Source organism: Pan troglodytes, chromosome 20 (genome assembly GCF_028858775.2).
Source record: "Pan troglodytes isolate AG18354 chromosome 20, NHGRI_mPanTro3-v2.0_pri, whole genome shotgun sequence".
Taxonomy (NCBI): domain Eukaryota; kingdom Metazoa; phylum Chordata; class Mammalia; order Primates; family Hominidae; genus Pan; species Pan troglodytes.
In genome coordinates this window covers 15,267,717-15,330,731 of record NC_072418.2, presented here as the reverse complement: position 1 = coordinate 15,330,731, position 63,015 = coordinate 15,267,717, and the positions used below count along the sequence as shown (strand labels likewise).

Here is a 63,015-nt window from a genome sequence, read left to right as displayed (position 1 = left end):
AAAATATAAAAATTAGCCGGGCGCGGTGGCGGGCGCCTGTAATCCCAGCCACTCGGGAGGCTGAGGCAGGAGAATCGCTTGAACCCGGGGGGCGGAGGTTGCAGTGAGCCGGTATCGCACCACTGCACTTCAGCCTGGGCGACAGAGTGAGACTCCGTCTCAAAAAAAAAAAAAAAAAAGGAAAGAAAGAAAGAAAATACATTACAGGGTTCCACCAGGCAGCACACCCAGAGAGGAGCTAACTGCAAGGAGACAAAGGCTTGGTGGGGATTTTAGAGCATGGTGCTTTGGCCGGGTGCGGTGGCTCACGCCTGTAATCTCAGCACTTTGGGAGGCCGAGGCGGGCGGATCACGAGGTCAGGAGATCGAGACCATCCTGACTAACACGGTGAAACCCCATCTCTACTAAAAATATAAAAACAAAATTAGCCAGGCATGGTGGCGGGTGCCTATAGTCCCAGCTACTCAGGAGGCTGAGGTGGGAGAATGGCGTGAACCCAGGAGGCGGAGCTTGCAGTGAGCCAATATCGCGCCACTGCACTCCAGCCTGGGTGGCAGAGCAAGACTCCTTCTCAAAACAAAAACAAAAACAAAAACAAAAAAACAAGTACTCATAAGTTCTGCCCTAGATCAAAGCAACCTTAATGTGGTACAAATTATAGGCTATGACACACATAGCATTCTTGCCTGTTTTGGAGGGTGGCTGACATGAACTGTGTCACCCAGGTCTGAGTGCAGTGGCATGATCATGGCTCACTGCAGGCTCGAACTCTTGGGCTCAAGCCATCCTCCCACCTCAGCCTCTGGAGTAGCTGGAATCACAGGTGTGCCCCACCACACCCAGCTAATTTTTTACTTTTGTAGAGATGGGGTCTCAGTTCTTTTTTTTTTTTCCTTTTTTCTCCTTCCCTTCCTTCCTTCTCTCATATCTCTGCTTTTCTTTCTTTTGCTTTCTTTCTCTTTCCTTTCTTTTTCTTTCTTTCTCTTTCTTTTCTTTCTTTCTCTCTGTCTTTTCTTTTTTCAACACGACTGAGCCTCACTGTCGCCCAGGTTGCTGTGCAGTGGTGTAATCACAGCTCACTGCCACGTGGAACTCCTGGGCACAAACCATCCTCCCACCTCAGCCTCCTAAAGTGTTGAGATGACAGGCTTGAGGCACCCAGTACGGCCTCATTCAAATTTTCTAAGTCCGCTTATGGAAGCATGCACCTGCAGTCCCAACTACTTGGGAGGCTGAGGCAGGAGGATCACTCCCCAGAAGTCAAGGTGACAGTGAGCTATGATCGCACCGCTGCAATCTAGCCTGGGTGATAGAGCAAGACCTCATCTCAAAAAAAAAAAAAAAAAAAAAAAGGTTTGACAGGTGGTGGAACACACTAGAACTTCAAAACTTTGAGATTCTATAATTCTGATTTACATGAGTTTGGGAAAGACCCTGTGCTCTCTCTGCCTCCGTTTTTTCATGTGTAAGATGGGAGGAATCCCAGCACTTTGGGAGGCTGAGGTGGGTGGATCACCTGAGGCTAGGAGTTCCAGACCAGCCTGACCAACATGGTGAAACCCTATCTCTACCAAAAATACAAAAATTAGCTGGGCATGTTGGCACATGCCTGTAATCCCAGCTACTCGGGAGGCTGAGGCAGGAGAATTGCTTGAACCTCGGAGGCAGAGGTTTCAGTGAGCTGAGATCGCGCCATTGCACTCCAGCCTAGGCGACAGAGTGAGACTCTGTCTCAAATAAATAAATAAATAAATAAATCTATGAAACATTTATTTCTGGAATTTTCCACTAAGTATTTTTGGACTGTGTTTGACCATGAGTGACTAAAACCACAGAAAGCAAAACTTTGGATCAGAATTGACTACTGTATTACCATAATTAATTCTGAATACAGGTGTGACCGTGGTGATTGCTGGCAATAGGGCACTGAAAATACTACTGTTATGAAGAGAATTTTGTTTTAAGACAAAATGTGTAAGTATGGGAATAAAAAACATCTAAGGGAAAAATACCAGAACATTTATGCACATGCTAATATTGAGTCAGAATGTATCTTGACAAAATGACAAAGTTGATCTGAATATTCATAACTGTAATGGGATATTTTAATATAGCCTTTCAGGAAACAGGGAAGACAATTATTTGTTTTTGAATTAATACAGATGGGGTCTTACTATGTTGCCCAGGCTGGTCTCCAACTTCAGGCCTCAAGCAATCCTGCCTCAGCCTCCCAAATTGTTGGGATTACAGCCATGAGCCACTGCACCCAGATGATGATAATATTTGACAGTATACATGTTGTTTGGAAACAGTTAACAAAATATTTCTAAGAAACATCTAAGAAGATTTTGCTTCAAATAAATAAAAAATGCATTATTTTAGTTGCATACAACCAAACATAAATGAAAATAAACCAATGGAGAATATTCAGGAATAGTTGGAAACACCCACAATTTGTCTGATATGAGGAAGGTGATTATTCTCAAATGGAAGGACGGGGGAGAGTAGTCACTGTATAATGCAGTAAGAGAACAAACTCCCATATAGTTTTTTTTTTTTTTTTACTGTTTTACTGTAGCTGTCATGGTGGAATCAGGAATACATAGTCCCTAGTGGCATTAACAGAACAAGAACCATACAAATTAAAGCTCATAGAAACACAAAGGGAAGACAGAACCTCAGAGAACAATGCCAACCATGACAGTCTGAATTAGATGCTTGGGCCACACATGAAGGCTAGAAGGAAAATCCAAACTGTACGTGGATCTTTGATGCGGAGCTTGTGGAGACAACTGTGGAAACCAACACATCTCTTTGAGAATGGAAGTCAAGTAGCTCAGGGTGTTTTCAGGATACTTTTGATTGGCTGAGAAAATAACCAGGAAAATGAGCAGGAAGCAGGCTGTCTCCCTGTATGGTGGGGTTCCAATACCTGACTAATGTCTTCTTCACTTCTGCCTGGCAAATCTCATGCAAGTGAGGCTATTAGTGAATTTCAACATGGATCTATAAAGGGAACAGATTCTAGGAAATTTACCTGTGTCGACAGGTAGCAGGAGGGCCATGTCCAGCTCTAGATTTTATTGTCCTATCACAGGTGTCCTTCCTGAATTCAAACTCTACTATTCAAATCCCAGACAGAATTATAAAAAACAAAAGGCAAAAATAATAATTCGCATAAGAATATATGATAAACTTCACATACTTACCAACTTATGCCAGATGTTTAATAAAAAGGAAAATGGAATAAGGCTCTTCTAGCTGAAATTCATTTTATTTATTTATTTGAGATGGAGTCTCGTTCTGCTGCCCAGGCTGGATTGCAGTGGCACGATCTCGGCTCACTGCAAGCTCCGCCTCCCGGGTTCACACCATTCTCCTGCCTCAGACTCCTGAGTAGCTGGGACTACAGATGCCTGCCACCATGCCCAGCTAATTTTTTGTATTTATAGTAGAGACGGGGTTTCACTGTATTAGCCAGGATGGTCTCAATCTCCTGACTTCGTGATCCGCCCACCTCGGCCTCCCAAAGTGCTGGGATTACAGGTGTGAGCCACTGCGCCCGGCAAGAAATTTATTATATTTTAATTTAATTTTTTTGATATGGAGTCTCGTTCTGTTGTCCAGGCTGGAGTGCAGTGGCGTGATCTTGGCTCACTGCAACCTCTGACTTCCAGGTTCAAGCATTTCTCCTGCCTCAGCCTCCCGAGTAGCTGAGATTACAGGTGCCCTCCAACATGCCCAGCTAATTTTTGTATTTTTAGTAGAGATGGGATTTCACCATGTTGGCCAGGTTGGTCTCGAACTCCTGACCTCAAGTGATCTGCTTGCCTTGGTTTCCCAAAGTGCTGGAATTACAAAGGAGTGAGCCACCGTGTCTGGCCAAGAAATTTAAAAAGCAGTTTTTCGGAAAAGGTGAAATAAATATATAATGGGTAATATATGCACCACCTTCCACATGAGGCCAGTAGGAAAAATCCTAGTTACAGTGTGTCAGTATTCAAGAATCTCTTTATTCAGAGAACAACTGAAAAACTATACACAAAACTAATTGTATATTAAAAATACACTTCTACTAACACTGGTCTTTAAAAGAAAAAATATATATATACTTCAGGCCGGGTACGGTGGCTCAAGCCTGTAATCCCAGCACTTTGGGAGGCTGAGGCGGTCAAATCACGAGGTCAGGAGATCGAGACCATCCTGGCTTAACACGGTGAAACCCCATCTCTACTAAAAATACAAAAAAAATTAGCTGGGCATGGTGGTGGGCGCCTGCAGTCCCAGCTACTGGGGAGGCTGAGGCAGGAGAATGGCGTGGACCCGGGAGGCGGAGCTTGCAGTGAGCCGAGATCACACCTGAACTCCAGCCTGGGCAACAGAGCAAGACTCCGTCTCGAAAAAAAAAAAATACACTTCAGTTTACTCATGAATCAAGACATCAAGAGAAAGAGAAAAGTTTTACTAACTGATTTAATGAGAAAACACAACCTTTTAAACTTTTGACTACTGCTTAAAGAGTACTTACAGAATTATCTCACTTCCAAGACTTCTTGGAAAAGTAGTAAGTTACAATTCATAGTCCAGAGATGTACTTGAAGAATGAGCCAGTGATAAAAAATTTTTAACTTTTTTTTGGTGTGTGGGACGGAGTCTTGCTCTGTTGCCCAGGCTGGAGTGTAGTGGCACAATCTCAGCTCACTGCAGCCTCCACCTCCCAGGTTCAAATGATTCTCCTGCCTCAGCCTCCCAAGTAGCTGGAATTACAAGTGTATGCCACCACGCTCAGGTAATTTTTGTATTTTTAGTAGAGATGGGGTTTCACCGTCTTGGCCAGGCTGGTCTCGAACTCCTGACCTCAGGTGATCTGCCTGCCTTGGCCTCCCAAAGTGCTGGGATTACAGGCATGAGCCACCATGCCTTGCCTTAACTTTTATATCATGTGTGATGAATTTATATCATGGTGTGAATTTTCTGGAGCATTTTACAGGCAGAGATTGCTTAATCATGGGTATATGTTCTGAGAAACGTGTCGTAGGTGATTTCCTCATGGTACAAACATCACAAAGTGAACTTACACAAATCTAGATGGTATAGCTACAACACATCTAGACTATATGGTACAGTCTATTGCTACTAGGCTATAAACCATACAACATGTTATTGTACTGAACACTGTAGGAAATTGTAACAAAATGTTAAGTATTTATGAGTCTAAACACAGAAAATACACAGGGTAAACATGCAGTATAAAAGATAAAAAAGGATGCACCTGCATAGGACACTCCATGAACATAGCTTGCAGGACTAGAAGTTGCTCTGGGTGAGTCAGTTGAGTGGTGAGTGAATGCGAAGGCCCAGGATGTTACTGTACACTAATGGAGAATTTATAAACACTGTACACTTGGACTACACTACATTCATAAAAACATTTTTTCCTCAATAATGAATAAACCTTAACTTACTGTACATTATTTTCTTTATAAACTTATTTTTAAAAACTTTGACTTTGTAATAATTTAGCTTAAAACACATTGTACAGCTGTACAAAAATATTTTATGTCCATATTCTATAAGCTTTTTCTATTAAATTTTTTTAAACTATTTTTGTTAAAGACTAACTAAGACACAAACACACATTAGTGTAGGACTACACGGGGTGAGGATCATCAATATCATTGTCTTCTGCCTCCATGTTTTGTCCCGCCAGAATACGTTCAGGGGCAGTCCTGCACATGGAGCCGTCATCGCCTATCATAACAATGTTTTTCCAGGAATATCTCCTTAAGGACCTGCCTGAGACTGTCTTACTGTTAAAAAAAACACAGGAATACATTCTAAAACAGGATTGTAAATATATAAACCAGTAACTTAGCCATTTATTATCAAGTATATATTGCACATCTGTGCTGTAATTTTTTTTTTTCGAGACGGAGTCTCGCTCTGTCACCCAGGCTGGAGTGTAGTGGTAGATCTCAGCTCACTGCAATCTCCACCTCCTGGGTTCAAGCGATTCTCCTGCTTTGGCCTCCCAAGTAGCTGGGACTACAGGCACACCAGAACGCCCAGCTAATTTTCGTATTTCTAATGGAGACAGGGTTTCATCATGTTGACCAGGCTGGTCTTGAACTCCTGACCTCAACTGATTCTCCCACCTCAGCCTCCCAAAGTGCTGGGATTACAGGTATGAGCCACTGTGCCCAGCCAATTTTTTTTTTTTTTTTTTTTTTTGATACAGAGTCTCACTGTCACCCATGCTGGACTGCCATCACGTGATCTTGGTTCACTGTAGCCTTGAACTCCTGGGCTCAGGCAATCCTCCTGCCTCAGCCTCCCATGTAGATGGGACTACAGGGTGTGCTACCACACTTAGAAAATGTTTTTATTTTTTGTAGAGACAGGGTCTCACTAGGTTGACCAGAGTAGTCCTGGCATCAAGCAATCCTACTGCCTTAGTCTCCCAGTGTTGGGATCACAGGTGTGACCATGCCCAGCTGTGTTGTACTTTTTCTTTTTTTTTGAGACAGAGTCTCGCTCTGTTGGCCGGATCTCGGCTCACTGTCAGCTCGGCCTCCTGGGTTTATGCCATTCTCCTGCCTCAGCCTCCCGAGTAGCTGGGACTACAGGCGCCCACCACCATGCCCGGCTAATTTTTTGTATTTTTAGTAGAGATGGGGTTTTACCGTGTTAGCCAGGATGGTCTTGATCTCCTGACCTCGTGATCCGCCCGCCTCGGCCTCCCAAAGTGCTGGGATTACAGGCGTGAGCCACCGTGCCCGGCCGCTGTGTTGTACTTTTATACAACTGAAAGTGCAGCAGGTTTACACCAGCACCATAAACACTTAAATAATGTGCTGCACTATGGTGTTACTACTGCTACTAAATTGCAGTTGATAGAAATGTTTTAGGTGTTATATAATCTTATGGGGCTACCAACCTATATGGTCCATTGCTGAATGAAACATGATTATGTGGTACCTGACTATACATGAATCATCTTGTATCTCGCTTTCTATATTACTTACATTGATAGGATTTCTCTCTTCAGTGGGAATTTTCGCAACTTTGAAAGCATCTGTTAGAATTGAAAACTTTCCCCTATTTCACACATTTATAGAGTTTCTATCGATTGTGCATTCTCATATGTTTTTTTAAGGATGTGGACACACTGAAGGCTTTTCCACATTGCTTACATTCAAGAGGTTTCTCATAATTGTGAATTCTTGTATGTCTTTGAAAGGAACTGTGAAGACTAAAGGCCTTCCCACATTCTTTACATTTATAGGGTTTCTCTCCAGTATGCATTCTCATGTGTCCTTGAAAGCTTGTGGGATAAATAAAGGCCTTCCCACATTCCTTACATTCATAAGGTTTCTCCCCAGTGTGAGTTCTTTTATGTATCCGAATGTAACTAGAACAACTAAAGGCTTTTCCACATTGTTTACATTCATAGGGTTTCTCTCCAGTGTGAGTTCTTTCATGTGTTCGTAACGCACTAGGAAAAATGAACACCTTCCCACAGTCCCTACATTTATAAGGTCCGTCTCCAGTGTGGGTGATCATGTGTCTTCGAAAGTTCTCAAGAGAAATGAAGGTTTTTGCACATTCCTTACACTCATAGGGTTTTTCTCCAGTGTGATTTCTCTTGTGGATTTTCAAATCTAGAGGATAATTGAAAGTTTTCCCACATTTTTTACATTCGTAGGGTTTCTCTCCAGTGTGAGTCCTTTCATGTATTCGAAAGTAACTGATCCTACTAAAGGCTTTCCCACATTCTTTACACTTGTAGGGTTTCTCTCCAGTATGCACTCTCACGTGTACTCGAAAGGCTGGGCGTGCACTGAAAGATTTCCCACATTCTTTACATTTATAGGGCTTCTCTCCAGTATGAATTCTTTCATGAATTTGAATGGAGGTGGAACATCTGAAGGCTTTACCACATTGTTTACATTTATAGGGTTTCTCTCCAGTGTGAATTCTTTCATGTACTCGTAAAAAACTGGGAAAAATGAATGCCTTTCCACATTCCTTGCATTTATAAGGTCTATCTCCGTTGTGTGTTATCATGTGTGTTAGAACACTTGTGTGGGAAATGAAGGCTTTCCCACATTCCTTACATGCATAGGGTTTCTCTCCAGTGTGAGTTCTTTCGTGTACTCGAATAGAACTGGAACAACTGAAGGCTTTCCCACATTGTTTACATTCATAGGGCTTTTCTCCAGTGTGAATCCTTTCATGAACTCGAAGCGAACTGGAACAACTAAGAGCTTTTCCACATTGCTTACATTCATAGGGTTTTTCTCCAATGTGAGTCCGCTCATGTCTTTGAAAGGGCTGGTGATATATGAAGGTTTTTCCACATTGTTTACATTTATAGGGTTTTTCTCCAGTGTGACTCCTTTCATGTCTTTGAAAGGATTTGAGATAACTAAAGGCTTTCTCACACTCCTTACATTTATATGGCTTCTCAAATAGCTCATATCCAGTGTGAGACCTCATGTGTCTAGTAAGGGATGAAAGACGCATGAAGGCTTTTCCACAGATAGTACACTCATATGGTTTTACTCCGGCAGTCTTCTTCGTCACACTGAGATTGGGACTGAAGTTTTCTGCACATTGACTACCTTCTTTACCTTCACAGAGTCTCTCTCCCGTATGGCTTCTGTAAAAAATTAGAAGCACGGTAATACTGGTTGTGTATTAATGATTTTATATTTATTATCGGGTAGTAGAACTAAAGTTCTTTTTTTTTTTTTTGAGACGGAGTTTTGTTCTTGTTCCCCAGGCTGGAGTGCAATGGCGCGATCTCAGCTCACTGCAACCTCCACCTCCCAGCTTCAAGCAATTCTCCTACCTCGGCCTCCCAAGTAGCTGGGATTACAGGCATGCGCCACCACGCCCAGCTAATTTTGTATTTTTAGTAGAGCCGTGGTTTCACCATGCTGGTCAAGCTGGTCTTGAACTCCTGACCTCAAGTGATCTGCCCGCCTTGGCCTCCCAAAGTGCTGGGATTACAGGCATGAGCCACCACACCCGGCAGCAGAACTAAATTTTTATCATTTTCAGGGAAATAGTTTTCTGCCCCGTCTGACTTGTTTAAAAACGAATATACTCAATGTTCTGCAAGAGGGTTTGTGTCACTGATAGCTATTATCAAAACAGTAATATTGAGGTATGGGGTTTTTTTTTTTTGGTTTCGTTTTGAGACAGAGTCTCACTCTGTCACCCGCACTGGAGTACAGTGATGCAATCATGGCTCACTGCAGCCTTGACCTCCCAGGCTCAATCAATCCTCCCACCTCAGCCTCCCATGTAGCTGGGACTACAGGCATGCACCACCACAACTGACTGAATTTTCTGTTTCTTGTAGAGACAGGGTCTCGTCTTGTTGCCCAGGCTGGTTTCGAACTCCTGAGCTCAAATGATCTGCTCACCTTGGCTTCCGGAAATTATATGTGAGGCTTTAAAGTACTGTTTCTGGGCGGGCACAGTGGCTCACGCCTGTAATCCCAGCACTTTGGGAGGCCGAGATGGGCAGATCATGAGGTCAGGAGATCAAGACCACCCTGGCTAACAGGGTGAAACCCCGTCTCTACTAAAAATACAAAAAAATTAGCCGGGCGTGGTGGTGGGCGCCTGTAGTCCCAGCTACTCGGGAGGCTGAGGCAGGAGAATGGCGTGAACCTGGGAGGCGAAGCTTGCAGTGAGCTGAGATGGCACCACTGCACTCCAGCCTGGGTGACAGAGCAAGACTTCGTCTCAAAAATAAAAATAAAAATAAAATAAAATACTGTTTCCACACCTTGGCATGGTGGCTCATGCCTGTAGTCCTAGCCCTTTGGGAGGCCGAGGTGGGTGGATCAATTGGGGTCAGGAGTTTGAGACCAGCCTGGCCAACATGGTGAAACCCCATCTCTACTAAAAAATACAAAATTGGCTGGGCATGGTGGCTCACCCCTGTAATCCCAGCACTTTGGGAGGCCGAGGCAGGCAGATCACGAGGTCAGGAGATCAAGACCATCCTGGCCAACATAGTGAAACCCCATCTCTACTAAAAAATACAAAAATTGGCTGGGCATGGTGGCTCACGCCTGTAATCCCAGCACTTTGGGAGGCCGAGGCGGGCAGATCACGAGGTCAGGAGATCGTGACCATCCTGGCCAACATAGTGAAACCCTATCTCTACTAAAAACACAAAAATTAGCCGGGCATGGTGATGCATGCCTGTAATCCCAGCTACCTGGGAGGCGGAGGCAGAAGAATCCCTTGAACCAGGGAGTGGGAGGTTGCAGTGAGCTGAGATTGCGCCACAGCACTCTAGCCTGGTGACAGAGCGAGACTCCGTCTCAAAAAAAACAAAACAAAACAAAAATTAACCCAGTATAGTAATGCACGCTTATAATCCCAGCTACTTGGGAGGCTGAGGCAGAAGAATTGCTTGAACCCAGGGGTTAGAGGTTGCAGTGAGCCAAGATCATACCACTCCACTCCAGCCTGGGTGACAGAGCGAGACTCTGTTTCACAAAACAAACAAACAAACAAAACTGTTCCCAAGTACAATATTTTTCTTTCTTCTTCTTCTTCTTTTTTTTTTTTTTTTTTTGAGATGGAGTCTCACTCTGTCGCCCAGGCTGGAGTGTAGTGGTGCAATCTGGGCTCACTGCAACCTCTGCCTCCCAGGTTCAAGTGATTCTCCTGCCTCAGCCTCCTGAGTAGCTGGGATGACAGGTGTGTGCTACCACACCCGGCTAATTTTTGTATTTTTAGTAGAGATAGGTTTTCACTGTGTTGGCCAGACTGGTCTTGATCTCCTGACCTCTGGTGATCTGCCCACCTCACCTTCCCAAAGTGCTGGGATTATAAGCGTGAGGCACAGTGCCTGGCCCAAGTATAATATTTTTCAGCCAGTGGACATCTGTGTCACTTGAGAAAAAATTTTTGGTAAACATTTTCTGATAATAAATAAATTTGGGGCCCAGTGGCTTGTGCCTGTAATCCCAGCACTTTGGAAGGCTGAGGCAGGCAGATCACCTGAGGTCAGGAGTTTGAGACCAGCCTTGCCAACATGGAGAAACCCTGTCTCTACTAAAAATACAAAAATTAGCCAGGTGCGGTGGCACGTCCCTGTAATCCCAGCTACTTGGGAGGCTGAGGCAGGAAAATCACTTGATCCCGGGAGGTGGAGGTTGCAGTGAGCAAAGACCATGCCACTGCACTCCAGCCTGAGTGACAGAGCAAAACCTCATCTCAAGAAAAAATAAATAAAACAAATAAATAAATAAATTTGGAGCTAAGCTTGCTTCTTGTTTTAAAAGTGTCACTTCTTTTTTTTTTTTTTTTGAGACAGAGTCTCACTCTGTTGCCCAGGCTGGAGTGCAGTGGCGCGATCTCGGCTCGCTGCAACCTCTGCCTCCTGGATTCAAGTAATTCTCTGCCTCAGCCTCCAGAGTAGCTGGGATTACAGGCGCCCACCACCACAACTGGCTAACTTTTTTTGTATTTTTAGTAGAGACGGGGTTTCACCATGTTGGCCAGGCTGGTCTTGAACTCCTGACCTCATGATCCACCCACCTCAGCCTCTCAAAGTGCTGAGATTACAGGTGTGAGCCACCGTGCCCGGCCATAACATTTTTAAGATTCTTTCAAGGAACACTGTTATTTCTTGTGAGTGCAACTCACCTTAGATTTCGTCCTTGGTTTTTGTGTTGATCTTCAACATTCGGCTCTTCCCATTTTTCCCCTAAAATGTAGATCAAGAATAATCATGATAAATTATTAAAAATTATACAAATATTATTAGATTATAGGTTCACAACAAGCTGTAACCATGCCTGGTTTATTTACAGAAGTGTTTCCTTTTCAGATTCCAAATCTCGGAACAGTGATTATGAGCAAGAAATGGCAGTTCTCTAACTGACGATATGAAAAAATGATGTCACTGGGGTGCGGTGGCTCATGCCTGTAATCCCCACACTTTGGGAGGCTGAGGCGGGTGGATCACCTGAGGTCAGGAGTTCGAGACCAGCCTGGCCAACATGGTAAAACCCCGTCTCTACTAAAAATAGAAAAATTAGCCGGGCATGGTGGTGGGCACCTGTAATCCCAGCTACTCGGGAGGCTGAGGCAGGAGAATCGCTTGAACCCAGGAGGCGGAGGTTACAGTGAGCCAAGATCCCGCCACTGCACTCCACCCTGGGGAACAGGACGAGACTCAAAAAAAAAAAAAAAAAAAAAAAAGAAGGCCAGGCACAGTGGCTCATGCCTGTAATCCCAGCACTTTGGGAGGCTGAAGCGGGCAGATTACCTGTGGTCAGGAGTTCAAGACCAGCCTGACCAACATGGTGAAATCCCGTCTCTACTAAAAAGAAAAAAATTAGCCAGGCATGGTGGCACGTGCCTGTAATCCCAGCTACTCGGGAGGCTGAGGTAGGAGAATTGCTTGAACCTGGGAGGCTGAGGTTGTGGTAAGCTGAGATTGTGCCATTGCACTCCAGCCTGGACAATAGTGAAACTCTGTCCCCCTCCTCAAAAAAAAAAAGAAAAGAAAAAAGAAAAAATGATGTCATCCTTACCTATAGATGCCAGGTTCTTGAATGTTTCCTGCATCACATCTCTGTAGAGTTTCTTCTGTGAAGGAGCCAGCAGAGCCCACTCCTCCTGGCTGAAGCTCACAGACACATCCTCAAAAGCCACTGAGTCCTGAAACATCCAATATAAGTAGAGAATAGGTGAGATTGACAAGGATGAGAGGTATCCTCAATTCATAAGAAATTCACACATGATTTTGTGGTCTCCAAACATTTAGTGCATGACTCAATTGTTAGAAATGTAACAGCACATTGAACACATAAACTTATAGCTACATCTTCACTGTGGTCACTGTAAGTCCTATTGCTCTCTAATGGTAGTATCTAGTTCAACTTAGAAAAATGAAAGAAATCCTACACAAATGAGACAAATTTTAGGATCAATTTTTTTTTCTTCCTTTTTGAGACATAGATGGTCTCGCTCTGCTACCTAGGCTGGAGTGCAGTGGTACAATCACAGCTCATTGGAGCCTAGACCTCCCGGCTCAAGCAATCCTCCAACCTCAGCCTCCTGAGTAGCTGGGACTACAGGAACACACCACTACACCTAGGTAAGTATTTTGTGTATATTTTTTGTAGAGATGGGGTTTTGCCATGTTGCCCAGGCTGGTCTCAAACTCCTCAGCTCAAGCAATTCACTAGCCTTGGCCTCTCAAATTGCTGAGATTATAGGCAAGATCTTCAATTCTTTATGAGATAAATTCTTATTTCTTGTTTGTTTGTTTGTTGTTTTCTAAGAGACAGGGTCTTGCTCTGTCACCCAGGCTCAAGTGCAGCAATCCTAACTCACTGTAGCCTCAAATCCCTGGGCCCCCAAGACATCCTCCTGCCTCAGCTTCACGAGTAGTTAGGACTACAGATGTGCGACACCACTCCCAGATAAATGGGTTTTTTTTTCTTTCTTTTTTTTTTTTTTTGAGACGGAGCCTCACTCTGTAACCCAGGCAGGAGTGCAGTGGTGCGATCTCGGCTCACTGCAACCTCCGCCCCTCCAGGTTTAAGCAATTCTCTGCCTCAGCCTCCGAAGTAGCTGGGATTACAGGCGCGTGCCACCACGCCCAGCTAATTTTTTGTATTTTTAGTAGAGATGGGGTTTCACCATCTTGGCTAGGCTGGTCTTGAACTCCCGACCTCGTGATCCACCCTCCTCGGCCTCCCAAAGTGCTGGGATTACAGGCGTGAGCCACTGCGTCCGGCTGGGGTTTTGTTATATTGTCCAGGTTGACCTTTAACTCTCGGCCCCAAGTGATCCTCCTGCCCCGGCCTCCCAAAGTGTTGTGATAACAGGTATGAATAACCACACCCAGCCCACAGCCTGATTTCTTATTACCCAAATCATTCAGCATTCCTTAAGATATGGGATTAAATGAGGTGGAGGTTTTAATAAGTAAATACACATTGAGAATCTTCTATCCCCTTTTGTTATACATGAGAGGCCAGGAGGCTTGTGGAAATCCAACTTTTAAGAAGGTCTAGCTGCCTATATCGTCCTGAAGTATTTGAGGCCATCAGAAGCACTCAGATTCTGCTGACTGAATGGAAATACTCTTTTAGAGACGTATTAATTTCAACTTGTTTCCGATATATATATCCCTATGTGTTGGCATTACAGGCATGAGCGACCACGCTCGGTTGTGTGTGTAATATCTATCATAGACCCAGTTTTTCCTTTTACTTTCTGTCCCATTTCGTGAGACTAGGAAGTTACTGGGAAGACAGAGCTCAGGCACAAGGAAGGGGCCCTCACAACTTAAGACTTTCACAAAATCCTTATACCCATGAGCCTCAGAACTGCTTCCAACCAATTTTTAGCACAAATACATATACACATTGAGATAAAATGTCAGAAGAGCACTTTCTGGAAGATCTATAATCATGTCATCTGGGCTTTGCTGACCTTGAAGAATAGATTGACAGTATCAATTTTCAGGGGACTTCACTGACATCCACAATGGTCTGATGGTGAATTTGCCCATGATCATAAAATTAACAGGTAATTTCATAGCTCCAAAAGAACGTAAAATTTGGGTCAGGATGGCTCATGCCTGTAATCCCAGCACTGTGGGAGGCCGAGGCAGGTGGATCACCTGAGGTCAGGAGTTCGAGACCACCCTGGCCAACATGGTGAAACCCTGCCTCTACTAAAAATACAAAAATTAGTTGGGCATGGTGGCGCATGCATGTAATCTCAGCTACTTGGGAGGCTGAGGCAGGAGAATCACTTGAACCCGGGAGGCAGAGGTTGCAGTGAGCCAAGATCGCACCACTGCAGTCCAGCCTGGGCAACAGAGCGAGACTCTATCTCAAAAAAAAAAAAAAAAAAAAAAAGAACATAAAATCCCCTTTCTCCAGTTTCAGGAGGAAGTAATCCCAGACAGACACTCTAGGGGTTGTTGTCCCAGGTTCTCTCATTTCCATGCACTCATGTGCACCATACGTTAAAAGATCCACACAGTTAGAAGGGGTTTTCTTAAGTAATTAGGACTATGGTCTGAGCAGGAAGAAATTTGGCTCCAGGGAGCAATCCCTCCTGACAAGTCCATCTGCATGCCTGGGTGCTCTCTGTAAGGTTTATTTACATTTACATTTAATAGAAAATAAACATTTTGGCCAGGCGTGATGGCTCATGCCTATAATCCCAGCACTTTGGGAGGCTGAGGTGGGCAGATCGTTTGAGCCCAGGAGTTTGAGACCAGCCTGGGCAACATGGTGAAACCCTGTCTCTATAAAATATACAAAACTTGGCCAGGCGTGGTGGTGCACGCCTGTGGTCTCAGCTACTTGGGAGGCTGAGGTGGGAGGATTGCTTGAGCCTGCAAGGTCAAGGCTGCAGTGAGCCATAACTATACCACTGCACTCCAGCCAAAAATAAATAAAGACAGGCCAGGTGCGGTGGCTCACACCTGTAATCCCAGCACTTTGGGAGGCCGAGGCAGGTGGATCACGAGGTCAGAAGATCGAGACCATCCTGGCTAACACTGTGAAACCCCGTCTCTACTAAAAATACAAAAAATTAGCTGGGTGCCGTGGCGGGCGCCTGTAGTCCCAGCTACTCGGGAGGCTGAGGCAGGAGAATGGCGGGAACCCGGGAGGTAGAGCTTGCAGTGAGCCGAGATCACGCCACTGCACTCCAACCTGGGCGACAGAGCGAGACTCCGTCTCAAAAAAATAAGTAAATAAAATAAAAATAAATAAATAAATAAAGATTTCTTATACAGCCTTTTACTAAATAATAAAAAGAAAAAAGAAAACAGAAAAAAAAGGTTCATCTCCTTGCTAATGAGGATATAAATGTCAAATAGTTCCCACTTCAAACTGAGTAGGAAGACAAAACTAGTCGATTAAGATAACATTAGTGGCCGGGCGCGGTGGCTCACGCCTGTAATCCCAGCACTTTGGGAGGCCGAGGCAGGTAGATCATGAGGTCAGGAGATCGAGAGCATCCTGGCTAACACAGTGAAACCCCATCTCTACTAAAAATACAAAAAATTAGCCAGGAGAAGTGGTGGGCGCCTGTAGTCCCAGCTACTCGAGAGGCTGAGACAGGAGAATGGCGTGAACACGGGAGGTGGAGCTTGCAGTGAGCCCAGATCGCGCCACTGCACTCCAGTCTGGACGACGGAGCGAGACTCCGTCTCAAAAAAAAAAAAAAAAAGATAACATTAGTGTTGATGACTACAGAGAACAATCACGTACAAACGGAGGATCAACTGATACACTCCACCACTTTTTTTAAGTTTGTAAATTTAAACTTGACCAAGATCCAGTAATTTTTTTCCAACTACCAGAGAATTTATTGTGCGTTTGCACTTGCAGACTGAAACAAAAATAGTAGGAGCATTATTTTCCACAAAGCAAACAAAAACAAAACCGTGAAAAAGTCTAAACACCACAACCATTGGAACGGATAGCCTGCAGCTTCAGATACTAGCATATGAGAAATATACTGAGAGGTGGCCAGGCGTGGTGGCTCACGAGGTCGAGACTGAGACCATCCTGACCAACATGGTGAAACTCCGTCGCTACTAAAAATACAAAAATTAGCTGGGCATGGTGGCTCATGCCTGTAGTCCCAGCTACTCGGGAGGCTGAAGCAGGAGAATCGCTTGAACCCAGGAGGCGGAGGTTGCAGTGAGCTGAGATCACACCACTGCACTCCAGCCTGGCAACAGAGTGAGACTCCATCTCAAAAAAATAAATAAATACACACACACACACACACACACACACACACACACTGAGAGGTAAATAAATCACCACAAAATTATTTATTTATTTATTTATTTATTTATTTTGAGGTGGAGTTTTGCTCTTGTTCCCCAGGGTGGAGTGCAGTGGCGTGATCTCGGCTCACTGCAGCCTCCGCCTCCCGGGTTCAAGCAATTCTCCTGTCTCAGCCTCCTGAGTAGCTGGGATTACAGGCACGCACCACCATACCCAGCTAATTTTTTGTATTTTAGTAGAGACAGGGTTTCACCATGTTGGCCAGGCTGGTCTTGAACTCCTGGCCTCAGGCGCGAGCCACCACGCTCGGCCTTTATTTTATTTTTGAGACAGGGTCTCATTGTTGCCCAGGCTAGAGTACAGTGGTGCAGTCATGGCTCACAGCAGCCTTGACTTCCCGGGCTCAAGCAATCTTCCCGCCTCAGACTCCTGAGTAGCTGGGACTACAGGTGTGCATCATCATGCCTGGCTAATTTTTTCATTTTTTGTAAAGATGGGTCTCACTATGTTGCCTAGGCTCCAAAAAACCCTTTAAGTGTAATTCCATTAATACTCATTAAATGTTCAAAGGAGGCAAAAATTTAAAAAAACAATACTTGTGAAAAAGAATAGATGGTTGGTGGACGTGGTGGCTCACGCCTGTAATCCCAGCACCTTGTAAAGCCAAGGTGGGTGGATCACCTGATGTCAGGAGTTGGAGACCAGCCTAGCCAACATGGTGAAACTCCATCTCTACTAAAAATACAAAAATTAGCCGGGCATGATGGTGTGCACCTGTAATCCCAGCTACCTGGGAAGCTGAGGCAGGAGAATCGCTTGAACCCAGTGGATGGAGGTTGCAGTGAGCTGAGATCTTGCCTCTGCACTCCAGCCTGGGTGACAAGGACGAAACTCCGTCTCAAAAAAAAAAAAAAAAAGCAAAATTTAGCCCTGTATGTGGCACGCACCTGTAGTTCCAGCTACTCAGAAGGCTGAGGTGGTGGTTGCAGTAGGCTGAGATCATGCCACTGCATTCCAGCCTGGTGACAGGGTAATACCCTGTCTCAAAAAAAAAAAAAAAAAAAAAAAAAAAAAAGAGTTCCAGCAGGTAGAAAATCAGAAAGGACAAAGTTTAGTTGAAAGGCAACAACTGGGTTTAATTAAAATCCATGAATGCTTCATCCAACAGAACAACACACATTCTTCTCAAGTTCATGTGGAACATTCACCAAGATAAACCATGTTGTGGACAAAAACACACCTTAACAATTTTCAAAGAATATACATTGTATAAAATATGCTCTCAGACCACCATGGTATTAATCTAGAAATCAGTAACAGAAGAATAGTTAGAAAACCATCAAATATTTGGAAATAAAACCCAACACAGTTCTAAACATGAATCAAAAAAATCTCAATAAAAATTAAATTTGGGCCGGGCGCAGTGACTCACGCCTGTAATCCCAGCACTCTGGGGGGCCAAGGTGGGCGGATCACGAGGTCAGGAGTTCGAGACCAGCCTGGCCAACATGGTGAAACCCCATCTCTACTAAAAATAAAAAAATTAGACAGGCATGGTGGCACGTGCCTGTAATCCCAGCTACTTGAGAGGTTGAGGCAGGAGAATCGCTTGAACCCGGGAGGCGGAGGATGCAGTGAGCCAAGAGTGCACCACTGCACTCCAGCCTGAGTGACACAGCAAGACTCCGTCTCAAAAAAAAAAAGAAGAAGAAAAAAGAAAAATTAAATTTGAATTAAATGAAAATAGAACTTATCAAAATTTGTCGAATGCAACAAAAATAGTACCTAAGTGAAATTTATACTATTAAACTCTCATACACCCACAAAAAATTTATACATGGATCTTACACCTTTCACAAAAATTAAGCCCAAATCGATCATAGATGTAAATGTAACATGCAAAACTATCCACTTGGCTTTGGTGATGAATTTTTAGATAAACCAGTAAAAGCACAATCTATGAAAGGAAAAAATAAGTTTCACTTCATTAAAATGAAAAACTCCTACTCTGTGAAAGAAAGTGTTAAAAGAATAAAAATAAAAGGCACAGACAGATTTTTGCAAATCTTCACAAAAGCACTTACCTGATTAAGGACTAGTATCTAAAATATCCAAAGAATTCTTTTTGTTTTTCTTTTTTTTTGAGACAGTCTTGCTGTGTTGCCCAGGGTGGAGTGCAGTGGTGCAATCTCGGCTCACTGCAACCTCTGCCTCCTAGGCTCAAGCGATTCTCATGCCTCAGCCTCCCAAATAGCTGGGACTACAAGGGTGTGCCACCCACATTGGGCTAATTTTTTTCTCCGATCCCTTGGCAGCTCCAGCCCCAGCACCACTTCTCAGCTCTGCTCCCCAGCAGCCTGGGTGGCCCCACATGAGCTACCATGCCTAGCGTCCTTTTTGTTTTTTTGAGACAGGATCCATTATGTTGCCCATGCTGGGCTTATAATCCTGGGTGCAGGCAATCCTCTCACTTTAGCCTCTGGAGTAGCTGGGATGACAAGCGTGTGCCACCATGCCTGCCTCCAATTCGAACTCTTAAATCTCAACAACAATAAGACAAATGAACCAGTGAAAAATGAGCAAAAGACCTGAACACACATCTCACCAATGAAAGATATACAGATGGCAAATACACATATGAAGAGATGCTCAACATTATATGTCACTAAGGAGCTGCAAATAAAACTGAAGAGATATCACTTTACACTTATTAGAACGTACAAAGTTCAAAATGCTGAGAACAGCAATGGATAGCAAAGATGTAGACAACAAGAATTCTCATTCCTTGCCAATGGAAATGGAAAATGGTATGTCTACTTTGGAAGATAGGCAGTTTCTCACAAAACAAAACGTCCTCTTACCAGTGGACCATGCAATCACATTCCTTGCTATTTACTCACATGAGCTGAAAAATACTGTTCATACAAAAACCTGCCCATGAATATTTACAGGAGGTTTCTTCATAACTGCCAAATTTAAGACTTAACCAAGACATCATGCAACAGGTTTATGGATAAACAATCTGTGGTACATCTTTTTTTTTTTTTTTTGAGACAGAGTCTTGCTTTTGTTGCCCAGGCTGGAGTGCAATGGCACTATCTCGGCTCACTGCAACCTCTACCTTCCAGGTTCAAGCAATTCTCCTGCCTCAGCCTCCCAGGTAGCTGAGATTACAGGTGTGTGCCACCACGCCCAGCTAATTTTTGTATTTTTAGTAGAGACGGGGTTTTGTCATGTTGGCCAGGCTGGTCTCAAACTCCTGACCTTGTGATCCGCCCGCCTCGGCCTCCCAAAGAGTTGGGATTACAGGCATGAGCCATCGTGCCCGGCCGGTACAATCTTATGATGAAATATTGTTCAATGATAAGAGAAATCAGGTATCAAGCCATGAAGACACAGAAGGACCTTAAAAGTACATTGCTCAGTGAAGGAAGCCAGTCTGTGAAGGCTATATCCTGAATAACTCCACGTGTATTACATTCTGGAAAATATAAAACCTTAAGACAGCAAAAGTATCTTTGGATGTCAAGAAATTGTGGGAGGCCATGCGCTGTGGGAGGCCAGGGCGGGAGAAGTGCTCGAGCCCAGGAGTTCCAGACCAGCCTGGGCAATATGGCGAAACCCCATCTCTACAGAAAATACGAAAATTAGATGGGCATTGTGGTGCATGCATGCAGTCCCAGCTACTCAGAGGAGGCAGGAGGATGACTTGAGCCCAGGAGGTGGAGGCTGCAGTGAGCAATGATCACACCACTGCACTCCAGCCTGGGCGACGGAGTGGGACTCTGTCTCAAAAAAAAAAAAAAAAAAAAAAAAAGTTGAACATAGGAGACTAAGGTGGGAGGACGGCCTGAGGCCAGGAGTTCCAGACCAGCTTGGGCAACAGAGTGAGACACTGTATCAAAAAAAAAAAAAAAAAAAGGCCGGACGCAGTGGCTCACACCTGTAATCCCAGCCCTCTGGGAGGCCAAGGTGGGCAGATCACCTAGGTGGGGAGCTCAAGACCAGACTGACAAACATGGAGAAACCCCATCTCTACTAAAAATACAAAATTAGCTGGGCATGGTGGCGCACGCCTGTAATCCCAGCTACCTGGGAGGCTGAGGCAGAAGAATCGCTTGAACCTGGGAAGCGGAGGTTGCGGTGAGCCGAGACTGTGCCATTGCACTCCAGCCTGGGCAACAAGAGCAAAACTCCGTTTCCAAAAAAAAAAAAAAAAAAAGTTAAACATATTCCCCAGCTTGGACCCAGACTCTCCCAGCTTGAAAAATGTAACCCCGGCCCGGCGTGGTGGCTCACACCTGTAATCTCAGCACTTTGTTAGGCCAACGCAGGCAGATCACCTGAGGTCAGGAATTTGAGACCAGCCTGGTCAACATGGTGAAACCCCGTCTCTACTAAAAATACAAAATAAATTGGCCGGGTGTGGTGGCACACACCTGTAATCCTAGCTACTCTGGAGGCTGAGGCAGGAGAATGGCTTGAACCCAAGAAGCGGAGGTTGGAGTGAGCCGAGATCGTGCCACTGCACTCCAGCCTGGGCAACAGGGTGAGACTCGGTCTCAAAAAAAAATAAAAATAAAGAAACATGTAACCCCTAGAGTGGGTCAGTACCTGGTAATGGAGGATAGAAGCACCTGATCAGCAAGGAACTATGGGAGCTCCACACCTCCTTCTCTCCTATGGCAGCAAAGAAACATTAGCTTCCCTAGGTTTCCGTTTTCCCAAGTGAGGAAACTCTCAACCAGATTGAGATTGAGGTTCTGATGCAAATGAGCTCCCCAATTCATTAACCCTGTCTCTAGGAAACATAAGTCCTGACCTTCACAGACACTGTCAATATGCACCAATTACACCCAGTACACCTATATTACGGAAGTGAAACTCAAAACGTAATGTCTAAAAACACACCCAAGGAAACCACAATTAAAACCTCAGACATCCTCCCCTCTTCCCCTAACAGCATCTGCCTATGCATCCTCAGCTTCCAAGTGCTCTGCAGTTTCTTTCAGTACAAGAGGATCCTTCCATGGTGGGCATATGAGTAGCTGGCAGACCTGTAGGGGAGGCTCCCCAGGAAGAACCAATTGGGCCTTCAATGATCTTTCTTTGCAGGCTCAAAGGTGGACTTAACTTGGAATCACTTATCTCAGGCCTCTGCTCCCCAGTCACAAGGCTCTGGAACACTACTAGTAATTTTAAATGAGACAATTTAATTAAATTTTTTTTTTTTTTGAGATGGAGTCTCACCCTGTCACCCACGCTGGAGTGCAGTGGTGCGATCTCGGCTCACTGCAAGCTCCGCCTCCCAGGTCCACGCCATTCTCCTGCCTCAGCCTCCAGAGTAGCTGGGACTACAGGCGCCCGCCTCCACGCCCAGCTAATCTTTTGTATTTTTAGTAGAGACGGGGTTTCACAATGTTAGCCAGGATGGTCTCGATCTCCTGACCTCGTGATCCGCCCTCTTGGCCTCCCAAAGTGCTGGGATTACAGGCGTGAGCCACCGCGCTGGGCCCTTAAATTCTTAAGGATTGTTCCTTAAACATCCAGCAGAAGGCCTGGCACGATGGCTCACGCCTGTAATCCCAGCACTTTGGGAGGCTGAGGCGGGTGGATCACCTGCGGTCCGGAGTTCGAGACCGGACTGGCCAACATGGTGAAACCCCGCCTCTACTCAAAATACAAAAAAATTAGCCAGGCATAGTGGTGCGTGCCTGTAATCCCAGGTACTTGGGAGGCTAAGGCAGGAGAATGGCTGTCAATATGCACCAATTACACTCAGTGTACCTACCTTACAGATGTGAAACTCAAATGTAATGTCTAAAAACACACCCAAGGAAACCACAATTAAAACCTCAGACATCCTCCCCTCTTCCCCTAACAGCATGTGCCTATGGCTCCTCAGCTTCCAAGTGCGGAGGTTGCAGTAAGCCAAAATTGTGCCACTGCACTCCAGCCTGGGCAAAAGAGCAAGACTTGGTCTTAAAAAAAAAAAAAAAAAAAAAATCCAGCAGAATTACTTAAACACAGTGTTTACGTATAAAGGAAGCAAAAGGCCTGGCGTGGTGGCTCATGCCTGTAATCCCAGCATTTTGGGAGGCCAAGGCGGGAGGATCATGAGGTCAGGAGATCAGGAGATTGAGACCATCCTGGGAAACATAGTGAAACACTGTCTCTACTAAAAAACAAAAAAACAAAAAACAAAAAACAAAAATTAGCTGGGCGTGGTAGCTTGTGCCTGTAATCCCAGCTACTTGGGAGGTTGAGGCAGGAGAATCGCTTGAACCCGAGAGGCAGAGGTTGCAGTGAGCTGAGATCGTGTCACTGCACTCCAGCCTGGCGAGAAAGCTAGACTCCGTCTCAAAAAAAAAAGTAAATAAATAATAAATAAATAAATAAATAAATAAAGGAAGGAAGGAAGCAAGAAAATTTTAAGCCATTTAACAAGAAAACTCACTATTGCTTTCAGAAAATGAGAATGTTGGGCCGGGCATAGTAGCTCATGCCTGGAATCCTAGCACTTTGGGATGCTGAGGGTGGAGGATCGCTTGAGCCCAGGAGTTCAAGACCAGCCTGAGCAACACAGCCAGACCCCATCTGTTAAAAAAAAAAAAAATAATAATAATAATGTCAGTTAATTATTTCCATGGCAATAAATAGTTTACAAAAGTATTACTTCTATCTGAATGCTTCTAGATGTTGCAAGTTTAAGTCCTGGAATACCATCTGAAACATCAAACTAAAAGAACAGACCTGAGAAACATATTCCATGTGCTCAGGGAAAGAACAAAGAATTTTTAACAAATGTAATATTGGGATGTTTTTTGTTTTCTGAGATTCATTTCTTTTTTGCCCTTTGGAAATATTTTGTACTGTCTCTCAAGTTCTTCTGATAACATATATTTTATATTTATTGGAAAAATGACATTCGAGTGAATAAATCTTTTCAAGGTCATAAACCCAAGGCGGGACAGTGCCAATCTGAAACTGTGCTGAAAAGATAGATTACCCAGGAAAGTTTACAAAAAGGAACCTCAACGCAAAGGAGTTCCCATAGGATGTCTGTGCCCTGGAAAGATACCAGGATGAGGGGCACAGCATTTTATGCAGATTAGTTCCAAGTGAATAATTTTTCCGATTTTTCTCTGATGTAAAATATCCACAAACAAGAAATAAATCGTTTAAAAGAGGCATCTATTGGAAAAAAGATTATTAAAATACTGCGTGTGTTTGAAATGCACCACACAGGACAAAGAGTTGGTGACGATGTTTTCCACTGGCGAGCGGAAGTAGGCGTTTGGGAATGCGGGGAGGGATCCGGAAATCTAGGGATTAATGGCCCGCCGTGGGAGGAGCTAGGCTGGGGGGACAGGGTAGTGGATTTGAGACTCTGCTTCCAACATCTTTGGAAGACTCAGGGGGAAACAGCCTTTGGGAAGAAAGAAGGGACTGGGAACCCCAGACTGTAGCTCCTCCCACACAAACCAAACACACAAGGCGGGATTCTCCCCATGACCCTCCCGTGGTCCCTGCACGATCTGGGAAAGACGCGGGGCTGCGGGCGCGGAGTTGTCCAGAGAGGGCTCCGGGGCTGGGACCGCAGTCGCCGCGCAGGGACGGGACAGGACGCTTGGAGTTCCAGCTGCCAGCCCAGCCACACACTGCGGCCGGAGGTGACCGTGGGGAGGCCCGGGTCCCGCGATCAAGGCCGGTTCCAACTAGTCCGGCCCTGCACACTCACCATTTTCCGGCCTCGCGGGTGTCCCGGTGTTGTCCCTAAGGTTCACGGAGCCAGCGCAGGGTACAGCGCATCCAATGCAGGGGTACAGCAACCTGACGCGTCAAGGGGCCAGGAGACCCCAAGCTAAGCACAACCCGATCGCACAGTGACGTAGCACGCATTTGCGCAGCGTAGCCGTACCCTCCTTTCCGGCGCCGCCCCTGATTGGACAATTATACAGCCCCGCCCCCTTTTGTCCGAATGACAGCTAGGCAGCAGGTCTAGTAGCTAGGCAGACCTCGCTTCCGCCGGTGGGACGGAACTGGTGCCCTCCGTGGACAATTGTGTTGAAGCAGAAATTGTTCCGGATCTCGGGTCGGACACGGAAGTCTTCCTGCAGTGTTTCTGGATGCGGGGACAGGGATGCGCAGGAATTCCAGTCTCAGTTTCCAGATGGAGCGACCCCTCGAGGAGCAAGTCCAGAGCAAGTGGTCGTCTAGTCAAGGCCGCACAGGAACAGGAGGGTCTGATGTCCTCCAGGTACCAGGGGCTTGGCATAATGTTGTAAGGCCTCTCGTGGAATAGTGACCCTTGTTTATAAACAGACGGTTACCCCATCATGTGTAATAAAAAGTGTGGTTGCATTTTAATCTTTGACCATAACAGCGTTGAGGCGTCCACCTTTCTTTTCCCCACCTCCACACATTTGGCACTTTAGAAAAGGAACCCCAAGGCAGGGCTTGGTGGCACACACCTGTAGTCCCAGCTACTGCGTGGTGGGGGCGGTGGGGGAGGTCGGGGGGTGGGTGGGCTGAGGCGGGTGGATCGCTTGACTCCAGGAGTTTGAGTTCAGTCTGGGCAACATGGCCAGAACCCATCCCAAGAAAAAAAAAAAAAAGGAAAGAAAGAAAAAACAATCCGTAGGACACCCGAGCACTTGGCTCGGGTGGTAAATTGCAACCCTAACCTGGGCACAGGTACTCTTCAGACCAATCACGATCTATGAGACGTGCTCAGTAAACTGCGTTTTACTCTGGAAGGAAATGGTTTGTTTTCGTTGTTTTTTTGTTTGTTTGTTTTTAGTTTAAGCATGTTTTTATTGCTTTTCATTTTTATTTTTATTTTTGTAGATTTATGGTTACAAATGCACTTGTGTTACGTGGATATATTTCATAGTGGCGAAGTCTGGCTTTTAGTGCACCCATCACCCAAAGAGTGTATATTGTACCCAATAGGTAATATTTCATCCCTCATCCCCCCCTCTCTCCAACCTATTGGCATCTCCAATGTCTATTATTCCATTCTGTATGTCCATGTTTACCCACTGTTTAGCTCCCACTTATATGTAAGAAGATGCAGTTTTTGACTTTCTGTTTTTGCGTCATTGCACTTAGGATAATGGCCTCCAGTTCCATCCGTGTTGCTGTAAAGTGGAAGGAAATTTATCTCAAATAAGTTTTCTAAAGTGTCCCTACAGAACTTGGAAAGACCAAGAGCCCAAAACCAGCCTGGGCAACATAGCGAGACCCCATTTCTCAAAAATTTTTTAAAAATTAGCTGGGCATGGTGTTCACCTGTAGTCCTAGCTTCTTCGGAGGCTGAGGCAGAAGGATCTCAAGGCTAAGAGTTTGAGGTTACAGTGAGCCAAGATTGTGCCACTGCATTCCAGCCTGGGAGAGAGAGAGACTGTCTCAAAATTTTTTTTTTTAAAGTAGAAACATATTTCATTTTTCCCATTATAGAGGAGACAGTGTAATCTTGAAAACTCCCATGATCCACCCTTCTTGTAGCTCTGTGTGTACAGGTAGATGCAGGGGGAACAATGCTTCCAAGGCTGTCAAAGGTCATGTTTAGTTCTAAATTGCTGAAACTCACAAAATGCATCCTCTTGTTTCTAATTAGATGCAGAACAGTGAACACCATGGACAAAGCATCAAGACTCAAACTGTAAGTGAGATCGCTACCTGTCAGCGTGGCTACCTTCCTTGTTTATAATGACCATTTGGGTCTGTCCTTCTATGACCTCTTTGTGGGGGGGGGTCTTTGGGGTCTTTGTGAAGGCACTCCCATAGTCAAGGCCAATAACCAGGCTCTCAGGTATGTCCTGTTCATTGCTCTCACCCTGTACTTCCATTGTCCCTTACCTTCATTGGCCATCCCAACACAGCCACCTGCATCCTTTGGAATATCACATTTGGGCTGGGTGCAGTGGCTCATGCCTGTAATCCTGGCACTTTGGGAGACTGAGGTAGGAGGATTGCTTGAGTTCAGGAGTTTGAGACCAGTGTGGGCAATGTAGTGAGACTCTGTCTCTACAAAAAATAAAAAAAATGGCTGGGTGTAGTAGCTCATGCCTGTAATCTCAGCACTTCGGGAGGCAAGGTGGGTGGATCACTTGAGGCCAGGAGTTGGTTTCCAACCTGGCCAACATGCTGAAACCTCATCTCTATTAAAAATATTTTTTAAGTTAGCTGGGCATGGTGGGAGGCACACCTGTAATCTCAGCTACTTGGGTGGCTGAGGCATGAGAATCACTTGAATCTGGGAGGAGGAGGTTGCAGTGAGCTGAGATCGCGCCACTGTACTCCAGCCTGGGCAACAGAGTGAAACTCTGTCTCAAAAATAAATAAATAAATAAATAAATAAAGATAAAAAATTAGCTGGGCATGGTGGCATAGTCCCAGGTCCTCGGGAGGCTGAGACGGGAGGATGGCTTCAACCTGAGGCTGCGGTGACCTGTGATGGTGCCACTGCACTCTAGCCTGGGCAACAGAGCCAGACCCTGTCTCAAAAAAACACAAAAACCACACATTTGGAGTTATGTTTACTCGTTTGCATAGTTTGGACAAAACGATCACTGCAGTTCTGACCTTCAAGGTAACCATGCAAGAGACGGATAAGGCACGGGTTAGTGTCAGGGGTACCTAATTTTGTCATTGCTATCAGTTCCCTGATCTAAGTGACTCTGTAATCCCAACACTTTGGGATGCTGAAGTGGGAGGAATTTCATGGGGAATGACTACAGCCTTCATGCATGTGGATACATAATCTGAGCCTGAATATGTCATCTTCACATAAAACCACGATTTGGTTATTGACTGTTCTGTGAATCCTGGGTTCCTTGGCTCATGGGAGCTTCAATGTGGCTTTTCTGGCCAGGAACTTGCCTGACATTTTCAATAAGCCAATCCTTAAGTTCAGCATGCTGGTATTTTTCACTGTCTGGGTCACTGTCCTTCCTGTCTACCAAAACCTGAAATGGGGAAGATATCAATCCTGGCCTCCACTGATTTGCTGCTGCTTCTCTGTCTGCAGATTCTATGCTGTTCTTGTTTGTTCCTTTTTTTTTTTTTTTTTTTCAGACAGGGATCTTGCTGTGTTGCCCAGGCTGGTCTCAAGCTCCTGGCTTCAAGCAATTCTCCTGCCTCAACCTCCCAAAGTGCAGGGATTACAGGTGTGGGTCACTATGCCTGGCCTGAGTTTTCAGTTTTTGACAGTGCTCAGTATATGTGGTGGCACACATTTGGACTTTAATACTGAGAAGTTCCATTATTATTATTGTTATTATATTGTATTACTATTACTATTATGTTCTGTCACCCAGGCTGGAGTGCAGTGGCAAGATCACAGCTCACTGTAGACTCAACTTCACAGGCTCCCTAGTAGCTGGGATAGCTGGGACTAGTAGCTGGAACTAGGACTAGGTGTGCGCCACCATGCTTGGCTAATTTAAAAAAAATTCTTTTTTTAGCCAGGTGTGGTTGTGCACACCTGTAATCCCAGCTATTTGGGAGGCTGAGGCAGAAGAATTGCTTGAACCCAGAAGGTGGAGGTTGCAGTGAGCCGAGATCATGCCACTGCACTCTAGCCTGGGTGACAGAGTGAGACTCCATCTCAAAAAAAAAAAAAAAAATTTAAATTTTTTAAATTTTAGAGACAGGGTCCTGCTATGTTGCCCAGGCTGATCTTGAACTCCTGGACTCAAGTGATCCTCCCACATCAGCCTCCCAGTGTTGGGATTGTAGGCATGAGCTACCGCACCCGGCCAATTTCATTATTACTTATGAGCCATATGAGTTTAGACAAGACTTTGTGCTCTCCATACTTAACTTTTTTCATTTGCAAGATGGGAGGTATGATTGGGTGGGGCTAATCAAATGAAATGCTAATGATTATGAAATCACATTAGTTACCACAGTGATGTGCAAACATAAATTATTGAAATACTGAATAAAAATGGGATTTTTATTTGTTCTTTAGTAAAACACAAAGCTGTTCATTTTTTTTCTTTCCTAACATGTGCTGGAAATCTACCATATGGAAATGATACTTGTGAATGGTCATGGACTTTTAGGCCTTTGCTGATCATTAAAATAAAAATCTTCCAGTGATTCCTTTTATAAAAGGACATCAAAGCCTGGGCAACAGAGTGAAATCCTGTCTCTATAAAAATAAAAAAAATTGGCCAGGTGCAGTGGCTCACACCTGTAATCTAGTACTTTGGGAGGCCGAGGTGGGTAGATCACTTGAGGTCAGGAGTTCAAGACCAGCCTGGCCAACATGGCGAAACCCCATCTCTACTAAAATACAAAAAATTAGCGGGGCATGGTGGTGCACACCTGTAGTCCCAGCTACTCAGCAGGCTGAGGCAGAAGAATTGCTTAAACTCAGGAGGCAGAGGTTGCAGTGAGCTGAGATCATGCCACTGCACTCTAGCCTGGGCAACAGATACAGACCCTGTCTCAAAAAAAAAAAAAAAAAAAAAAAAAAAAAAGAATTACCCAGGGTGATGGCATGTGCCTGTAGTCCCGTAGCAGAGATCCCTTGAGTCCAAGAGTTGGAGGCTACCATGACCTATGATTGTGCCACTGCACTCCAGCTTGGGCAATAGAGTGAGTCTCTGTCTCTAAAATGAAAAAAAAAAAAAAAATCCTATTTTAGGCCAGGCGCGGTGGCTCATGCCTGTAATCCCTGCACTTTGGGAGGCCGAGGTGGGTGGATTACCTGAGGTCGGGAGTTTGAGACCAGCCTGACCAACATGGAGAAACCCCGTTTCTACTAAAAATACAAAATTAGCGGGACGTGGTGGCACATGCCTGTAATCCCAGCTACTTGGGAGGCTGAGGCAGGATAATTGCTTGAACCCGGGAGGTGGAGGTTGCGGTGAGCCAAGATCATTGCACGCCAGCCTGGGCAACAAGAGCAAAACTCTGTCTCAAAAAAAAAAAAAATTAAATTAAAAAAAAATCCTATTCGAGGGTCTCAAATACACTTTTCTTAAAGGGATAGGAAAACCATTAACAAAATATTTAACAGAATACTTCACTTCTGGTCCACCAATAACCACTTCTCAAGCAGACACCAGCTGAGTGTGCTATATAATTCAATTTAATTGTGACAGTATCCACCTGGAGACGGAGTCCAATACCAAAAGCTAACGGCTCACAAGAATGCCCCTCACTGCAAATGTCAGTTGTAAGTCCCAGGATGTGACCTATGCTTCTGACCAACAAGCTGTAAATCAGGGTTTTCATGACCCACTCTTTGGGTTTGATTAATTTGCTGTAGTAGCCTACAGAACTCACAGAAACACTTTACTTACATTCACCCATTTATTACAAAGGGTTTTTTTTTTTTTAATAGAGCAGGGTTTCACTCTGTCTCCCAGGCTGGAGTGCAGTGGCAGGATCATAGCTCATTGCAGCCTTCAACTCTTGGGATCAAGCGATCCTCCCTCATCAGCCCCGCAAGTAGCTAGGAATATAGGCATGTGCCACCACACTCAACTAATTATTTATTTTTTGTAAAGTTAGGGTCTCGCTCTGTTGTCCAGGCTAGTCTCAACCTCCAGGTCTCAAGAGATCCTCCCACCTCGCTCCTCTCAAAGCACTGAGATTATAGGAGTGAGTCACTGTGCCTAGTCTTACAAAGGATATTTTATTATTTATTTATTTGTTTACTCTTTATTTTGAGACAGGGTCTCACTCTGTTGCCAGGCTGGAGTGTAGCAGCACGATCTTGGCTCACTGCAACCTCCATCTCCAGGGTTCAAATGATTCTCGTGTTTCAGCCTCCCGAGTAGCTGGAATGACAGGCATGCTCCACCACGCCCAGCTATTTTTGTATTTTTAGTAGAGAAGGGGTTTCACCATGTTGGCCAGGCTGTGGTCTCGAACTCCTGACCTCAAGGGATCCATCTGCCTTGGCCTCCCAAAGTGCTGGCATTACAGGTGTGAACCACTACACCCAGCCTACAAAGGATATTTTATTTTATTTATTATTATTATTATTTTTTTTTGAGACGGAGTTTTGCTCTTGTCGCCCAGGCTGGAGTGCAATGGCACGATCTCAGCTCACTGCAACCTCTGCCTCCCAGGTTCAAGCAATTCTCCTGCCTCAGCTTCCCAAGTAGCTGGGATTACAGGCGCCCACCACCACGCCTGGCTAATTTTTTTTTTTTTTGAGATAGAGTCTCACTCTTTTGCCCAGGCTGGAGTGCAGTGGCACAATCTCGGCTCACTGCAGCCTCTGCCCACCAGGGTCAAGTGATTCTCCTACCTCAGTCTCTCAAGTAGCTGGATTACCGGCCCATGCCACCATGCCCAGCTAATTTTTTTTCTGTGTGTCTATGTTTTTAGTAGAGGCAGGGTTTCACCATGCTGGCCAGGCTGGTCTCGAACTCCTGACCTCATGATCCGCCCACCTTGTCCTCCCAAAGTGCTGGGATTATAGGTGTGAGCCACTGCACCTGGCCTAATTTTTGTATTTTAAGTAGAGATGGGGTTTCATCATGTTGGTCAGGCTGGTCTTGAACTCCTGACCTCAAGTGATCCACCTGCCTCAGCCTCCCAAGTGCTGGGATTACAGGCGTGAGCCACCGCACCTGGCCCTACAAAGGATATTTTAAATGATACGAATGAACAGCCAGATGAAGAGATACCTCCAGGCACATGGTTATGTTCTTATTTACCAACCAGAAGCCTCTCTGAGCCGTGTTTTTGGGTTTTTATGGTGGCTTTATTATGGTGACATGATTAATCACATCATTCACTATGGGTGATCAACTCAACCTTCAGTTTTCTCTTCCCTCCCTGGAGGTGGGGACAGAGCTGAAAAGTTTCAAAGCTCCAGTCACATGGTTGGTTCCCCTGGCAACTAGCCTCACATCCTGTGGTTTGTAGGAGCTTTCCAAAAATCACCCCATTAACATAAACTTAGCTGTGGCGGAAAGGGGATGGTTATGAATAACTAAAGACATTTCTTCCACCTGTCACTCTGGAACTCTTCTAGAGCTATTTTAAGAACTGAATACAAAAGGCCATTTTTTTTTTTTTTTTTTTTGGGATAGGGTCTCCTTCACTCTGTCACCCAGTGACAGTGGCACAATCTTGGCTCAATGCAGCCTCCACCCCCGGGTTCAAGCAATGATCCCACCACAGCCTCCTGAGTAGCTGGGACTACAGGTGCACGCCACCACATCTGGCTATTTTTTTGTATTTTTAGTAGAGATGGGTTTTCGCCATGTTGCCCAGACTGGTCTCAAACATCTGAGCTCAAGCATCCACCTACCTTGGCCTCCCAAAGTACTGGGATTACAGATGTGAGCCCCAGCGCCCAGCCTTTTTTTTGTTGTTTGTTTTTTGAGACAGAGTCTTACTCTGTCACCTAGGCTGGAGTGCAGTGGTGTCATCACAGCTCACTGCAGCCTTGACTTCCCTGAGCTCAGGTGACCCTCCCACCTCAACCTCTCAAGTAGCTGAGACTGTTGGCACACACCCCTATGCCTGGCCAATTTTTGTATTTTTTGTAGAGATAGGATCTCACTGTGTTGCCCAGGCTGGTCTTGAACTCCTGGGCTCAAGCATCCTGCCTGCCTCAGCCTCCCAACATGGTGGGATTACAGGCAGCCCAAATATTTTAACAAAGGATACTCCAATTGCTCTAGTCGCTTAGGAAATTACAAGGTTTTTAGCAACTGTGAGCCAGGAACCCTGGACAAAACCCAAATTATATATTTCACAATATCACAACTTTCTTTTCCACCAAACTGGGGGGTGGTACTCAAAATGATACCCTCTCTCTGCAGTTTGACTCAATTATAACTTGGATATTCTCTAAGAATCCATAGTTCTTGTCTGTGTGTCAACTGGGAAATCACTGTGGATTTGAATAAGTACTCTGCACATAAGAAAAACCCATGATGGGGCCAGGTGTGGTGGCTCACACCTGTAATCCCAGCACTCTGGGAGGCTGAGGCAGGTGGATTGCATGAGCCCAGGAGTTCGAGACCAGCCTGGCCAACATGGCGAAACCTTGTCTCTACTAAAAATACAAAAAACTAGCCGGGCATGGTGGTGTGCACCTGTAGGCCCAGCTTCTCGGGAGGCTGAGGTGAGAGAATCATCTGAGCCTGGGAGGTCAAGGCTGCAGTAAGCCGAGATCACACCACTGTACTCTAGCCTGCATAACCATAGTGAAACCTTGTCTCGACAAAAAAAAAAAAAAAAAAAAAAGAAATATACATGATGGGCTGCACTGTGTAGATGACCATTACCCTCTAGGAAGACCTCAGTGGTTTTCTTTTTTTGAGACAGAGTCTTGCTCTATTGCCCAGGTTGGAGTCCAGTGGCATCATCTCGGCTCGCTGCAACCTTTGTCTCCTGGGTTTAAGTGATTCTCCTGCCTCAGCTTCCTACATAGTTGGGACTACAGGTGCCTGCCACCATGCCCAACTAATTATTTTTATTTTTTTGGTAGAGATGGGGTTTCACCCTGTTGGCCAGGCTGGTCTCAAATTCCTGACCTCAGGTAATCCTCCTGCCTCGGCCTCCCGCAGTGCTGGGATTACAGGCAGGAGCTACCACGCCAGCCAAAGGTTTTCTGATATACAATTTATGTCACCCAGTCTCCAGTAGCCACAAAATTTTCATGTCAAATACATGAGGCAATTCAGACATAGAGATCAATGGCATGAAATTGAAATTCCAGAAATAGGCCCATATATATGTGTATGTGTGTGTGTGTGTGTGTGTGTGTGTATATATATATATGTGTATATATATATATATGTGTATATATATATATGTGTGTATATATATATATGTATATATATATATATGTGTGTGTATATATATATATTCAACTGAGTTTCAAAAACGGTGCCAGGAATCGGGAAATAATATTATTTTCTTTTTTTACTTTTTTCTTTTTTTTTTGTTGAGTCGGAGTCTTGCTCTCTCGCCCAGGCTGGAGTGCAGTGGTGAGATCTCAGCTCACTGCAAGCTCCGCCTCCCGGGTTCACGCCATTCTCCTGCCTCAGCCTCCTGAGTAGCTGGGACTACAGGCACCTGCCACCAAGCCCGGCTAATTTTTTTTGTATTTTTAGTAGAGACTGGGTTTCACCGTGTTAGCCAGGATGGTCTCGATCTCCTGACCTCGTGATCCGCCCGCCTTGGCCTCCCAAAGTGCTGGGATTACAGGCCTATGCCACCGCACCTGGCCTAGAATATTATTTTCATAAATTGGTGTTGTGACAGTTGGATAGACATACAAAAAAATAATAAAATTGGGCCGAGCACAGTGGCATGATCATCTGAGTCCTGGAGTTCAAGACCAGCCTGGGCAATATAGTGCAACCTCATATCTTATTAAAAAAATTAGCCAGGTTTGTGGCATACACCTGTAGTCCCAGCTGCTTGATGGCTGAGGGAGGAGGATTGCTGGAGCCTGGGAGTTTTGGCTGCAGTGAGCTATGATTGTACCACTCTAGTCTAGCCTGGGTGACAGAGTGAGACCCCAATTCTTTGTTTTTGTTTTTTTTTTTTTTTAGACGGAGTCTTGCTCTGTCACCCAGGCTAGAGTGCAATGGCACGATATCGGCTTATTGCAACCTCCGCCTCCCAGGTTCACACCATTCTCCTGCCTCAGCCTCCCGAGTAGCTGGGACTACAGGTGCCCGCCACCACGCCTGGCTAATTTTTTGTATTTTTAGTAGAGACGGAGTTTCACCGTGTTAGCCAGGATGGTCTCGATCTCCTGACCTCGTGATCTGCCCGCCTCGGCCTCCGAAAGTGCTAGGATTACAGGCGTAAGCCAACGCGCCTGGCCTTTTTTTTTTCTTTTTTTTTTGAGACAGGGTCTCACCCTGTCTCCCTGACTGGAAAGCTGTGAGCCTCAGCTCACTGCAGTCTCTGCCTTCCAGGCTCAAAGGATCCTCCCACCTCAGCCTCCCAAGTAGCTGGGGCTACAGGCGTGCACCACCACACCTGGCTAATTTTTGTATTTTTTGGAGAGACAGGTTGTGTCATGTTGGCCAGGCTGGTCTGGAACTCCTGGGCTCAAGTGATCCACCCACCTTGGCTTCCCAAAGTGCTAGGACAAGAGTCCTGAACATTTTTTCTCTATTCTGATGTCACAATCTCCAAAGTTATCTAAAACTTGCATTCAAGAGCACCTGTTAGAGCTTTATAGCTGATTATAAAACCACCTTCTAAAGAGGACCAAGACAAGATAAGACAACAATTGTTTATGGATGACAAAGTTTTAGGGTAGCCATAGCTAAAGACACAATTGACAAGGAAATCTGTTACTCTGTGGCACACAATAATTTAACATAATAATTATAATTATTACTGATAACATACACTAAGATATATCAGAATTACAAGAGTTTTCCATCATTTTGGAACACATACCAATAACATATATATACAGATATAGTCCAAAGAAAGCCATACTCCATTTTATATTTGACATTGCTTCCTCTATGATTTTTGTACCAAATAAGCCAAATTTCACATTTACATTAGTATACTATTACTGTTAAACCCAATTCTTTTCTTTTCTTTTTTTTTTTTGAGACAGAGTCTCGCTCTTTCGCTCAGGCTGGAGTGCAGTGGCACATCTCGGCTCACTGCAACTTCCACCTCCTGGGTTCACACCATTCTCCTGCCTCAGCCTCCCGAGTAGCTGGGACTACAGGTGCCCGCCACCATGCCTGGCTAATTTTTTGTGTTTTTTTTTTAGTAGAGACGGGGTTTCACCATGTTAGCCAGGATGGTCTCGATCTCCTAACCTCGTGATCCGCCCGCCTCGGCCTCCCAAAGTGCTGGGATTACAGGCGTGAGCCACGGCGCCTGGCCTAAACCCAATTCTTAATAAAACCTTATAGACATATTTACCCAATTTTATAGACATATTTACGCCAATGTTTGGCAATTTTTATAGATTTTTTATTACCCTTTACAATTTTTGTTAAAGAGCAGGTTAGTGTTCTAAGAGAAACCCGTTGTGCTTTTATTTTAATATTCAATTTACAGAAAAACTGGATAATACCCCCTTTAACTTTAGCCAATATGTTTACACACAGAATTTCTTTTACAATCAACCTTCCACAACTTGCTTAAACTTTCAGCTTTATTTTATCTAATTTAATCCATTAACCTTTTAATTTAGGCAAAAAAAATCCTCACTCCCATGCCTTCTTATAATCTTTTTACCAAAAGTATACTCTACTTTCCTTACACACCTTGCATGTAAAACTGTTTTTTCCGGTAGTCTCAATTACATGTTACAATACTGATTCTTAGCAACTTTTACTTTTGGTGAAAAACCTGGTAAGTGATTTTAATTATGGACCAGGTGGGGAGCCTAGGACCTAGACAGAAGTGCAGATAAGGTCTGACTCATTCTAGCATCTAACTTCATGTGTCCCAGGCCTTCCCTAGCTGTAAAGCAGGCAGTTGTACAGTTAAGAGTCATAATGGCATTTTATGAAGCATTCAGGAGGCCTAAACACCTTTAAATTCTACAACATTTCTTGCATAAGTTCCCTTTCATAAATTCTTTCATGACTTACACTCTATGATATGCCTTGACTTTCTGACTTGTCCTAAACATCCCTCTTTTTAAACAACCAGTCATTTTTCTTTAGGACAAGAATCTATCATAGAAGATCCTTTTTTATATAAAATATCTTTTCTTTATGCTTTTTTTAACCAAAAATACTTATTTATTTTTATAACTTTCTTTATGTCTCTTTTTTTTTCTTTTCTTTCTTTCTTTCTTTCTTTTTTTTTTTTTTTTGAGACAGAGTCTTGCTCTGTTGCCCAGGCTGAAGTGCAGTGGCGTGATCTTGGGTCACTGCCCAGGTTCAAGCGATTCTCCTGCCTTAGCCTCCAGAATAGCTGGGATCACAGGCACCCCGCCACCACACCCGGCTAATTTTTTTTTTTTTTTTGAGATGGAGTCTCGCTCTGTTGCCCAGGCTGGAGTGCAGTGATGCAGTCTCGGCTCACTGCAACCTCTGCCTCCCAGGTTCAAGCGATTTTCCTGCCTCAGCCTCCCTAGTAGCTGGGACTACAGGTGCGCACCACCATGCCTAGCTAATTTTTGTATTTTTAGTAGAGATGGGGTTTCACTGTGTTGGCCAGGCTGGTCTCGAACTCCTGACCTCATGATCTGCCTGCCTCGGCCTCCCAAAGTGCTGGGATTACAGGCATGAGCCACCGCGCCCGGCAGAATCCTGGGTTTTAAAAAGGGAGAATTATTGACGGGCATGGTGGCTCAGGCCTGTAATCCCAGCACTTTGGGAGGCCGAGGCGGGCAGATCCCAACCTAAGGTTGGGAGTTCGAGACCAGCCTGACCAACATGGAGAAACCCCGTGTCTACTAAAAATACAAAATTAGCTGGGCGTGGTGGCTCATGCCTGTAATCCCAGCTACTCGGGAGGCTGAGGCAGGAGAATCACTTGAACCCGGGAGGCGGAGGTTGCGGTGAGCGGAGATCACGCCACTGCACTCCAGCCTGGGCAACAAGAGAGAAACTCTGCCTCCAAAAAAAAAGGGGAGAATTATTATGAGGCTAGATAATGTGATGCTTTTACAGTGCACTTAACAATTTTTTTTCCCAAAGACATTTCTAAGTGTCTAAACCACACTTTTTCTTAAAAACCTGAGTAGCTTCTGTTGCAATAGCTATTTTTTTTAATTGTTGTTTTTGTTTTTTGAGACAGAGTCTCGCTCTGCCACCAGGCTGGAGTGCAGTGGCGCGATCTTGGCTCATTGCAACCTCCACCTCCCAGGTTCAAGCGATTCTCCTGCCTCAGCCTCCTGAGTAGCTGGGATTACAGGCGCGTGCCACCACGCCCAGGTAATTTTTGTATTTTTAGTAGAGACAGGGTTTGACCATGTTGGCCAGGATGGTCTCGATCTCTTGACCTCGTGATCCGCCCGCCTCGGCCTCCCAAAGTGCTGGATTACAAGCGAGAGCCACCGCACCCGGCCAGAATCTATATTTTTTAATTTTTAATTTTTATTTTTGTAGAGGCGGGTTCTTACAGTGTTACCCAGGCTGGTGTGAAAATCCTGGCCTCAAGGGATCCTCCCGAAGTGCTGAGATTACAGGCTTGAGCCAACGTGCCTGGCCTTTAATTGTCTTAAAAGGAAGTAAATTCTGACACATGCTACAACATCAGGAAGATTGAGGACATTATGCTAAGTGAAATAAGCCAGTCGGAAAAGGACAAATACAGAATAATTCCACCTATATGAGGTACCCACAGTGAAATTCACACAATCAAAAAGTCGACTAGTGGGTGTCAGGGGCTGAGGGTGAGCGGTAAATGGGATGTTATTCAATCGATAAAGAGTTTCAAATTTGCAAGATTAAATCAGTTCTAGAGATTGGTTTCACAATGTAACAACACTTAACACTACTGAATAGGCCACTTAAAAATGGACCTCGGGCAAAGAACAAATTCCTCTTACATGCAAATATCCCCGCCGGGAAAACCCACTCTGGGAAGCTAGCTCGGCTCAACCACGTGCCCTCCTGCATGGCTGTCACTCAGGGGTCAGGGGGCGGGGGCACACAAACTGTCCAGTCAGCATCGGTGTTGAAAAGGCGCTTGCACCCTAGCTCTGAATGCGCTTGTGAACATCCTTATTCTAGCGGTTCGCTAGGATTGCGTCCCAGCCTCGGACTGTCTGTGGCTCTGCGTATGCTTTGTCTCACTGGGACCTGCAGGTAGTGAGGGATCCGTAGGGAGGACTCCTGGAGCCTCCGTAAGCCGAGAAATGGTGAGTGTGCGGGGCCGGGAGTCCCGAGACCTGAGGAGGGGACTTGTCGGAACCGGCTGTGGGAAGACCCGAGTCCCCCTGGCGCAGCTGACCCGAGGGTCTCCCAGCAGCGTGGGGCTGGGCCGGCAGCTGGGACCTCAGGCGTTCTGTCCCGTCCCTGCGACTGCGGCCCCGGCCCCGGAGCCCTTTCCGGGCAGCTGGGCGCCCCCAGCCCCGCGTCTCCGAAGATTGTGCAGGGGCCCCGGGAAAGTCATGACGGATTCTCGTGTGTTTGAGAATCCATTTGGGTCAGAACATTAAGGTGAATCCACCTGTGAGAATTGAAGCCTGGAGGAGGGAACATTTTTTTTGCAGCTAGGGGAGAGGAGGGCGTGTGGAGCTCCCAGAGTTCGTTCCTGTGGCTCCTCAGATGCCCCTGCTGTCATCACCAGGCACTGACCCACTGTCTGGGTTACCGCTCTCAAGTTTGGGAATTTGTTTGTTTGTTTTTGACACGGTCTCGCAGTGTCGCCCAGGCTGAAGTGCGGTGGCGCCATCAAACCTCACTGCATCTCAAGCGATCCTCCCGCCTCAGCCTCCTGAGTAGCTGGGACTAAAGACATCTGCCACTACTGGCTAATTTCAAATTTTTATTTTGTAGATACAGGGTCTTGCTATGTTGCTCATGCTAGTCTCGAACGCCTGGCTTTAAGGGATCCTCTTGCCTTGGCCTCCCAAAATGTTGGTATTATAGGCGTGACCATGCCTGGCCCTTGTGAATGTATTTACCTTTCGATTGTGAGTTTTCCATTTTAACGGCGGAGAAGCAATTCCTTATCTAAACAGATTAAAATATTTGCGTTTCTTTCCCTTGGATTCCTTGATCAAATCACTTTTTTTTTTTTTTTTTTTGAGACGGAGTCTTTCTCTGTCACCCAGACTGGAGTGCAGTGACACCATCTCAGTTCACTGCAACCCCTGCCTCCCAGGTTGAAGCAATTCTTATGTCTCAGCCTCCTGAGTAGTTGGTATTACAGGCGTGTGCCACCACACCCGGCCTATTTTTGTATTTTTAGTAGAGATGGGATTGCATCTTATTGACCAGGCTGTTCTCGAACTCCTGGCCTCAAGTGATCTGCCTGCCTCAGCCTTCTAAAGTGCTGGGATTACAGGTGTGAGCTGCTGCGCTGGCCCAAATCACCTTTTTTTCTTTTTCTTTTTTTCTTTTGACAGAGTCTTGCTCTTTTGCTCAGGCTGGAGTGCAGTGGCATGATCTTGGCTCACTGCAACCTCTGCCTCCCAGGTTCAAGCAATTCTCCCTGCCTCAGCCTCCTGTGTAACTGGGATTACAGTCACCTGCCAACACACCCGGCTGATTTTTGTATTTTTAGTAGAGATGGGGTTTCGCCAGGTTGGCCAGGCTGGTCTCAAACTCCTGACCTCAGGTGATCCACCTGCCTCAGCCTCCCAAAGTGCTGGGATTGCAGGTGTGAGTCACCACACCCAGCCCTGAAACCTTTTAATGCCACCAGTGCCATGGGTGAGGCCCATAACCTACAATTTGAGGTTTTCTGGAGGAAAAAAATATATTAATAAATATTAAGGTAGGAAGATAACCGGAAGCATATCAAGTGACCACAGAAACAAAACAGAGAAAGATTAAAGAAGGAAGGGCACAAAAGAAAAAAAAAAATGAAGCATTTTTCTAGGTTTTGACCTAATTGCAACTCCAAAATATAGTAAAAGAATTATGCAACTAAAAAAAAGGCTGGACATGGTGGCCCACACCTGTTATCCAAACACTTTGGGAGGCTAAGACAGGCGGGTTGGGAGCTGACCAACATGGAGAAACCCCCTTCTCTACTAAAAATACAAAATTAACTGGGCGTGGTGGTGCATGGCTATAATCCCAGCTACTAGGGAGCAGGAGAATTTCTTGAACCCGGGAGGCGGAGGTTGTGGTGAGCCGAGATCACGCCCTTGCACTCCAGCGGGGACAACAAGAGCGAAACTCGGTCTCAAAAAAAAAAAGAGAGAGAAAAGGACACTGCATGTGGTTGGCTTTCAGGCCTCTCCGACATTAGTTCTGAATTTTATTATTTTTTAAATCATATATATATATTTCTGGTTTCAAACTCCTGGGCTCTAGCAATCCTCCTGCCTTGGCCTCCCAAGGTGCTGGGATTACAGGAATAAGCCACCAGGCCCAGCCTAGTTCTGAATTAATTTTAACATCTCTGTAATGCACTAACTGACAATCATTCATGGGATTAATCAATCCTAGGAATCAGCTATATCTGGAGATCCCACTAAATGTAAGCAAGGTACACTGATTGATTGATGGATGGATTGATGGAGTCTTCTTGCTCTGTTGCCCAGGTGGGAGTGCTGAGACAGACTCTCACTCTGTCGCCCAGGCAGAAGTGCAGTGGTGTGATCTCAGCTCACTGCAACCTCTGCCTACTGCTGTTGTTCCTGTTGGCACCCACAACATCATTTGGGCTTTTTTGATGTTCAGGAGGTAACACAGTCCTTTATAAAGTTTACTTAAGCCCATTTATGCTGTGACTTGCAAATTGGTCATCATTGCCCGGATATCGCTACCACAGAGGCTCTAGACACTGTTTAAGTTGCCATACGGCAGGCACTCCTGTTAGTGCCTCCAGAGCACTATAGAGGCTCTTTTTTTCTTTTCTTTTTTTTTTTTTGAGATGGAGTCTTGCTCTGTCTCCCAGGTTGGAGTGCAGTAGCAAAATCTCGGCTCACTGCAACCTCTGCCTCCCTGGTTCAAGCAATTCTCCTACCTCAGCCTCCAGAGTAGCTGGGATTACAGGTGTGCACCACCACACCCAGTTAATTTTTGTATTTTCAGTAGAGACGGGGTTTTACCGTATTGGCCAGGCTGGTCTCAAACTCCTGACCTCCAGTGATCTGCCTGCCATGGCCTCCCAAAGTGCTGGGATTACAGGCATGAGCCACCATTCCTGGCCGCTATAGTGGCTTTAGAAACCTCCTCTTATGCCTCTTGTAATTATCCATGATGACCATAAGTTGTCCATACGGCTCTGATGCAAGAAACAGCCCTTGGCCCCACACTATATGCCATTAGAGCTGCAATGATCACCTTGTACTAGGTTATCCTGAACATTGAGGCTCTCCCGGGCCCTGAGCATGTGACTCTACTCAACTGCTCATTTTGCCATGGGTCCTAGAAACAGCAACCTACACAGACCTCCTTTCAAAATTACAGAGCCAAACGTTAGCCTTCAGCATATCCTCTCTGCAGGAGTTGGGGTGGGAGGGTGACTTCTTTTCTTTCTTCCTTGCCAGATGTCATGGTGCTGGAGGAGGTCTACCTTCTCCTAGATCCTTTGCTACTGAGTGAACAGCAGTGGGGAGTGTGTAGACTTGATGGCTGACATGGCCACATTTGTACATGTTGGAGCTGCTGCTTTTTATCCCTTAATTGAAATGGACCTAATAAAGGACTGGATTCAAGGGGCAGCTCATCAGTTAGTCATCTTAGCAGTGGCCAACAATAAATCCCATCTGCACATGTTTACACACTCTTGAGTGATTGTCTAAGAGTTGCACCTTTGTAGTAAAAGAACTCTGGGAATATTAGGCTAGGTGTGGTGGCTCACGCCTGTAATCCCAGCATTTTGGGAGGCTGAGGCAGGTGGATCACTTGAGGTCAGGAGTTCGAGACCAGCCTGGCCAACATGGAGAAACCCCGTCTCTACTAAAAATACAAAAAAATTAGCCAGGTGTGGTGGCTCGTGCCTGTAATCCCAGCTACTCAGGAGGCTGAGGCAGGAGAATCGCTTGAACCTGGGAGGCGGAGGTTGCAGTGAGCCGAGATTGCGCCTCTGCACTTCAGCCTGGGTAACAGAGCGAGACTTCATCTCAAAGGGAAAAAAAAAAAAAAAACCTCACAAAACTCTGGGAATCTTTTTTTACCTCACGGCTAGCTATATAAGTCAAGATAATACACACCTCTACAGAGGGTAATCCCACAATCCAAGGCTCCGCCTGGACACTCATATTCGTGCAAGAGTTCCGGACACTACTGATACTAATCAAAGCTCTTATTTCACTTCTCAAAATAGAGAGTGATGGGCTTTTGAACAAGGCATCCTGTGGAACTTTCATTGCCTTTACCAGTCTCTGGCTCACGAAGCACCATAAAGGCTTACTAAAATAAAATTCATGAATTGAGTGAAAGGTTGTATGTTTCATTCATCAACCAGTCATGGTGTGAATTGTCATTAGCCTGTCCTCATCGTTTTTCTTTTTCTAGTAGACTTTATTTTTGTAGAGCTATTTCAGACTTACAGAAAAATTGATGAGAAAGTGTAGTATTCCCACTTGATCCCTCTGCCTCCACATAGTTTATCCTTTTTATATTTTCTATTACTTTAATACATCTGTTATAAGTGATGTACCAATATTGATGCCTCAGAGTCCACAGTTTACATTAGGGCTGACTCTGTTATACAATCTATGGGTTTTGGCAAATGTATAATAACTGCTATTCATCATAGCTGCATCATGTAGGATGCTTTCCCTCACCTAAATATCCCCTGTGCTTCTCCTATTCATTAGTCCCTCCCTCTTCCCAAATTCTTGACAGTCAAAAGCCTTTTTACTCTGTCATAATTTTGCCTTTTCCTGAATGTCATCTTTGAAACTACACAGTATATAACCATTTAGATTGGCTTCTTTCACTTAATAATATATGTTCAAGTCAAGGTTTCTCCACGTCTTTTTTTTTTTTTTTTAATTGAGATGGGGTCTCATCATAACACCCATGCTGGTCTTGAACTTCCAGACTCAAGTGATCCTCCTGCCTCAGTGCCCTGAGTAGCTGGTACTACAGGTGAGAGCCACCATACCTAGCCTCCATGTCTTTTCATGGCTTGATACCTGATTCTCCTGCCTCAGCCTCCCGAGTAGCTGAGATGATAGGCAAGCGCCACCACACTCAGCTAATTTTTGTATTTTTAGTAGAGACAGGATTTCACCATGTTGGCCAGGATAGTCTCGATCTCCTGACCTCATGGTCTGCCCTCCTTGGCCTCCCAAAGTGCTGGGATTACAGGCGTGAGCCACCGCACCCAGCTGATACCTGATTTCTTTTTATCATTCTGTAGATGAACCAGATGGTTTATCCATTTGTCTATTGAGAGGTATCTTGGTTCACTCTAAGGTTTGCAAGGTTTTGAATAAAACTATAAGCATTCATGTGCAGGTTTCGGCATGAACATAAATTTTCAACTCTTTTTAGTAAATACCTAGGAGCATGATGGCTAGATTACAATTTAAGAGTGTGTTTTTTTTTTTTGTAACTGTCTGCCTTTCAAAGTGGGAGTATCATTTTCCATTGCCAGCAGCAAATAATGATGATACTTATTGTTCTCCATCTTCACCATCATTTGGTGTTTTTAGTGTTTTAAAATTTAGCCATTTAGTGAGTGTGGTAATATCTTACTCAGTTTTATTTATCTTAGTTTTTTTTAATTCCCTAATGCTGTGTGACGTTGAGCATGTTTTCATGTGCTGCTTTACCATCTCTAAATCTTCTCTGGTGATGTGTATGTTCATATCTTTTGCCCATTTTTAATTGGATTGTCTTCCTGTTACTGAGTTTTAATAGTTCTTTTAGTAGTTGGAATATCAGTCCTTTATCAGATAGGTGTTTTGCAAAGAATTTCTCCCTGTCTGTAGCTTGTCTTTTCATTTTCTTAACATGGTCTTTCCCAGAGCAGGACTCTTTTTTGGGGGGGCGGCGGGGATGGAGTCTCTGTCAGTCAGGCTGGAGTGCAGTGGCGTAATCTCGGCTCACTGCAACATCAGCTTCTCAGGTTCAAGCGATTTATTCTACCTCAGCCTGCCAAGTAGCTGGGACTACAGGCATGCACCACCACACCTGGCTAATTTTTGTATTTTTAGTAGAGACAGGGTTTCACCATGTCGGCTAGACTGGTCTCAAATTCCTGACCTCAAGTCATCCGCCCGCCTCGGCCTCCCAAAGAGTTGGGATTACAGGCATGAGCCACCGTGCCAGGCCCCAGAGCAGGACTTTTTTATTTTAATGAAGTCAAACTTATAATTTATGTTATAATTCATCATCAAACCCAAGGTCATCTAGATTTTATATGTTATCCTCTAGGAGTCTTATTGTATTTTACAGTTACATCTTTGATCCATTTTCATTTAATTTTTCTTTTATTTAAAAAAAAAATTTTTTTTTTTTTTTAAAGAAATAGAGATGGAGTGTTGTTATGTTGCCCACGTTGGTCTTGAACTCCTGGGCTGAAGTGATCCACCCTATCTTAGCCTCCCAAAGTGCTGGGATTACAGGCGTGAGCCACCACACCCAGCTGCCTTTGGTTCTTCATCAAAGATCAGTTGACTATATTTGTGTGGCTGTGTAGGAAAGGAGTTGGCCGTATATGTTGAGCTTGTGTCCTTCAACCTTGCTCTTATTGGTTCCAGGAATTTTCTTTGTTGTAGATTTTTGAAATTCTCTACATACGCAGTCATGTCATATGCAGATAGACAGCTTTAGTTCTTCCTTCCCAGTTGGTATATCTTTTATTTCTTTTTCTTTTTCTTAGTTTCACTGTTGTACAATATTGAATAGAAATGGTGAGAGGGGCCAGGCACGGTGGCTCATGCCTGTAATCCAGCACTTTAGGAGGCCGAGGCAGGGGTTGGGGGGATCATTGAGGTCAAGAGTTCAGGACCAGCCTGGCCAACATGGTGAAACCCCATCTCTACTAAAAATATACAAATTAGCTGGACATGGTTGGGTGCACCTGTAATCCCAGCTACTCAGGAGGCTGAGGCAGGAAAATCTCTTGAACCCGGGAGGTGGAGGTGTTTACAGTGAGCTGAGATGGCACCAGTGCACTCCAGCCTGGGCAACAGAGCGAAATTCCATCTCAAATTAAAAAAACAAAAGGCCAGGCATGGTGGCTCATGCCTGTAATCCCAGCACTTTGGGAGGCCGAGACGGGCGTATCACAAGGTCAGAAGTTCCAGACCAGCCTGGTCAATATGGTGAAACCCCGTCTCTACTAAAAATACAAAAAAATTAGCGGGGCGTGGTGGCACATGCCTGTAATCTCAGCTACTCCGGAGGCTGAGGCAGGAGAATTGCTTGAACCCAGGAGGCGGAGATTGCAGTGAGCCGAGATTGTGCCAGTGCACTCCAGCCTGGGTGACAGAGTGAGACTCTCTCACTAAATAAATAAATAAATAAATACATAAATAAATGGTGAGAGTGTGAGAAGGGTCTTTCTTACCTTGTTCCTCATATTACTGGGAAAACATCTAGTTTTTCACATTAAGCGTGATGTTAACTGCAGGTTTCTTGTATGTAGTTTCTCAAGAAGTTCCTCTTGCCCGATGCAGTGGCATGCACCTGTAGTCTTTGCTGCTTGGGAGGCCAAGGCAAGAAGATTGCTGGAGCCCACCAGTTTGAGGCTGTAGCACTATGACGGCGCCTCTGAATAGCCAATATACTCCAGCCTGGGCAATTTAGTGAGACCTGTCTCAAAAAAAAAAAAAAAAAGAAGAAGAAGAAATTCCCTTCTATTCCTAGTTTGCTATCATAAATAGATGTTCAATTTTGTCAAGTGCTTCTTCATTTTCCCCCTTTCGTCATATTAATAATCTTTGTCTTTTTGTTGTTAGCTAGCTTGAGGAGACATTTTTCAGTTAATTATTGATATTTTCACAAGACCACCTTTTGGTTTTGTTGGTTTTTCTCTATCTATTTTTTTTGAGACAGAGTCTCGCCCTGTCACCCAGGCTGCAGTGTGATGGCGCGATCTGGGCTCACTGCAACCTCTGCCTCCTGGGTTCAAGTGATTCTCCTGCCTCAGCCTCCCAAGTAGCTGGGATTATAGGCCTGTGCCACCATGCCTGGCTAATTTTTGTATTTTAGAGTACATTAGAGAGTATTTTTGTAATTTTGTATTTGTAGAGATGGGGTTTCACCATGTTGGCCAGGCTGGTCTCGAAGTCCTGACCTCAGGTGATCTGCCTGACTCAGCCTCCCAAAGCGCTGGGATTACAGGCATGAGCCACCATACCTGGCCTGTTATTAGTTTTTTAAGTTAGACACTGAGATTATTGATTACAGATCATTCTTTGGTGGTATATGTGTTCAATCGTATACATTTCAGCCAGGCACTCCTTTTGCTGCATTCTACATGTTTTGATAAGTTCTATTTTTATTTAATTCAAAATAATTTTTAATATCTCGAGACTTTTCTCATCCATGCATTATTTAGAAGTTCAGGATTTAATATCCAAATATTTGTGGGTTTTCAAGCTATCTTTCTGTTATCAATTCTGGATCTGAGAACATGTTTTGTATTCTCTAGTCTTTTAAATTTGCTAGGAAGTATTTTATTTACCAGAATGTGAGATATCTTGGTGAATATTCCATGTGAACTTGAGAAGAATGTATATTCTGCTGTTACTGAATGAATTATTCTGGATTTCAATTAAGTCCAGTTGTTTTGATGGTGCTGTTCAATTTAATTATGTCCTTCCTGATTTCTGCCTGCTGGATCTCTAAATTAATGCTGGGGGTTATTGAAATATACAGCTGTACCAGTGAATTCATGTATTTCTTCCTGCAGTTGTATTAGTTTTCCCCTCATATATTTTGCCACTCTGTGGTTATGTACATACACAGTAAGGATTGCCTTGTCTTCTTGGTGAATTAACCCCTTTGTCAGTATGTAATGCCCTTCTATCACTGATAATTTCATGCTATGAAGTCAGCTTTTTCTGAAATTAATAAGGCTGTGCCAGCTTTTAAAAAATTAGTGTTGGCCGGGCATGGTGGTTCATGCTTGTAATCCCAGCACTTAGGGAGGCCAAGGCGGGCACATCACGAGGTCGGGAATTTGCGACCAGCCTAACCAACGTGGTGAAACCCTATCTCTACTAAAAATATAAAAATTGACCAGGCATGGTGTCTCACGCTTGTAATCTCAGCACTTTGGGAGGCAGGCGGATCGCCTGAGGTCAGGAGTTTGAGACCAGCCTGGCCAACATGGTGAAACCCTGTCTCTACTAAAAATACAAAAATTAGCCAGGCGTGGTGGCAGGTGCCTGCAATTCCAGCTACTCAGGAGGCTGAGGCAGAAGAATCGCTTGAACCTGGGAGGCGGAGGTTGTAGGGAGCCGAGATTGCGCCATCGCACTCCAGCCTGGGCAACAAGAGCGAAATTTCGACTCAAAAAAAAAAAAAAAAAAATTAGCTGGGTGTGGTAGTGTGCGCCTGTAATCCCAGCTACTCAGGAGACTGAGGCAGGAGAATCGCTTGAACCCGGGAGGTGGAGGTTGCAGTGAGCCAAGATTGCGCCACTGCACTCCAGCCTGGGTGGCAGAGTGAGACTTTGTCTCAAAATAATAATAATAATAATAATTAGTGTTAGCATAGTATATCTTTCTCTATTCCTTTATTTTTAATATATCTTTGTGATATATTTATTTATTATTACTTTTTATTATTATACTTTAAGTTCTAGGGTACATGTGCACAATGTGCAGGTTTGTTACATATGTGTACATGTGCCATGTTGGTGTGCTGTACCCATTAACTCGTCATTTACATTAGGTATATCTCCTAATGCTATCCCTCCCCCCTCCCCCCAATCTTTGTGATATATTTAAAGTGGATTTGTTGGCCTAGGTATGGTGGCTCGCACCTGTAATCCCAGCATTTTGGGAGGCTGAGGCAGGATGATTGCTTGAGGCCAGGAGTTTGAGACAAGCCTGGGCAACATAGTGAGACCCCATCTCTATAAAAAGAAACAAAATTATCAAGGGATGGTAGTGCACACCTGTAGTTCCAGCTACTCAGAGGCTGAGGTGAGAGTCCTTTGAGCCCAGGAGTTTGAGGTTATAGTCATCTGTCCTCCCACAACTGCACTCCAGCCTGGGTGACAGAGCATGACCCTGTCTCTAAAAAACAAAAGAAAGTAAAAAAAAAAAAAAAAAAAGCGAATTTCTTGCAAACAACATATATTAGGTATTCTTTTTTCTTTTTCTTTTTTTTTTTTTTTGAGATGGAGTTTTATTCTTGTTGCCCAGGCTGGAGAGCCATGGCGCGATCTCGCCTCACTGCAACCTCTGCCTCCCAAGTTCAAGTGATTCTTCTGCCTCGTGAGTAGCTGGGATTACAGGCATGTGCCGCTGCACCTGACTAATTTTGTATTTTTAGTAGAGACAGGGTTTCTCCATGTTGGTCAGGCTGGTCTTGAACTCCTGACCTCAAGAGGTCCTCCTGCCTCGGCCTCCCAAAGTGCTGGGATTACAGGCGTGAGCCACGCCTGGCCAGGTGTTCTTTTTTATCCACTATGACAGTATCAGTGAGCTGAGATTGTGTCACTGCAATCCAGCCTAGGCAACAGAGTTAAGACTCTGTCTCAAAAAAAAAAAGAAAAGAAATAAATTTCTGGTCTGATAATTCCAGCATCTCTTTTATATCTCAGTCTGGTTCTGATGCCTGCACTCTCTCTTCAAACCGTCTAAGTCTTTTAATATATCTTGTAATTTTTGTTGAGATCTGGGCATGGTGTTGAAAAGGAACTGAGGTAAACAGGCTTTAAATGTGAGGGTTTAGGTTTATCCTGTTGATTTTAGGCTGTGTTTACTATTTTCAGTAGCTGTAGGTGTCAGATAAAATTGCCTTTGGTGTCCCTGGTTTTCTGTGTTCTGTCATTTTTGGGGTTCTCTAGAGATTTCTTCAATTGTGAAACATGCAGAAAGAAATAGAATATTGTTTCATTGTATTCTACTGTTTTATTTTATTTTATTTTATTTTATTTTTTGAGGTGGAGTTTCGCTCTGTCGCCCAGGCTGGAGTGCAGGGGCACGATCTTGGCTCACTGCAACCTCTGCCTCCCAGGTTTAAGCGATTCTCCTCCCTCAGCCTCCCAAGTAGCCGGGATTACAGGTGCTCACCACACCTGGCAAATTTTTGTATTTTTAGTAGAGATGGGGTTTTGCTATGTTGGCCAGGCTGGTCTCAAACTCCTGATGTCAAGTGATCTGCCCGCCCCCCGCCTCCCAAAGTGCTGGGATTACAGTCGTGAGCCACCACACCTGGCCTGTTCTACTGTTTTAAAACAAAAACCCAGGCCAGGAGTGGTGACTCATTCCTGTAATCCTAGCATTTTGGGAGGCCAAGGCAGGCAAATTACTTGAGGTAGGAGTTCGACACCATCCTGGCCAACATGAAGAAACACCCTGTCTCTACTAAAAATACAAAAATTAGCTGGGTGTGGTTGTGCATGTCTGTAATCCCAGCTACTCTGTTGGCTGAGGCAGGAGAACTGCTTGAATGCTGGAGGCAGGGGTTGCAGTGAGCCAAGATTGCACCACTGCACTCCAGCCTGGGTGACAGAGCGAGACTGGGTCTCAAAATAAAAACAAAACTCTAATGTCACACTGTTACCAGTGGCTGGAGTGGAAACATGATATAATCCTATGAATCATCTGTCTTCTGGTGAGCCTGTGCCCCGAGCCATGATGTTCTTTGCTATGATAAGAAAGACATTTGTTTGGTCTTTGTGTGTGGTTCCTAGTACAGAGTTCCTAAATCTCTTGGAATTTCATGAGTGATAAGGGTAATGGACCCTCTCTTGTTGTAAATAAATGACTACTGGAAGGAATGCCTACCTAACTTCAGGGTGGGGATTGATGTCCCGAAAGACACCCAGTCTTGATCTTCCTCTAGCCCTAGCCCCCAAAATCGGGGGAGAGAAAAAGGGCTGGAGGTTTAGTGCTTGGACTCCCGACCTCAAATGATCTGCCCACCTCTGCCTCCCAAAGTGCTGGGATTATAGGCGTGAGCCACCCCGCCTGGCCTTTGACTGCTCACAGCTTTAAAACCTCATTCCTCAGTTTCCACTGTGTACCCCACATATGGACGTGGTAGGAAGAAAGCCTGGGTCACCCTCATTTGGTGCTGGCGACAGAGTCAATTCACATCAGCCTCCACCTGTATGCTTGAACTCATACTAGCCCACTCCCTAATGTCAGTAAAAATCCCCAGCCAGGCTCCTTTTCTTGCTCTCCGAAGCCATTTCACAAGTGCTTGAGAGTTACACAGCTTTGCCTGAGAGCTCAAGCATGCGAGTAATAAACCTTCATGAGTACAGGGGTTTATAGAGGTCCAAGTTGCTGTGCTTTCTTTCCAATAACCTCCTAGACCCATGAAATGAGACAGAAAGGAAAAACTGAACCTATGATAAATATTACACAAACACGTTGAAATTAATACTAATGCAGAAGAATATTTTCATTCAGCCACCTGGATTTGCATGGTTCTAATGGCCCGAGATCCTTCAGGGCAACATGGCCAGTGACTTCTGGCTTTTCACAGACTTCCTGATCTCTCATGTTGTTTATGAAAAAGAAAAATACACAGTTTTTCATCCTCAATGGGAGATGTGCAGCTTATAGTCTAAAGGGTGTATTCATTTATTAAAATCTCATCCAGATTTGACCCCAAGTTTCATGAAATGCTGAGTGGTACAGTATGTAATAAGGTAGAAAATGAAAGAGTTTTTCTCACAAGGAATTGATGATCTTACAGTTTGTTTCATTTCTACAGCATTTCTCTCATATCTCCAAGATGGCCTTGGGTCTGCATTTAAAGAACAATAAGGTGGCCGGGCGCGGTGGCTCACGCCTGTAATCCCAGCACTTTGGGAGGCCGAGGGGGGCGATTCAAGAGGTCAGGAGATCAAGACCATCCTGGCTAACATGTTGAAACCCCGTCTCTACTAAAAATACAAAAAATTAGCCAGGCGTGGTGGCACGTGCCTGTAGTCCCAGCTACTTGGGAGGTTGGGGCAGGATAATCACTTGAACCTGGGAGGAGGAGGTTGCAGTGAGCCAAGATCGCACCATTGCACTCCAGCCTGAGCGACAGAGCAAGACTCCATCTCAAAAAACATAAAAATAAAAAGAACAATAAGGCTTCAAGTGATCACAGTTAAAATATAGAAATAATGGCGGGGTGCGGTGGCTCACGCCTGTAATCCCAGCACTTTGGGAGGCCGAGGCGGGCGGATCACGAGGTCAGGAGATGGAAACCATCTTGGCTAACATGGTGAAACTCTGTCTCTACTAAAAATACAAAAAATTAGCTGGGTGTGGTGGTGGGCGCCTGTAGTCCCAGCTACTTGGGAGGCTGAGACAGGAGAATGGTGTGAACCCAGGAGGCGGAGCTTTCAGTGAGCCGACATTGTGCCACTGCACTCCAGCCTGGGCGACAGAGCAAGAATGTTTCAAAATATATATATATATATGTATATATATATAGAGAGAGAGAGAGAGAGCGCAATAATTTTTGTATGTTCACGATAGTGTTAAATTTATGAGGAAGTGAGTATGGAAAGAGTCAAGAGTTCTTACAACCAAGTTATACCACTAAAGCGAGACTACAGGATTATATGGAATTTCTCAGGAATTCTGAGAATGGATCCTCACTACTGCGAATCTCTCTCCTCCTCCTAAACACACATGGGGGATGTTTTAGGACTCCATCTCCCTTGAGGATGTGGCTGTGAACTTCACCCTGGAGGAGTGGGCTTTGCTGGATCCTGGCCAGAGGAATATCTACAGAGATGTGATGCGGGCAACCTTCAAGAACCTGGCCTGTATAGGTAAGGGTGACATAATTTCTCTACTTAATTAAGGAGGGAACAGGTGTTTCTTGCACAACAACTGAGTTCCAAGGTTTAAAATGGGGGAAGGGGCCAGGCACGGTGGCTCGCGCCTGTAATCCCAGTGCTTTGGGAGGCTGAGGCGGGCGGATTACAAGGTCAGGAGTCTGAGACCAGCCTGACCAACATGGTGAAACCCTGTCTCTACTAAAAATAAAAAATTAGCCAGGCCTGGTGGCAGGTGCCTGTAATTCTGGCTACTCGGGAGGCTGAGGCAGGAGAATTGCTTGAACCCGGGAGGCCGAGGTTGCAGTGAGCTGAGACCGCGCCATTGCACTGCAGCCTGGGCAACAGCGAGACTCTGTCTCAAAAAAAAAAAAAAATGTGGGAAGAGAATACTTTAGTAAGTAGATCAGACAGTGTCATAGCTAATCAATAGCTAATCATGGATCTTAGAGTGTTATAATTTTCTATAATTTCTAATAATTTATTGTGAGTTCTCTGGGCTTGTATTTTAGGGGAAAAATGGAAAGACCAGGATATTGAAGATGAACACAAAAACCAGGGAAGAAATCTAAGGTGAGTTGCATTCACAAATAATTATATAGCCCCTGAGAGAATCTTAGTATTTCATAAATTTCAAAAGCCAAGCAAGCAAAACAATAAGCAGAGTTTCAAGTTTATTCATTCTTAGAAAATTTTTACTGAAGGTGTTTCATTGAAACTGTCATGGGCAGCCAGGCGTGGTGGCTCATGTCTGTAATCCCAGCACTTTGGGAGGCTGAGGCCAGTGGATCATGAGATCAGGAGATCGAGACCATCCTGGCCAACATGATGAAACCCTGTCTCTACTAAAAATACAAAAAATTAGCCGGGCGTGGTGGCGTGCACCTATAGTCCCAGCTACTCGGGAGGCTGAGGCAGGAGAATCGCTTGAACCTGGGAGGTGGAGATTGCAGTGAGCTGAGATCGATCCACTGCACTTCCAGCCTGGTGACAGAGCGAGACTCCGTCTAAAAAAAAAACAACAGAAACTGTCATTGGCTGGGTAAGGTAGCAAATACCTCTAATCCCAGCCTTTGGTAGGTGAAGGCTGGAGAATTGCTTGAGGCCAGGAGTTCAACACCAGCCTGGTCAACATAGCGAAAACCTGTCTCTACAGAAAAAAAAAAAAAGCAGTAGATGTTCAGGGTGTGAGAAGAAATCACTATGAAACAGCATTTAAAAATCCTGGCCGGGCGCAGTGGCTCATGCCTGTAATCCCAGCACTTTGGGAGGCTGAGGCGAGCGGATCACCTGAGGTCAGGAGTTTGAGACCCCGTCTCTACTAAAAAAGATACAAAATTAGCGGGTCGTGGTGGTGCATGTCTGCAATCCCAGCTACTTGGGAGGCTGAGGCAGGAGAATCACTTGAACCCAGGAGGCGGAGGTTGCAGTGAGCCGAGATCACACCACTGCACTCCAGCCTGGGCAACAGAGAGACTCTGTCTCAAAAATAATAATAATAATTTTTTTTAACTATTTTGATAATAGCTATGGTCACGGCCTGTTCTAGAGTATTGAGTATATTAGCTTCCAAAACAATTTAGACAGGGCAGATAACACACAGTTTCTCTGAAAATATTTAAAATGTAATTCTGGTACTTGCTAATAAATATAAGATCATTAATACAAAACTATTAATAATACGGCACTCATTCTTTACAGAAGTCCTATGGTTGAAGCACTCTGTGAAAATAAAGAAGATTGTCCATGTGGAAAAAGCACTAGCCAGATTCCTGATCTTAATACGAACCTGGAAACTCCTACTGGATTAAAACCATGTGACTGCAGTGTGTGTGGGGAAGTCTTCATGCATCAGGTCTCCCTTAATAGGCACATGAGATCTCACACTGAACAGAAACCAAATGAGTGTCACGAATATGGAGAGAAGCCACATAAATGTAAAGAATGTGGGAAAACCTTCACTCGCAGCTCCAGTATTCGAACCCATGAAAGAATTCACACTGGAGAGAAACCCTATGAATGTAAGGAATGTGGCAAAGCCTTCGCATTTCTCTTTTCCTTTCGAAACCATATAAGAATTCATACTGGAGAGACACCCTATGAGTGTAAGGAATGTGGGAAGGCATTCAGATATCTCACTGCTCTTCGGCGCCATGAAAAAAATCACACTGGAGAGAAACCCTACAAATGTAAACAGTGTGGAAAAGCCTTTATATATTACCAGCCTTTTCTAACCCACGAAAGGACTCACACTGGAGAGAAACCTTATGAATGTAAGCAATGTGGGAAAGCCTTCAGTTGTCCCACGTACTTACGGAGTCATGAGAAAACTCATACTGGAGAGAAACCTTTTGTATGTAGGGAATGTGGGAGAGCCTTCTTTTCTCACTCAAGCCTTCGAAAACACGTGAAAACCCACACCGGAGTTCAACCTTATACATGTAAGAAATGTGGGGAAGCCTTCAAGTCATCTAGTTCCTGTGAAGTGCATGAAAGAACTCATTTTGGAGAAAAACCCTATGAATGTAAACAATGTGGTAAAGCCTTCAATTCTTCAAGTTACCTTCAGTTGCACGAAAGAGTTCACACTGGCGAGAAAACTTATGAATGTAAAGAATGTGGTAAAGCCTTTCTTTATTCCACTCACTTTCGAATCCATGAAAGAACCCATACTAGAGAGAAACCCTATGAATGCAAACAGTGTGGTCGGGTCTTCATTTACTTCAGTCACCTTCGAAGGCACGAAAGAAGTCACACTGGAGTGAAACCATGTGAGTGTAAGCAGTGTGGCAAAGCTTTCACTTGTTTAAATTCCCTGAAAGTACACAAAAGAATTCATACTGGAGAAAGACCCTTTCAGTGTAGACAATGTGGTAAAGCCTTCAGTTACTCAAAGTCTTTGCACGTGCACGAAAGGACTCATAGTAGACAGAAGCCCTAAGAAAGTAAAGTGTGGTAATGCTGTCAGTTGTATTAGTTCCTTTTGGATGTATGAGAGTACTTACGCTGGAGAGAAATTCAAGGAATGTAAACGGTGTGATTAAGCCTTCAGTTGTCCTAATTCACTTTGAAGACGTGACTCATGCGGCAATGAAATATTTAACAAATGGGGGAGGAACTTCCACTCTCCTGCGGGATTGCAGATATGTGAATGGACTCCATGGACAGAAACCCTATGAATGTATGGAGTGTAGGAAAGCCTTCACTTCACGTAATCTTTTAAAGACACCTGAGAATATATACTGGAGAGAAACTATAAAGAAAATTCTATATCCATCCCATCTTTTGTGGGGTTTGTTTTTTGTTTTTGTTTTTGTTGAGATGTAATTTTGCTCTTGTTGCCCAGGCTGGAGTGCAGTGGTGCGATCTCGGCTCACCGCAACCTCTGCCTCCCGGATTCAAGCAATTCTCCTGCCACAGCCTCCCAAGAAGCTGGGATTACAGGCATGCGCCACCACGCCTGGCTAATTTTGTAATTTTAGTGGAGATGGGGTTTCTCCATGTTGGTCAGGCTGGTCTCAAACTCCTGACTTCAGGTGATCTGCCTGCCTCGGCCTCCCAAAGTGCTGGGATTACAGGCATGAGCCACAGCACCCAACCTTTTTTTTCCCCCCTGCACCCCAAGATGGAGTCTCACTCTGTTGCCCCAGGCTGGAGTGCAATGGTGTGATCCTGGCTCACTGTAACCTCTGCCTCCTGGGTTCAAGCAATTCTTCTGCCTCAGCCTTCCAAGTAGCTGGGATTACAAGTGCTCACCACCATGCCCAGCTAATTTTTATATTTTTAGTAGAGACAGTGTTTCACCATGTTGACCAGGCTGATCTTAAACTCTTGACCTCAAATGATCCACCCACCTTGGCCTCCCAAAGTGTTCGTTTTACTTTTTTTTTTTTTTTTTTTTTTTTGAGTTGGAGTCTTACTGTGTTGCCTAGGCTGGAGTGAAAGTGGCGCAACCTCTGCCTCCCGGTCAAAGCAATCCTGCCTCAGGCCCCCTAGTAGCTGGCATTACAGGCACATGCCACCACGCCCAACTAATTTTTATATTTTTAGTGGAGACGGGGTTTCACCATGTTGGCCAGGCTGGTCTTGAACTCCTGACCTCAGGTAATCCACCTGCCTTGGCCTCCCAAAGTGCTGGGATTACAGGCGTGAGCCACCACACCTGGCCCCCAGTTCTTTTTTTTTTTTTTGAGACGGAGTCCTCGCCCAGGCTGGAGTGCAGTGGCGCGATCTCAGCTCACTGCAAGCTCCACCTCCCGGGTTCACGCCATTCTCCTGCCTCAGCCTCCCGAGTAGCTGGGACTAGAGGCGCCCGCCACCACGCCCGGCTCATTTTTTGTATTTTTAGTGGAGACGGGGTTTCACCATGTTAGCCAGGATTGTCTTGATCTCCTGACCTCGTGATCCGCCCTCCTCGGCCTCCCAAAGTGCTGGGATTACAGGCGTGAGCCACCGCGTCCGGCCTCCAGTTCATTTTAAAACCATGAAACCACCCACACTGGAGAGCCGCCTTCTTAAACGTAAGCAATATGGGAACATCTTCAATGACATCTGCAACCATTGTCGAGATTCTTCGTAGGAAGAATTAAAGGAATGGGGAAGAAGGACTTGGGCCCCAGCAGGCCTTTTGTGGCATCCAGTCAGAAGTTAGGAAACACCCTCTAGGGCAGTGCCTGCCCTCAGCTCTCACACATGACTGGAGAGAAGTGAGAAGACTCCCAGAATCTGCCTTTTAAGTTTCCATCAGTGTCCTCGGGTCAGACTGTGGGAATGCTGTACTTCTAAGACAAAGGTTCGCATCTTACAGTTTCTCCCCAAGTGGGATCTGCCTATGCACATCCTAATTCACAGACATTGTCAGCCTTGCATTATTCCAGGGCTGTTTTGAGGTCATCTCCAGCTCCACTTCCCATCTCAAACCTACACTTTGGATACTTACTGGGAAACATGTTTAAACGTTCACATCTGAATTTCTCTGTGGCAACCGCAGGTGGCTCTGAGGTGAGAGACTGAAGAAGCAGAACCTGTATCATGGGACACACGCCCCTTGACCACACAGCATCCACTCTCCTGCGGTTACCAGCCCTGCACCAACCACCACAGTCAGACTAATCTCAAAACTGCTAGTGGAGTCACAGACACACTCTGCCATGTCTTAGCTGTAGGACACTCAGAATTCTTACCTCCCCAAACTTGCTTTCCCTGTTTTCTGGCACGTTCTACCCTGAGATATTCAGCGGCATATGCACTGATGATGCTCCGGCCTTCTCACGTCAGTGCATGTCACATGCATCCTGCTCCAGGACTGGTTTCCTAGCCTCCCACTAAGACTAGCACTTAGCTCTTCTTGGAAAAGGACCCACCCTGCAGCGCTCCAGCTCTGTTGTGTATGGGAGGTGCTGGTGTCAGGGTTCACAAGCCATGGAACTACCTTGCTTCACATCACAAGGCAAGGTGAACTCGACTCCCAATAAACTGCTTGCTGGAGCCTCCGAATTCTCCCTTTTCTGAATTGCATAGGCACGATAGGGGTCGGGTCTGTCCTTTGTTGGAGTCAGTCCCCCGTTTTCTTAGCAAGTCAGTGTGTTTTAGAAGGGAGGTGGCAGCATTGAGGGAAACCAGGTCACCATCCACCCTCGTAACAACAGTCTCCCTGGGTGGGTCCCAGAAGTGATCTTTGTGTCGCTCGGGTCGGAACTCTGTAGGCCTCTGGCCTCCACCCTCCCCCAACAGCAGGGATGGGTCAGGTGGCAGCATCCAAAACCACGGTGAAGATACTAGGGTCCAGAGGCTGACTGGAGCAAGGTTTGCTGGCAGATGAGGCCTCAGTGGAAGTGACGGCTACTGTGGAGATGCAGTGGAGGACCTGGTGGCTGAGCCAGGAGATACACACCTTCGCTTCTCTCACCAGGAACATTTATGGTAGTATGAGGGGTTGGAACATTATTACTCAACCCATTTCAGGTCCTTACTTTCACATTCTTGAGCTGCCATGTTGTGCTTTTGTAGAGAGATGATTATTGTACTGTGGGAGGTCAGGAAGTTCGAGATTCCTTCACTGTCAGAATGGGCTCAAGGAGCCATCTTTTGTGATAGGTATTGGGGAACTAAGGGGTATCTCTGCTACAGGAATGGGAGTGAGAACATTCACTTTTTGAAGGACAAGTATATGTGGGTCTATGATGATGTTTTTGTAAAACCCTTTTGTGTATGTGTCTGTGTGAGTCCTAATATTCAGTAAGTATTTTCCTCTGTGTAACTCCCTCTAATAGGTGTAGTCAACAAAGCTGTGCTAATATCTCTGTCCCCTTGATCCTGGCATTCTGGAAGACACGAAAGCAAGCAAGAATATATAAGGCACTGTGGTGGTTATTCCTGAGGAGCCAGAGAAACCTGGAGAAGAGATCAGAACACCTGGGGTCCTTCTATTTGGGAGAATCTTTTAGTATCTGGGCTGTTACACCTGTGGGTTTGTGAATTTGTGTCTGTCCACCTGTATGTACAGTGACAACGTGTGTGATTTTTGTATATTTGTCTAGAGGGCTGTGTGTATATATATTTATATATATTTTTAAATATGGAATGCTTTTAGGTTTTTTTTTTTTTTTTTTTTTTGAGATGGATTCTCACTGTTGCCAGGCTGGAGTGCAGTGGCACAATCTTGGCTCACTGCAACCTCCACTTCTCGGGTTCAAGCAATTCTCCTGCCTCAGCCTCCTGAGTAGCTGGGACTATAGGCGCGTGCCACCACACCCAGCTAAATTTTTTTGTATTTTTAGTAGAGATGGGGTTTCACCATGTTGACCAGGATGGTCTCAATCTCCTGACCTTGTGATCCACCCACCTCGGTCTCCCCAAAGTGCTGGGATTACAGGCGTGAGCCACTGTGCCTGGCTGGTTATTTTGTTTGTTGTTTTTTTGAGACACAGTCTCGCTCTGTCACCAAGCTGGACTGCAGTGGCATGATCTCGGCTCACTGCAATCCCTGCCTCCCAGGTTCAAGCAATTCTCCTGTTTCAGCCTCCTGAGTAGCTGGGATTACAGGCGCGTGCCACCATACCGAGCTAGTTTTTTTATTTTTAGTAGAGACGGGGTTTCACCATGTTGGCCAGGATGGTCTCGCTCTCCTGACCTTGTGATCCGCCTGCCTTGGCCTCTCAAAGTGCTGGGATTAAAGGCTTGAGCCACCAGGCCCGGCTGGAATGCTTGCATTTTCTTGCCTGATTTCCCTGGGAGCACCCCCCTTAACACTGAATGGAGCTGGTGAGAGCAAATATCCTTGTTTCTGATATTAGATATTAAAAATATGGTTTTTCACCATCAAAGATTTTATTGAGTTTTTCATATATGCCTTGTAGCAATTTGAGTAAATTATATTCCTTGTTTGTTGCAGATTTTTCATCATAAATGGGTGTTGAATTATGTCATGCTTTTTTGCATCAATTGAGACTGTCATTTTTCCGTCATTTCCTAATGTGGTGTATTCCACTGATCAATTTCCATATGGTGAACCATCCTTACATTCCAGGGACAAATCTCACTTGGTTATATTGCATAATGCTTTGAATATATTGCTTTATATGTTTTGCTGGCATTTATTTCAAGATTTTTGCATCAGTACTCATAAGGGACAGGAATGCCATCTTCCTTGCTCTCACGCCATGTCACACTTGCTTGAGAGCCCTGCATTGTTCTCCCTGATACCTCATTTTTGTAATAAGCCTTTTCATACTCTCGGGGTGTGTGTGCACCACATAGCTCTCGGTGTCAACCTCTGAAGCACACCTTTTCAGGCAACCGTAACAGTTGGCACTGTCAGCAGGATGTCTAGATGTTGGTCACCACGCAATGGGTCAGCTTTCCCTTTCTCTCAGGTGCTAACCTGCTCTGCTACCTGGTGGCCAGCATGCTCTTTGAGCTGCTGCTGCTTGCTGCTCTGTGTTCCATTGCTGAGGCCGAACAAACTTGTGTTCCAGATTTAGCCAACCAAAGATGGCAGTTTCTATAAGTCTTTGGCATTTAGGAGCAGGAGTATTGGATTTGGGCCCTCCTTAAAATGGTCTGGGGCTAGGAGTTTTCACTTTGCCTTTCTATGTAGAATGAAGCTAGGACTGATGCTAGGTGTTGGCCTTGTCCTGTAGGTCTGGTGGTGGGGGCTGGTGGTGAGATTTTATCTTGTGCATGTTGGGGCCCCATTAGTGGTCATTCCTGAAAGAGCAGTCATTTGAAAATGAGAAAGAGCCCGGTGCAGTGGTGGTGGCTCACGCTTGTAATCCCACCACTTTGGGAGGCCAAGGCAGACAGATCACCTGAGGTCAGAAGTTTGAGACCAGCCTGGCCATTATGGTGAAACCCCATCTCTACTAAAAATACAAAAATTAGCTGGGCATAGTGGTGGACGCCTGTAATGCCAGCTACTCAGGAGGCTGAGGCAGTAGAATCTCTTGAACCTGGGAGGCAGAGGTTGCAGTGAGCCGAGATCGCACCACTGCACTCCAGCCTGGGCAACAGAGTAAGACTCCGTCTCAAAAAAAAAAAAAAAAAGTGAGAAAGAAGGCTAGGCGTGGTGGTTTACACCTGTAATCACAGCTACTCAGGAGACTGAGGCAGGAGTATCACTTGAACCTGGGAGGTGGAGGTGGCAGTGAGCTAAGATTGCCCTACTGCACATAAACCTGGGCAGCAGAGCGAGACTCCATCTCAAAAAAAAAGAAAAAATGAGAAAGAAGAGAAGGTGGGGAAGCTACCATTAGATGGTGTCCTGAAGTTCACACTCAGCTGGACCTTTAAGTACCTCTGCTGCTGCCGCTGCCCATGCCTCTATCTCAACAGAGACCCTGATCCTCTGGGTTATAAGGGACAACCCCTGTGGCATTCCTGTAGCTCAACAAACGTATTCAAACCTGAATAAATCCCAGTATCCTTAAATTATGTAAAGCATCTGTTGTCATCCAGGAAATTCCTGCTAGGGTTTCAATGTCTTCTCCATAGTTCATTGAAATATGGTCCAGTGTAGTGGTTTTAGGCCTAGTGGGAGGTGTTTAAGTCATAGGGTAGATGCCTCATGAAAGACTTCGTGCTCTTCTCATTAGTAAAATCTTGTTCAGGCTGCATCTGGGGAGGGTTTCACCTGCCTACATTTGCGGCAGAAAGCAGAAGGGGAGCCAGCGTGTGCAGAGATCACGTGGTGAGACAGGAAGTAAGAGGACATCAAGGAAGATAGACCCTTTAATAACCTACTCTCGTGGGAACCATTCCTGTGAAAGCAATAACAGAAGGGCGTTAATCTATTGTGATGGAGTTGCCTTTTTGACCCAAACACCTGCCACCTGGCCGCACCTCTCAAAACAGCTGCTTTGGAGATCAGATGTCAACGTGAGGCCAGGCATAGTAGCTCACACCTGTAATCCCAGTGCTTTAGGACACAAGGTGGGAGCATTACTTGATCCCAGGAAGTTGAGACCAGCCTGGTCAGCATAGCTAGGCCCCATTTAATTAATTAATTAATTAATTTATAGATGGAGTCTCCCTGTTGCCCAGGCTGGAGGCGCGATCTCGGCTCACTGCAATCTCCGCCTCCCGGGTTAAAATTTCTAATTTTAACATCTCTGTAATGCACTAACTGACAATCCTTCATGGGATTAATCAATCCCAGGAATCAGTTATATCTAGGAATCCCACTAAATGTAAGAAGGTACACTCTATAATTTATTTATTTATTTATTTTTAGACAGAGTCTTGCTCTATGGCCCAGGCAGGAGTGCTGAGACAGACTCTCACTCTGTCGCCCAGGCTGGAGTGCAGTGGTGCGATCTCAGCTCACTGCAACCTCCACCTCCCGAGTTCAAGCTATTCTCCTGCCTCAGCCTCCCGAGTAACTGGGACTACAGGCACGTGCCACCACACCTGGCTAATTTTTGTATTTTTAGTAGAGATGGGGTTTCACCGTGTTGGTCAGGCTGGTCTCAATCTCCTGACCTTGTGATCCACTAGCCTCGGCCTCCCAAAGTGCTGGGATTACAGGAGTGAGCCACCTCACCTGGCCTGACTTGAGCTCCCAATAGCTTGCAGGTAAGAGTTTTTTGGGTTTTTTGTTTTGTTTTGTTTTGTTTTTCTGAGACGGAATCTTGCTCTGTCACCCAGGCTGGAGTGCAATGGTGCAATCTCGGCTCACTGCAACCTCTGCCTCCTGGGTTTAAGCAATTCTCCTGCCTCAGTCTCCCCCCTCCCCGCCCCCGAGTAGCTGGGATTACAGGCACCTGCCACCACACCCAGCTAATTTTTTGTATTTTTAGTAGAGATGGGGTTTCACCATGTTGGCCAGGCTGGTCTTGGACTCCTGAGCTCGGGTGATCTGCCCACATTGGCCTCCCAAAGTGCTGGGATTATAGGGGTAAGCCACCGCACCTGGCCGCAGGTAAGAGTTTTTAAAGGCAGGAGTATTATAAAGACAGCAGGGGAAACACAGACACACACGGAAAAGGCAGGGGTAAATTTCAGGAAAGCAGAGGCTACAGGCAAGAATCATAAATCAGTACCTTCAGGTTACACAGTGGTATAAGCTTAAAAGGATGGAATATCTTGAAGTGGGGCTCATAAGTCACAGGTAGATTCAAAGATCACATCTGCAATTGGTTAAGGAAGAAAGAAGTAAGCTGGGCGCAGTGGCTCACGCCTGTAATCCCAGCACTTTGGGAGGCCGAGGCCGGCGGATCA

General features: G+C 45.2%; 2 protein-coding genes and 1 pseudogene across 4 annotated transcripts; 2 read left to right on the top strand and 1 right to left on the bottom strand.

The window, feature by feature from the left end:
• Positions 1-4,448: 4,448 nt before the first annotated feature.
• On the bottom strand, positions 4,449-24,716 carry ZNF791 (zinc finger protein 791). The gene is made up of 4 exons (XM_016935173.4): positions 24,554-24,716; positions 12,574-12,700; positions 11,681-11,741; positions 4,449-8,663 (listed from the first exon to the last, which is right to left on the bottom strand). Exons 1-4 carry the CDS (start codon positions 24,554-24,556, stop codon positions 7,124-7,126), a joined length of 1,731 nt encoding a protein of 576 aa, XP_016790662.1. The 5' UTR covers positions 24,557-24,716; the 3' UTR covers positions 4,449-7,123.
• A 106-nt stretch (positions 24,717-24,822) lies between these two features.
• Positions 24,823-59,721, top strand: ZNF490 (zinc finger protein 490). Of its 3 annotated transcripts, XM_009434782.4 has the most exons (6): positions 24,823-25,072; positions 25,663-25,767; positions 26,435-26,479; positions 52,167-52,293; positions 52,812-52,872; positions 54,001-57,786. In XM_009434782.4, exons 3-6 carry the CDS (start codon positions 26,435-26,437, stop codon positions 55,238-55,240), a joined length of 1,473 nt encoding a protein of 490 aa, XP_009433057.1. In that variant the 5' UTR covers positions 24,823-25,072; positions 25,663-25,767; the 3' UTR covers positions 55,241-57,786. The 3 variants fall into 3 exon arrangements, with proteins under 3 accessions (XP_009433057.1, XP_001169078.1, XP_016790664.1); XM_001169078.6 differs by lacking the exon at positions 25,663-25,767 and having other exon boundaries at positions 54,001-59,721; XM_016935175.3 differs by lacking the exons at positions 25,663-25,767; positions 26,435-26,479 and having other exon boundaries at positions 24,843-25,072.
• VN2R113P (vomeronasal 2 receptor 113 pseudogene) lies at positions 27,544-27,884 on the top strand (annotated as a pseudogene).
• Positions 59,722-63,015: the final 3,294 nt, after the last annotated feature.

Excerpts from the sequence above, each read along its gene's own strand:
- ZNF791 (XM_016935173.4), bottom strand. Across the intron at positions 11,742-12,573 it reads CAAGAACCTGGCATCTATAG|GGGAAAAATGGGAAGAGCCG; the intron begins GTAAGGATGACA and ends TCTACATTTTAG. Across the intron at positions 8,664-11,680 it reads AACCAAGGACGAAATCTAAG|AAGCCATACGGGAGAGAGAC; the intron begins GTGAGTTGCACT and ends AATTTTTTACAG.
- ZNF490 (XM_001169078.6), top strand. The coding sequence starts at position 24,956 with ATGCGCAGGAATTCCAGTCTCAGTTTCCAGATGGAGCGACCCCTCGAG. Across the intron at positions 52,294-52,811 it reads CAAGAACCTGGCCTGTATAG|GGGAAAAATGGAAAGACCAG; the intron begins GTAAGGGTGACA and ends CTTGTATTTTAG. Across the intron at positions 52,873-54,000 it reads AACCAGGGAAGAAATCTAAG|AAGTCCTATGGTTGAAGCAC; the intron begins GTGAGTTGCATT and ends CATTCTTTACAG.